The sequence below is a fragment of the Vicia villosa genome, linkage group LG4 (assembly GCF_029867415.1).
Source record: "Vicia villosa cultivar HV-30 ecotype Madison, WI linkage group LG4, Vvil1.0, whole genome shotgun sequence".
Lineage (NCBI taxonomy): Eukaryota > Viridiplantae > Streptophyta > Magnoliopsida > Fabales > Fabaceae > Vicia > Vicia villosa.
In genome coordinates this window covers 159,306,797-159,378,885 of record NC_081183.1, presented here as the reverse complement: position 1 = coordinate 159,378,885, position 72,089 = coordinate 159,306,797, and the positions used below count along the sequence as shown (strand labels likewise).

Below are 72,089 nucleotides of genomic sequence, written 5' to 3'. Positions count from 1 at the left end.
GCTGCGATTTGAAGCCCAGTCCAGAAAACGACATATCTATAAATACAAGGGATGTAACCTAGTTTAGGTGTGGAACTGATATTGTTTGTTTTAGGGTTTAGGAATCCTTATTTTTCTGTGTGTTTCATATGTGTACATTCACAAACCCTTAGAGTATGTTTGGATGAGGTAATTAGAAATTTTAAGAGAATTTAAAATTCAAAGCAATTCAAAAGATTCAATTGAAATCCATTCATTTTAAATTATTTTGTTTGGATGAAGTATTAAGGTAATTCATTGTTAGATTTTTTGGGTATTTTTTTATAAAATAAAATTTTTGGACCAAATTAAAAAATTGAAAAGTAGGGACCAAATTGCAATTTTTAAAAATTTGAAGGTCCAAATTGTAATTTTTAAAAATTAGGGTTAATAGATATTTGCCCCCCGGCCATATAGGCGAGATTCGGTTTACCCCCCTATTAATTTTTTTTCCGGATTGCCCCCTTAAAATATGAAAAGCTCTATGATTTACCCCCCTAGGACCCCCCCTGTAACCTTGTTTTTTTGATTTACCCCTCTGGTTTTTCACTATTTTTTACACGCTTAGGGGGTACCCTAAAAATACAGGGGGATAATCCAAAAAAAAAATTAATAGGGGGGTAAACCGAAACACGCCTATATGGAGGGGTGCAAATATCTATTAACCCTAAAAATTATTAAGGACCAATTTGCAATTTTTTAAAAATTTTTGGGGTCAATTTTATAATTTTGGAAAATATGAGGACCAATTTGTAAAATTTGAAGAAATAATAATAACAAATACATTTTATGGAACATGAGAGGAATTTCAAATTCTTTGGTTTTTGGTGTCATTTCAAAATGATTAAATTTAACTTAGATGAAATACTCTATAAATTTCCATCATTTTAACAATTCTTCATTTTTGTATCCAAACAATGGATTTTGGTCAAATCATTTTAAATTCCCTCAAAACATTACTTTCCCTCATTAAAATGCTCCATTCAAACACACTCTTAGGTGTTCAATGTTGTTTTGATCTCCGAAGCTTTTAAGCAAGGAGAGTATTTGCATCCTCGTAAGCTTTTAAGCATCGAGGAGTAGTTTGTTCTGGAAAAGTATCTTTTGGTTATTTTTTCTTTGGTTTTCATTTTTGTCACAGGGATTGTGATTGGAAGGGATTTGAGGAGGGCATCATGCCTAAGTGAGTCTTAGGTAGAAGTCACAGGAAGGGTAGTGATTAAGTGAGAAGGGTAAATTGGGATTGTTTAACTTTTAATTAATACTATCGGATATTAATTTCATCCTGGCTTGGTAGCCCCTAGAGTATGAAGGATTGTTCCGAACTGGGTAAACATATCGCTGTGTTGTTTACTTTCTGCACGTTTATTGTTACTGTTATTATTCTTGTTCATAACTCAGATATCGTGTCGTGACATCTCATTCGACATCACATATCCGATACCAGAATTTCAGTATTAATTTATATCTTGGATTGGTTGAGCTATGTCGTGTATGAAATTGTATGATATGTATTTTGTAAGGTGTTAAATACATGTATACTTGAAGTGTGTGGATTTGGTATTGTATAGGTTATACATTTCTTATTATTATATATTTTCATAATGATACGAATTCTCACCCTTCTGTTGGAATGATGTTTTGTACGACATCGCTCAGGTACCAAGGAGTATAGGTTCCCGTTGCTTTCGAGGATATAGTCGAGGAGCTTTATTTTTCATTTATCGTTTTCTTAGGTATAGATATAACTCATGCTCTAGTTATGTAACACTTTGGGGATTATCATTTGATTCATGTTTATGGTTGTTGAGAGATATTGTATTACTCTCTCTTTACATTTTGATTATATTGAATAATGTGATGTGGCCGTAGTGCCTAACATTTATGCATGATTATATGCTATGAGATCTAATGATTGGTATCGCTTTATTATTCCGCTGTGATGCGCATATGAAATATGATATTTAAACGTGTGAATGAACATGACCAGAGACTTTATGTCATTTTTGTTTTGTGGTATTTTGAAATACATGTAATGACCTCTTTGATATGAATGCTTTTACTCTGATTATGTCATATAATTTTGGTGGGGTTTAGAGGACGTTACACTTGGGACAGTGGACCGCGGGGGTCATCCTCGCCGCTTCTGACCGGCGAGCGGGATGGGAAAGATTCAACTCGAGGGATCTGGCTGCGACGAGGTGGGCTTCTTGGTCGACCTTTATGCTTGTCGATAACTTTGCTTTTCTTTTTGGCTAGGGAGCGCTCCCGCTTCTTAGTAACTTTTGAGGGTGGTCGCTCCAATCGGGGAGATGGCCAGGTTGTCGCGGAGAAGGGCTCCGAGATTCATCTTGACGATATTTTTGCCGAGAACGATAACGGTTGCCTCGTCGTCACGAGGACAGGGTGCAGGATTTTGATCGATTTCTCTTCGGGGATCACGATCGGTGTTTCAGCTGAAAGATGAGGAGATTGGTCTGGTTGCGGGCTGCAAACAGTGCCACGATGGTGGATCAACATTCAGTGGCATGTGGATCTCTTGGAAAGTGTCATCCAACTCAGTTTGGTGATGTTGAGCAGCGTTATGGCCTGCGTCCTCGGAGGAGAAAGAGACGGTTACCCGTCCCTGGGGTGATCCAGCTCGAGACCAGTTGTCCCATTGTTGTCTTGGTTCTCAGTGACGGCAAAAGTGTTCATGTTGTTGTCGTGTTGGCTGGCCATGATGATCAGTAGATTGATGTTAGATTGCTTTGGTCTAATTCAGGAAAAGACCGGGAAGCATAAAGTTCCCACAGACAGAACCACTGATCTTACCAAGATTAGAAGATCTTCGTGGCCTGCAACACTTGATTGTGGTCGGTCCAAAGAGGTTGAGGGGGTGTACCTGTAAGACACTCCGATGTCAAAGTGAGGTTCAAAGTGAGAAAACAAGTACGAAGTAGGGAATGAAAGTGAATACCTTACCCTCTTATGAAATATGGTATTTATAGCCCCCAGCACTGGGCCAATGTCTCTTATTTTGGGCTTATTTATAGGCCAAAAACAGGAGATTACCAGGATCCTACGTGGATAGGGCAAGATGAGCATGTGATCTTTGTCCTAGGTCAATTGCCCGTGAACCTTGGACGGTGGATGACCGGTTCTGTCGGAAGGCAGTTTGGCCACGTGCCCTTGGATGGGCACGTGGGTGAGAAGCTCCCCAATGGCTACTGCTATCTGAATCGTTCTTGTTGGGCCTTCATTGCAGTATGCTGGACTGGGCTCTGCCCGACGGTGGGTCAGCCACAGGCCCAATCCAAAACTATATATATATATATATATTAAGTTAAGAGTGCAAAATGAAGTCCAAGATTAATATATTGGACAAAAATATATATTAAATTAATAGATATTTATTGAGATATTTTCAAAATTACTTTAAAAGTGATATTATAAAGTGATTTGATTGAATATGTGTACAAATATTTTGGACCGTTAGTACATGAACGAATATTAATCTCTTTAATTTATATACATTATCAACCAATCACATTTTTTTTAAAATATTTGATTTTTATTATAATTGTCTCTAAAGCTATTATTATAAATGATTGCGACGTAGTGTGAATCTTTTCACAGTGATGGACATATCAATTAAATTCAATGTAAAATATAAATGTTTAAACTAAAATAGAGGTAAGAATTGGTAAATATTTACGTTATAAAAGTCAATTCTATTTTGATATCCCTCCGAATCTATTTATAAAGGAAACTTTATATAAAAAAATCAAATGTATTAAGTATGTTTAATAGACTACTTATACAGTAATAATTCAATATATTTAAAAAAGTAAATTTTCCCTTATAAATAAAACCAGAAAAAAAATATTATTTAAGTAATAAAATATCAAATAATTTTAAGAAAATTATCGTATAATGTATTAATATTTTAGAGAATTTTTCAGTAGTTTAATATCATAACATAATTTTTTCTCATAATCGAGAAGATAATATAGTATAAATGATGCTCCATCTGTTTTTTACTATAAATCCTTTTAAGAAAAAAGTTGTACTACAATATAATTATACTCTTAAATACTATTATCTTCTTTTCGTTTAATTATGAAAATTTATCTATCATATACTATTAATAAAGAACAAATTTGTTAACTCCTTCCTAATTTCTTCTTTTTCATAAAATCATTATTATATTACCTAATAAGTGTAAAAAGTATAAAACGACTTACTATCTATAATTATAATAAGAAAAGACCATAGATATACCATTTATTCTATGCAATTCATGATAATGTTTAAATTTACTATATTAATGAAATTATACTTATTATAAAAAATAGAAAAAGTTATTGTCCATTTTTTAAATGTAATTTATTATTCTTTTTTCTCGTATCAAACTCGAAATTCAATCTGATCCATTAACTTTAAGAAAATTTACATCAATTCCTTAATCATTCAAAACATTATGAAAAAATATTATTTCCGAACAGATTAACATAATAGACAAAAAAAAATATTAACTATGAACAAATTAATATATTAGACAAAAAAAAGTATTAATTTCGAACAAATTAACATATTAGACAAAAAAATTCTTATTAATTCCGAACGGATTAACATATTAGACAAAAAAATACCGATCCCGAATTGATTAACATATTAGACAAAAAAATTAAACCTTAATAAAAAAGTTTTTTAATCAATTAAAAAAAATCTCCCAGTCCATATCTTGTGTCTTATTCATTCACATAAAAAGTTGATAAAAAAATCATAAGAAAACCTTTAAAGAAAATGAAAAATAAAAGAAAAAAAGCAATCATCTTTCTTAATACTGCTCTTTGTCATCATCAATAGAAAGAGTTTTGAAGCCGAGAAACCAATTTAGGTAAAAATGACAACATAGTCACGCATCTCTCATCATAATATTTTTCCTACTTGAGAAAAAATAACCTTAAACAACATCACAACTTGGTAACTCAAACACGACAACACCATTATAAATACCAATTGTCTTGTCTCTTCCATTTCCATTTTCATTTCATGTTCTTTGAAATCCAATGTTTGTAATTCATACATTTTCATTTTTTCTTCACTTCGTAGCTTAAAAAAACCAATAATAACAACAACAACAACATGGATTCTCAAAACCTTACTACACCTCCACCTGGCTTCTCTGGCTCAGCTCCATTGCTAACTCCGAAGCAAGAGCCTTGTGACGAACCACCTCAACAGGAACAACATCAACAACAACAACCACAGCAAGAACCAAACCTGAATGATGTTCTGAACCTCAATCTTAACCTAAATCCTAACCTTGATGATATTGATGAAGAACAAATCCTATCCGAAGGGTTTTCCAACTTTAACCTTATCTCAGAGGCTTACCAAACCGGGCTCACTACAGGTATTCAACAACTCGAAAACGACATCGTTGATGTTGTTGATGATGCTTATGATCCTAATTCACGCGCCATCGCTCCGGTTCCGATTCCCGAGGTGCGTCAGAGTTACAACAACAATGCTCCGGGGGATGGGGAAGTTGCGGCGCAGAGGATTCAACGGCGTCATAAGGAGCTTGTTCGTGTGACGGATCTTGATTTAGCGGACCAGCGTCAGTTTCGGGACATGGTGAGAAGGACGAGGATGGTTTATGATTCGCTTCGCGTTTCGGCTTTGATTAAAGAGGAGAAGAGAGGTGATGTTCGTAGACTGAGAAGCGATCTTAAAGCCTCTGCTTTGATGAGGACCAGGGATTTGTGGCTGAATCGCGATAAGAGAATTGTTGGTCCGATTCCGGGTATTTTTATAGGTGATGTGTTTCTTTATAGAATGGAGTTAGTTGTGATTGGTTTACATGGTCAATCGCAAGCCGGAATTGATTATTTGCCTGGTAGTATGAGTTCAAATGGCGAACCGCTTGCTACTAGTGTGATTGTTTCTGGTGGATATGAGGATGACGTCGATAAAGGCGATGTTATTATCTATTCTGGTCATGGTGGTCAGGATAAGAATTTGAGGCAGGTTTTTCATCAGAAGTTGGAAGGCGGGAACCTTGCGATGGAGAGAAGTATGCATTATGGGATTGAAGTTAGGGTTATTCGCGGTGTTCGGGTTGAGGGTTCATCTTCTGCTTCTGGTAAGGTTTATGTTTATGATGGCTTGTATAGGATTGTTGAATATTGGTTTGATGTTGGTAAGTCTGGTTTTGGTGTTTATAAGTTTAAGTTATGGAGGATTGCTGGTCAAGCTAAGATGGGTAGTGTGATTCTTAAGGATGCTCTGATGTTGAGGAGGGATCCTTTGTTTTTTAAACCTATGTGGGTTTTTTCTCTTGATATTTCGAATCGGAGCGAAAACGTTAGTGTGAGGCTTTTTAATGATATTGATAGGATTAATGATCCGATGTGTTTTCAGTATCTTCCAAGGGCTATGTTTCCGTCGTTTGTGTTTCATCACAATGAGAGGGTGATGGGTTGTGAGTGCGTGAATGGTTGCGTCGAAGGATGCTTTTGTTTCAAGAAGAATGGAAATGAGTTTCCTTATAGTCAAAGTGGGCTTCTCTTGAAAGGAAGACCGTTAGTCTTTGAATGCGGTCCTTTTTGTAGATGCCCGCCTCATTGTCCTAATCGTGTTACACAAAAAGGGCTGAAAAATAGGTTGGAAGTGTTTAGATCTAAGGAGACTGGTTGGGGAGTCAGGTCTTTAGATCTTATTCAAGCTGGCGCTTTTATCTGTGAATACACCGGGGTTGTTTTGACTAGGAAGCAAGCACAAATTTTGATCATGAATGGTGATTCATTGATATATCCGAATCGGTTTTCAAATAGGTGGGAAGAATGGGGGGATTTATCTCTGGTAAACCCTAGTTATAAGCGCCCGACGTATCCATCAAATCCTCCTTTAAATTTTGCTCTAGATGTGTCAAAAATGAGGAATGTTGCTTGCTACATGAGTCATAGCTCAACTCCCAATGTGTTGGTTCAGTTTGTTCTATATGATCACAATAATTTGATGTTCCCTCACCTTATGCTATTTGCAATGGAGAACATCCCTCCGATGAGAGAGTTCAGCCTTGATTATGGAGTAACTGATGACGAGTTGACTGGTAAGCTCGCTATATGTAATTGAATATTTTGGGCGCCATACATTAAGGTAAAGTCAACTCCTTTCATTTGCTTGTTTATTTTTACCTTATCTTTCATGTGATCTCATCGTACTTTACTTTCATGCATGCTTTAAACGTATTACTCATTAAAACTACTATGCATGCTGGTCTTCATTATAGCGAGATGTGTTTAATATCTTATTGACTGCTTTGCTAACTGATTATTATCAAGTGAGAATGCATTTTTTATATGAGAATGAGAAGAAGAAATCCTAACCGTTAATTCTAAATGTATGGTTTAGATTAAAACATCACTTTAAGAACTCATATGCCGCTCTATCTCACTCTTGCCTCTGTTCATTTTGTTCATTCGATGCAGCAGCCTTCATGCACCAACAAGGAAACAAAGACAATTCTCCATGGTGTCTCTTACGATTCTTATTCTCATTCCCATAATAAATCTTCTACCAGAGGCCTCTATAAGCCAACTCATCACAAATTTGGAGCCGCAAACATCTGATTTTAATCGCGTGTCTTGCGATTCTTCATCCTATTCCCATAATAGATCTTGTACCTGAGACCTTTGTAAGCCAAGTCGCCACAAACCTGGAGCCGCAAACTTTTGATTTTAATCGATACAAATCCGGTGTTGGATTGATTATGTAAATGGGAATTTTATTTTATTTTTAGATTTTTATATCTTAAGGGAACAATGAACTTTTTTAAGTAAGCGGTAAAATATCGGTGTCTCTAATTATTTTCCTTATATGCTAGAAATTCAAGGACGTTTCACAGTTAAAATTAAAAAATAAATCAATTTAGCATGTATTTAAAAAGAAATACACTTATGTCGTTAAATGTGCATCCGTTGACACCAGATGTCAAATTTAACATACTTACACCTTGAATAACTCTTTATAAAAGATGAAGTAAGTCATTCTGACCTTTAATGTCGTTTAATATATAAACCTTTCATGCCGTTTAATCGGCTTTGAACATCCGGATATATTTGCTTGTTGTTTTTCTTTTAAAAGTTAGTTGGTAGTGTTTACGACATGGTTTTAAATTGCAGTCCGCAGCTGCAATATTGTTGATGTGATAATCACCGCAACCGCATTGGGCCGCAACTGCAGTGTGATTTAAAATAATGCATCCTACATTAGGAACTGCATCAGACAACTTCGCACAAGTTTTTTTCCAAGTATTTTCATCAAAATTTAAAATTTAGAACCCAAAACTCAATTTAGTTTTGAAAAATCTTACAGTAAGTGTTTTTTAACAGTGTATTTCAAGCTTTTCTCAATCAAAATTTTCACGTTGCAACGACTGCAATTACATCACCCGCGGCCATATCCTTATTCGCAGCCACAATTTAAAACCATATTTTACTGGTCATTTATTGTTTATTGGTACTATTTTATTGAATCTACTATTTTAAAAGCTTAACCTTTCCTTTCATGAGATGCCCTTTTTTGTCCAGCTTTTATGCAAAATAATTCATTTTATTTAATTCATACCGTATCACATATTACATTATGGCAATTCTCTAATTTAACCATTATGTCTTTCCTTTTCAAAGTTGCATAATATGTTAAGCTTGCAACCAATAATTCTTTAATTTAAATTTTCCTTAAAAGATAACAGACTACTTGCACGGCAGTCAACTTGAGAGTTTACAAAAACTTGTGATGATCCATAGGCTTGCCTTATAGTATAAAATATAACATTAAAAACACGTAAAGCTGTGAAGCACGGCTATTTCATTTTAGATAGAGTATCGATATTGAATACGTACTGGGTACACGGTTATTCCGTTTTAGATAGAGTATCAATACCGGATACGTACTGGATACCGATACGCATATGGTACGCACCGAAGTCATGCTAATTTTTTAACTTTATTTTTATGTTGCTACACTAACTGGTACACATTTGGTACCGTATACCGAACATTTTTAATTTTTTTGGATGATATAAATTGAACTTTTTTTTATTGTATAAAAATTAGGTTATTTATTCTATTTATAAATTAAATAAAGTGAAAGGAAAACCAATCTATTGCATTGAAATTTCTTTCATCCCAAAGTTTTTCATCTTTTGCTGAAAATAGTTGGAGCACATATGAATTTATTCATTTATTGAAAATAAATAGAGTCAATCCAATGAAGACTAAGGAATTATTGATACTTTTTTAAAAACACTGTACTCCATACCGGTACTCATAATGAGTCTGTTTGGTAAAAATAGCGGTTGACTGATAAACTAGCTGATAGCTTATAGCTTATGACTGATGGCTGATGACTGATGACTTATAGCTTATAGCGGATGGTTGAGACTGATAGCTTATAAGCTAATTGAAGTGTTTGGTAAAAATAGCGGTTCAATTAACTTATAAATGTAAAATGACATAAAAAATATTTAATATTTATTTATTTTATTTTAAATTAAGATAAATTATAAGGGTTAAAAATGGATTTTAATTAAAATAAGGGTTAATACCATTTTACCCCCTGCCATATAGGTTTTTTCTGGTTTTGCCCCTGTAATTTTTTTTTTTGAAAAACAACCTTGTCATTTCAAAAAGCTAACCTTTTAGCCCCTAAAGTCAAAATCCGCAGGAAAATCTGCAGGTTTCCTGCGGATTTTCCTGCGGATTTTGACTTTAGGGGCTAAAAAGTTAGCTTTTTGAAATGACAAGGTTGTTTTCCAAAAAAAAAAATTTATAGGGGGCAAAACCAGAAAAGACCTATATGACAGGGGGTAAAATGATAATAATCCTTAAAATAATAAGGATAAAAAAGGAAGAAAAAATGATAAGCTATAAGACATAAGCTAAAACGTTATTTGAAATAGCGTCTGGAAAATAAGCTATAAGTTAGTAAAATAAGCTATAAGCTCGTGATGAAAAGACCGTTACCAAACAGGTCTAAATTATCATATGAGCTTATAAGATATAAGACATAAGCTATAAGCTCGAAAACATGGCTTACCAAACAGAGCCAATAGGTACTGAGTACGCACCCGTACCTACGCAATGCATGTTATAAGTCATAATTCCCGATAAACATAATAACAATAATAATAATAATAATAATAATAATAATAATAATAATAATAATAATAATAATAATAATAATAATAATAATAATAATAATAATAATAATAATAATAATAATAATAATAATAACACTGTAGTCAACTCAGTGTTGTCAAATAGTGAGGATAGCGGTTTTGAAAATCTGCTATAAAAACTGCAACCATTATCCTAGTTTATCTATTATAGTTATAGTGTTTGTTGTTTCTGCTATAAACTTTTAAACCTTCACTATAAATATTCAGTATATTTTATTTTAAAAAAACTGTTATTTCCCTCGCTATTGTCGCTACGTCAACTAGAAGAAACTAAACTAGTTTTCCCTAGTTCTCTAATAGTGAAACTAGGATAGCATTGTGGTTTTTAGGGCTGGACATCGGTCGGTTAGGATCAGTTTGAGATTACAAATCGTTCCTCCGAAGAAAACCACGGGTGGAAGTTAAGAGACCATTTCCGTCCGTTTTAGTTTTCGATTAAGTTGAATTACCGTTTTATCGGATTTCGGTTTAGCTGGGTGGTTTCAAACTTTTGAGAGATGAAATAATTCAATATTACTCACATGAGTTAGTTTTTAGTTATGGTAAAAGATACCTGAGTTCGTGATCTTCCTCAGGAGCACACATTCGTCGCCGCGAGGTAGGTGATTCCATCATCTTTTTCGCTTTTCTGGACACCATGCTTGTTAATTGGTATCTTGAATCATCAACACTTAATTTGTGTATTAGGCTTTTTAGGTTTTCTGTAAGGCTTGGATTTAGGGATTATACGAGTAAATCTGAGAAAATTAAGTGGAGATATGGAGAGAAGGGATTGATACGAGGCTAGTGATGCCCAATGGTGCCCAAAATTCACCCCTGATCCATTTTAGTAGCTTCGTTACAATAATTAAAATAAAACTTTGGCTCTGATTGGTAAGTCAAATTTTCGAGCTTATAGCTTATGTCTTATGTCTTATAAGCTCATATGATAATTTAGACCCGTTTGGTAACGGTCTTTTCATCACGAGCTTATAGCTTATTTTACTAGCTTATGGCTTATTTTTCAGACGCTATTTCGAATAGCGTTTTAGCTTATGGGTCTGTTTGGTAAAAATTGAAGTTGACCGATAAGCTAGCTGATAGCTTATAGCTTATGACTGATGGCTGATGACTGATGGCATATAGCTTATAGCGGATGGTAGAGACTGATAGCTTATAAGCTAATTGAAGTGTTTGGTAAAATTAGCGGTTGAATTAACTTATAAATGTAAAATGACATAAAAGATATTTAATACATAATTATTTTAGTTTAAATTAAATTAAATTATAAGGGTTAAAAATGGATTTTAATTAAAATAATAAGGATAAAAAAGGAAGAAAAATAATAAGTTATAAGACATAAGCTAAAACGCTATTTGAAATAGCGTCTAGAAAATAAGCTATAAGCTAGTAAAATAAGCTATAAGCTCGTGATGAAAAGACCGTTACCAAACAGGTCTAAATTATCATATGAGCTTATAAGACATAAGACATAAGCTATAAGCTCGAAAACACGTCTTACCAAACAGAGCCTATGTCTTATAGCTTATCATTTTTTCTTCCTTTTTTATCCTTATTATTTTAATTAAAATTCATTTTTAACCCTTGTATTTTATTTTAATTTAAAATAAAATAAATATATATTAAATATCTTTTATGTCATTTTACATTTATAAGTTAATTAAACCGCTAATTTTACCAAACACTTCAATTAGCTTATAAGCTATCAGTCTCAACCAGCCGCTATAAGCTATAAGTCACCAGTCATCAGCCATCAGTCATAAGCTATAAGCTATCAGCTAGCTTATCAGTCAACCGCTATTTTTACCAAACAGACCCTTTGTTTTCTAGATTTTTTTAGAAGTCCTTTTCTAGAGACTCTTGATAATTTCTTGGTCAATTTTAATTGCATTTTTCTCTCTCTACATAATGATACAAAAATATTTTAATTTAGTTAAGTTCCTCTTTGCTAATTTTTTATTAGAAATTTTGAACTCTTTTTAGGTTCTTTTAGCACTTTAATGTTGCACCATTCTCAATCATGTTTGCATCTTACTTTTGGTCATTTTTCGGCACTATTTTAGTATCAATTGTTGCCTTAATTTTGAGGCACTTATTTTGGTTATTTGGCTTAAATTTTGAGCATGATAAATAGATGAATGTTTGATCTTGATTGTTAGAAGGGTTAAATACATTTTTAGTCCCTATAAATATGTGGCCCTGTATTTTTAGTCTTTATAAAATTTTCCTTTAATAAATGGTACTTCTAAAATTTTTATGCATGCAATTTCAGTCCCTGCTATTTTTTAAAATTTTAAAAACTATTTAATTACCTTTTAATTTTTAAATTTTTGAATAATTTTTTTTATATATGTTTAGAGTACTGTAAAATATTTATTTACCAAGTTTTAGAATTTTTTAAAACGAGAAGAATTAAATATAAATTTTTCAAATTTCAAAAAATAATGATAAAAGTAATGAAAATCTCAACCTAGAAATTAAATTTTGAATTTCTTTTTTTTTTTTAGGAACTTTTTAAAACATTATGAACATGTTTGCAAAATAATCATTTTAAAATAGACATTGGTTTGACATTAGGGACTGAAACTAGGTGCATAATAATTTTATAAGGACCATTCATTGAAGGAAAATTTTATAGGGGCTAAAAATGCAGGGTCGCATATTTATAAGGACTAAAAACGTATGTAACCCTTCTTAGAATAATTCCTTTTAATTCTTGTTCCTAAAATGATGATAAAAAACACCCCCCCCTAAGGTGGGTCAAAATGCTCCCCTCCACAAAGGACATGTAATAGCTTAGAATTTATTGTTTTCTTGCTTGTATGACTTGTATGCCTTGTATGTTGAAAAAGATAAAACCAAACAAATTGAAAACAATTTCAAAAACAAAGAAAAAACAAAGTTTGATCTAACGTCAAACTATTTTTCAAAACAATTCATTGAACTTCTTTCTTTAGGGTTTCCACATCCCTTCCATAGTTTGAATGCTTAGGCTTTGCAATCAGCCTCCAACAAAATTCATCACTACTCCACCATCTAAAACAAAAAAAAAACCTTGTATGTTCTTTACTTGTAAGTCGAGCACTTTGGTCTCGTAATCGACATACCGCTAACCAATTCACCCCCTTTCACTTTACTCCATGCATTTTATTCATCTTCATTCATTCTTCAAATAAGACTAAAACCTTAGTCCTTGTACCAAGTGCCATTTTCGAACACCTTTTTCCAATACTTCTCAAAACACCTAAAAATCAAAACGAGTTTAATTTGATCCTCATAGGGCGAAAAAAGAGCAAGTTGGAATAATATCCTTTCACACTCTCAAGTATCTAATTGTGTGGTCGTATTTAACCCATAGTTGGATACTTGTCTCCTTCTATGGAGTACGATTAAACTTGTCATACTCTTTCTCAAACAAATTTTTTTGGATTCACACCCACCTGAAACCAACACAACAAGTCAAATGTGGCATCATGCCATGAGGGCGTAACTCAAAACCTTTTCATGAAAGGGCGTGTTATTTATATTCTATCGCAACACAGTTAACGCATAAGTCGTAACACCTAATGCTAGAATGTGAACATTAACGCTGTCCATAAAAAATACAAACACACGAGTATTTTCTAGACGAACTACGAAGCTCCGACTTCTTCATTGCACTATGAGGTTACGTAGGCATAGGGTTTAGGAAACCCTAGCGAGCACACTAACTGAAAACCTATTTTCCCCTAATTAAATTCGCTCTTAACAAGTAAACCCTAAACAACATCCCTACACCTAGAAAATTTGAAATGGTTCCCATTAAGTATGATAGAAGTGAGGGGTGCTAATACTTTCCCCTTGCATAACCGGTTCTCGAACCCCGATCTTGGTCACAAGGCCATCTTATCCTTCTTTTTAGGGTTTTCTCGATGCTTCCTTTTCCCTTTGGGATAAATAAAGTTCAATAGTGAATCTGTGTTTTTAGTCATAATAAGTATCACCATAACATTCATCGTTTGCACCACACAACATAATTCATCATTTAAATCATATTAGAATTAATTAAGCACCACTTATAAAATCAATCATAGACACCAAATAATACCCAACAACACTCGAATCAACACACAAGAACAAAACTAGAATCGAGACTCAATTCCATGCACCAGATCTTATTACGCTCGTTCTAGGTGCATGAAGAGTCACTCGTCACAGCAATGACGTCCGTCATCGACTCAAAAAAATTAAACTGTCACTAATGTGACTACCAGTTCCACAAGAATAGCCTGGGTTCTATGAATCCACACACATCATGGATATGATGCCCATCATCGACCCAAAGACGCATGACGACCTGATCTTCACGCTGGTGACGCTTGTCTCCAAACATCAACAATGTCATGATTTCATCACAACTCTAAAACATAAATTATGCACATATAATGGTATGGTACACGAAATTTCACTAAATTTAGCATTCAACAAAAATTATAATAACAAAAATTAAAATCATGTATTATAACACCCAATCCTATATTTTGATATCCCTCCGAATATATTTATAAAGGAAACTTTATTTAAAAAAATCAATGTATTAAGTATGTTTAATAGACTACTTATAGTAATAATTCAATAAATTATAAAAAAAAAAGAAGTAAATTTTCCCTTATAAATAAAACCAGAAAAAAATATTATTTAAGTATTAAAATATCAATTAATTTTAAGAAAATTATCGTATAAAATATTAATATTTTAGAAGATTTTTTCAGGAGTTTAACATCATAAGATATTTTTTTCTCATAATCGAGAAGATAATATAGTATAAATGATGCTCGCTCTATTTTTTATTATAAGTCCTTTTAAGAAAAAAGTTGTTCCACAATATAAGCCCTAATACTATTTTTTATATTATAGTCTTAAGTATTATTATCTTCTTTTCGTTTAATTATGAAAATTTATCTATCACATACTATTAATAAAGAACAAATTTGTTAACTCCTTCCAATTTCTTCTTTTTCATAAAATCATTATTATATTACCTAATAAGTGTGAAAAGTGTAAAACGACTTACTATAATTATAATAAAAAAAACCATGGATATACCATTTATTCTATGCAATTTTAATAATAAAATTAAATATTTTATTAAATAAATTTAATTTAATGTTGTACAAAGACATTCATGATACACGTTTAAATTTACTATATTAATGAAATTCTAGTTATTAAAAAAATAAAAAAAGTTATTGTCTATTTTCTAAATGTAATTTATTATTCTTTTTTCTCGTATCAAATTCGAAATTCAATTTGATCCATTAACTTTAAGAAAATTTACATCAATTCCTTAATCATTCAAAACATTATGAAAAAGTATTAATTCCGAACAAATTAACATATTAGACAAAAAAATATTAATTCTGAACGGATTAATATATTAGACAAAAAAAAGTATTGATTTCGAACAAATTAACATATTAGACAAAAAAATTCTTATTAATTCCGAACGGATTAACATATTAGACCAAAAAAATACCGATCCCAAATTGATTAACATATTAGACAAAAAAAATTAAACCTTAATAAAAAAGTTTTTTAATCAATTTAAAAAAATGTCCCAGTCCATATCTTGTGTCTTATTCATTCACATAAAAAATTGATAAAAAATTGATAAAAAATCATAAGAAAACCTTTAAAGAAAATGAAAAATAAAAGAAAAAAAGCAATCATCTTTCTTAATACTGCTCTTTGTCATCATCAGTTGAAAGAGTTTTGAAGCCGAGAAACCAATTTAGGTAAAAAGGACAACATAGTCACGCATCTCTCATCATAATATTTTTCCTACTTGAGAAAAAATAACCTTAAACAACATCACAACTTGGTAACTCAAACACGACAACACCATTATAAATACCAATTGTCTTGTCTCTTCCATTTCCATTTTCATTTCATGTTCTTTGAAATCCAATGTTTGTAATTCATACATTTTCATTTTTTCTTCAATTCGTAGCTTAAAAAAACCAATAATAACAACAACAACATGGATTCTCAAGACCCTGACCTTACTACACCTCCACCTGGTTTCTCTGGCTCAGCTCCATTGCTAACTCCGAAGCAAGAGCCTTGTGACGAACCACCTCAACAGGAACAACATCAACAACCACAGCAAGAACCAAACCTGAATGATGTTCTGAACCTCAATCTTAACCTAAATCTTAACCTTGATGATATTTATGAAGAACAAATCCTATCCGAAGGGTTTTCCAACTTTAACCTTATCTCAGAGGCTTACCGAACCGGGCTCACTACAGGTATTCAACAACTCGAAAACGACATCATTGATGTTGTTGATGATGCTTATGATCCTAATTCACGCGCCATCGTTCCGCTTCCGGTTCCGGTTCCCGAGGTGCGTCAGAGTTACGACAACAATGCTCCGGGGGCTGGGGAAGTTGCGGCGCAGAGGATTCAACGGCGTCATAAGGAGCTTGTTCGTGTGGCGGATCTTGATTTAGCGGACCAACGTCAGTTTCGGGACATGGTGAGAAGGACGAGGATGGTTTATGATTCGCTTCGCGTTTCGGCTTTGATTAAAGAGGAGAAGAGAGGTGATGTTCGTAGACTGAGAAACGATCTTAAAGCCTCTTCCTTGATGAGGACCAGGGATTTGTGGATGAATCGTGATAAGAGAATTGTTGGACCGATTCCGGGTATTTTTATAGGTGATGTGTTTCTTTATAGAATGGAGTTAGTTGTGATTGGTTTACATGGTCAATCGCAAGCTGGAATTGATTATTTGCCTGGTAGTATGAGTTCAAATGGCGAACCGATTGCTACTAGTGTGATTGTTTCTGGTGGATATGAGGATGACGTGGATCAAGGCGATGTTATTATCTATTCTGGTCATGGTGGTCAGGATAAGAATTTGAGGCAGGTTTTTCATCAGAAGTTGGAAGGCGGGAACCTTGCGATGGAGAGAAGTATGCATTATGGGATTGAAGTTAGGGTTATTCGCGGTGTTCGGGTTGAGAGTTCATCTTCTGCTTCTGGTAAGGTTTATGTTTATGATGGCTTGTATAGGATTGTTGAATATTGGTTTGATGTTGGTAAGTCTGGTTTTGGTGTTTATAAGTTTAAGTTATGGAGGATTGCTGGTCAAGCTAAGATGGGTAGTGTGATTCTTAAGGATGCTCTGATGTTGAGGAGGGATCCTTTGTTTTTTAAACCTATGTGGGTTTTTTCTCTTGATATCTCGAATCGGAGCGAAAACGTTAGTGTAAGGCTTTTTAATGATATTGATAGGATTAATGATCCGATGTGTTTTCAGTATCTTCCAAGGGCTATGTTTCCGTCGTTTGTGTTTCATCACAATGAGAGGGTGACGGGTTGTGAGTGCGTGAATGGTTGCGTCGAAGGATGCTTTTGTTTCAAGAAGAATGGAAATGAGTTTCCTTATAGTCAAAGTGGGCTTCTCTTGAAAGGAAGACCGTTAGTCTTTGAATGCGGTCCTTATTGTAGATGCCCGCCTCATTGTCGTAATCGTGTTACACAAAAAGGGATGAAAAATAGGTTGGAAGTGTTTAGATCTAAGGAGACTGGTTGGGGAGTCAGGTCTTTAGATCTTATTCAAGCTGGCGCTTTTATCTGTGAATACACCGGGGTTGTTTTGACTAGGAAGCAAGCACAAATTTTGATCATGAATGGTGATTCATTGATATATCCGAATCGGTTTTCAAATAGGTGGGAAGAATGGGGGGATTTATCTCTGGTAAACCCTAGTTATAAGCGCCCGACGTATCCATCAAATCCTCCTTTAAATTTTGCTCTGGATGTGTCAAAAATGAGGAATGTTGCTTGCTACATGAGTCATAGCTCAACTCCCAATGTGTTGGTTCAGTTTGTCCTATATGATCACAATAATTTGATGTTCCCTCACCTTATGCTATTTGCAATGGAAAACATCCCTCCGATGAGAGAGTTCAGCCTTGATTATGGAGTAACTGATGACGAGTTGACTGGTAAGCTCGCTATATGTAATTGAATATTTTGGGCGCCATACATTAAGGTAAAGTCAACTCCTTTCATTTGCTTGTTTATTTTTACCTTATCTTGCATGTGATCTCATCGTACTTTACTTTCATGCATGCTTTAAACGTATTACTCATTAAAACTACTATGCATGTTGGTCTTCATTATAGCGAGATGTGTTTAATATCTTATTGACTGCTTTGCTAACTGATTATTATCAAGTGAGAATGCATTTTTTATATGAGAATGAGAAGAAGAAATCCTAACCGTTAATTCTAAATGTATGGTTTAGATTAAAACATCACTTTAAGAACTCATATGCCTCTCTATCTCACTCTTGCCTCTGTTCATTTTGTTCATTCGATGCAGCAGCCTTCACGCACCAACAAGGAAACAAAGACAATTCTCCGTGGTGTCTCTTACGATTCTTATTCTCATTCCCATAATAAATCTTCTACTAGAGGCCTCTATAAGCCAAGTCATCACAAATTTGGAGCCGCAAACTTCTGATTTTAATCGCGTGTCTTGCGATTCTTCATCCCATTCCCATAATAGATCTTGTACCTGAGACCTTTGTAAGCCAAGTCATCACAAACCTGGAGCCGCAAACTTTTGGTTTTAATCGATACAAATCCGGTGTTGGATTGATTATGTAAATGGGAATTTTATTTTATTTTTAGATTTTTATATCTTAAGGGAACAATGACCTTTTTTAAGTAAGCGGTAAAATATTAGTGTCTCTAATTATTTTCTTTATATGCTAGAAATTCAAGGACGTTTCACAGTTAAAATTAAAAAAATAAATAAATTTAGCATGTATTTAAAAAGAAATACACTTATGTAGTTAAATGTGCATCCGTTGACACCAGATGTCAAATTTAACATACTTACACCTTGAATAACTCTTTATAAAAGATGAAGTAAGTCAATCTGACCTTTTATGTCGTTTAATATATAAACCTTTCATGCCGTTTAATCGGCTTTGAACATCCGGATATATTTGCTTGTTGTTTTTCGTTTAAAAGTTAGTTGGTAGTGTTTACGGCATGGTTTTAAATTGCAGTTCGCAGCTGCAATATTGCTGATGTGATAATCACCGCAACCGCATTGGGCCGCAACTGCAGTGTGATTTAAAATCATGCATCCTACATTAGGAACCGCATCAGACAACTTCGCACAAGTTTTTTTCCAAGTATTTTCATCAAAATTTAAAATTTAGAACCCAAAACTCAATTTAGTTTTGAAAAATCTTACAATAAGTGTTTTTTAACGGTGTATTTCAAGCTTTTTTCAATCAAAATTTTCACGTTGCAACGACCGCAATTACATCACCCGTGGCCATATCCTTATTCGCAGCCACAATTTAAAACCATGTTTTACTGGTCATTTATTGTTTATTGGTACTATTTTATTGAATCTACTTTTTTAAAGCTTAACCTTTCCTTTCATGACATGCCCTTTTTTTGTCCAGCTTTTAATCAAAATAATTCATTTTATTTATTTCATACCGTATCGCATATTACATTATGGCAATTCTCTAATTTAACCATTATGTCTTTCCTTTTCAAAGTTGCATAATATGTTAAAGCTTGCAACCACTAATTCTTTAATTTAAATTTCCTTAAAAGATAACAGACTACTTGCACGGCAGTCAACTTGAGAGTTTAAAAAAACTTGTGATGATCCATAGGCTTGCCTTATAGTATAAAATATAACATTAAAAACACATAAAGCTGTGAAGCACGGCGATTCCATTTTAGATAGAGTATCAATATTGGATACGTACTGGGTACACGGCTATTCCATTTTAGAATTCCATTTTAGATAGAGTATCGATACTGGATACGTACTGGGTACCGATACGCATATGGTACGCACCGAAGTCATGCTAATTTTTTAACTTTATTTTTATGTTGGTACATTAACTGGTACACATTTGGTACCCTATACCGAACATTTTTAATTTTTTTGGATGATATAAATTGAACTTTTTTTTATTGTATAAAAATTAGGTTATTTATTCTATTTATAAATTAAATAAACTGAAAGGAAAACCAATTGCATTGAAATTTCTTTCATCCCAAAGTTTTTCATCTTTTGCTGAAAATAGTTGGAGCACATATGAATTTATTCACTCATTGAAAACAAATGTCAATCCAATGAAGACAAAGAAATTATTGATACTTTTTTAAAAACACCGTACTCCATACCGGTACTCATATTAGGTGGTACTCATATTAGGTACGAGTACGCATCCGTACCTATGCAATGCAAGTTATAAGTCATAATTCCCGATGAACATAATAATAATAATAATAATAATAATAATAACACTGTAGTCAACTGTAGTCAACTCAGTGTTGCCAAATAGTGAGGATAGCGGCGTGATAGCATATCGATTTTGAAAGTCTGCTATAGAAACTGCAAACATTATCCTAGTTTGGCTATTATGGTTATAGTGTTTGTTGTTTCTGCTATAAACCTTTAAACCTTCACTATAAATATTTAGTATATTTTATTTTAAAAAAACTGTTATTTCCCTTGCTATTGTCGCTAAGAGACCATTTCCGTCCGTTTTAGTTTTCGATTAAGTCGGATTACGGTTTTATCGGATTTCGGTTTTGCTGGGTGGTTTCAAACTTTTGAGAGATGAAATAATTCAATATTACTCACATGAGTTAGTTCTTAGTTATGGTAAAAGATACCTGAGTTCGTGATCTTCGTCAGGAGCACACATTCGTCACCGCGAGGTAGGTGATTCCATCATCTTTTTCGCTTTTCTGGACATCATACCACAGATTAACACCCCCTGAACGTTTCCCCATGCTTGTTGATTGGTAACTTGAATCATCAACACTTAATTTGTGTATTAGGGTTTTTAGGTTTTCTGTAAGGCTTGGATTTAGGGATTATACGAGTAAATCTGAGAAAATTAAGTGGAGAGATATGGAGAGAAGGGATTGATACGAGGCTAGTGATGACCAATGGTGCCCAAAATTCACCCCTGATCCATTTTAGTAGCTTTGTTACAATAATTAAAATAAAACTTTGTTTTCTAGATTTTTTTAGAAGTCCTTTTCTAGAGACTCTTGATAATTTCTTGGTCAATTCTAATTGCATTTTTTTCTCTCCACATAATAATACAAAAATATTTTAATTTAGTTAAGTTCTTCTTGGCTAATTTTTTATTAGAAATTTTGAACTCTTTTTAGGTTCTTTTAGCACTTTAATGTTGCACCATTCTCAATCATGTTTGCATCTTACTTTTGGTCATTTTTCGGCACTATTTTAGTATCAATTGTTGCCTTAATTTTGAGGCATTTATTTTGGTTACTTGGCTTAAATTTTGAGCATGATAAATAGATGCACTATTTTAGTATCAATTGTTGCCTTAATTTTGAGGCATTTATTTTGGTTACTTGGCTTAAATTTTGAGCATGATAAATAGATGAATGTTTGATCTTGATTCTTAGAATAATTCCTTTTAATTCTTGTTCCTAAATAAAATGATGATAAAAATGTCTTTAGATCATTTACATGATTTTAGGGATCTTAGGTGTTTTCTTAATCAATTTCTTGTTAACTTTTTGTGCCATCTCATGCATCATTCTAACATCTTTACTTTGGTGGTGAGGACCTTGATGCACTTTGGACTATTCTTTTAGATATTACACAAATTGTTGTAATAATTATACCTTAATCGTTTTATTTTCGCTTTACAGTTTCTTGAATATTGTAATAACTTAGTGTGCTCCACCCCCTAAAGTGGGTCAAAATGCTCCCCTCCCCAAAAGACATGTAATAACTTAGAATTTATTGTTTTCTCGCTTGTATGACTTGTATTCCTTGTATGTTGAAAAAGATAAAACCAAACAAATTGAAAACAATTTCAAAAACAAAGAAAAAACAAAGTTTGATCTAACGTCAAGCTATTTTTCAAAAAATTCATTGAACTTCTTTCTTCCACCCCACTTCTTTAGGGTTTCCACATCCCTTCCATAGTTTGAATGCTTAGGCTTTGCAATCAGCCTCCAACAAAATTCATCACTACTCCACCATCTAAAACAAAAAAAAGCCTTGTATGTTCTTTACCCGTAAGTCGAGTGCTTAGGTCTCGCAATCGACATACCTTTAACCAATTCACCCCCTTTCACTTTACTCCATGCATTTCATTCATCTTCATTCATTCTTCAAATAAGACTAAAACCTTGGTCCTTGTACCAAGTTCCATTTTCGAACCCTTTTTCTAATACTTCTCAAAACACCTAAAAAATAAAACGAGTTTAATTCGATCCTCATAGGGCAAAAAACGATCAAGTTGGGATAAAATATCATTTCACACTCTCAAGTATCTAATTGTGTGGTCGTATTTAACCCATAGTTGGATACTTGTCTCCTTCTAAGGAGTACGATTAAACTTGTCATACTCGTTCTCAAACAATTTTTTTTGGATTTACAACCACCTAAAACCATTTCATGAAAGGGTGTGTTATTTCTATTCTATTGCAACACAGTTAATGCATAAGTCGTAACACCTAATGCTAGAATGTGAACGTTAACACTGTCCATAAACAATACAAACACACAAGTATTTTCTAGACGAACAACGAAGCTCTGACTTCTTCATTGCACTATGAGGATTCATAGCGATAGGATTTAAGAAACCCTAGCGAGCACACTAACTGAAAACCTATTTTCCCCCTAATTAAATTTGCCCTTAACAGCAAGTAAACCCTAAACAACATTCTTACACCTAGAACAATTGAAATGGTTCCCGTTGAGTTTGATAGAAGTGAGGGGGTGCTAATACCTTCCCCCTTGTATAACCGGTTCTCGAACCCCTTTCTTGGTCACAAGGCCATCTTATCATTCTTTTTTAGGGTTTTCTCGATGCTTCCTTTTCCCTTTGGGATAAATAAAGTTCGATAGTGAATATGTGTTTTTCGCGTGGCGACAAACACCTTACCACTTTTTTAGAAAAAGCCTTGTTACACAAACCATACTTCTAAGCCCTAACAACCGACAGCCCACCACTAGGGCACTTATGGAAGCATTAAAATCATCGCATAAATCATGATCATGCATTACTTTTGTCGCTTCACTCATTGCATGCATCTAGCATACTCCCAGAGCATGAAGACTCGCAAAACAAGCATATAGAAACCAACAACCATCGTCATTGACAATTCCAAAACCCAATTTTCAAAAGCAACTTTCCAAAGGCCCTGCTTAACTCTTCACTGAAAGAAAATAAGCACTATTTTTAAAAAAAAATATGATCGTCCACCGACAAATTATTCACAAAAATATCAAGACATCACATTCATGCATCATACCACGCACAACATATCCATGAAAGTGGAACATTATGCCATACGTAACAAAACATAAATATTTAAGGTGTCACAGCAAAAACCCTTCAACAATTAGAAAACATTTAGTAACATGCAATGGAATAATAAAGAACATACAGTACTTGTCATCACACGCTCGCCATACATTAGGCTCATTGTGGTGAAAACATTATCAAATCAAATAATGACCACATATCGACTCTAGAATTTAGTCTCATAACGATATAACTTTCATGACGTAATCAAAAGAGAGTTGTATTGTTCAACTCTCAACAACCTCAAAATTTCAATAAACAAAGTATTAAACTTCAACAAAATCACAATAAACAAAAACAGATGTTCCTAGCCCCGATGTTACACAATAAGAGCATAACTTCTAGAATAGTAACGAAACTAAACGGAAATAACTCCAACGAGCTATCTTCCACTCACAACAACAACTTATAATCCTAGTTATCTGCGAGATGTCCATGGTGGACAACATTAAAGAAAAGAGGGGTGAGAATACACTTCCATAATTTAGCAGTGTAAACAAGAAACGATAGAATGTCACATAACAACAAGTACATACGCTAATCATAACAACATCAACACATCAAGTATTCTCATCCAAAAAACACATCACTAATGATCATTCACAAATACAACACTGACGCAAATGTACTCAACGACTGACTCAACATACATGTGGTACCAATATAAACACTCAGGTTTATCTAGCTCTTGATTCCCTCTCTAGAACCATAGAACACCAAAATCGCTACCATCACCATAAATAACACTTCAATGACTCCTATCAGACCCAGCTACTCGATCTTGATCCACATCATAGGACCAGAGCACAAAAAAACTGAATATAAGTTCGTACACCATGAATGCATGACTCAACAACATGCACTTAAACACATGTCTTATGGCCCTTTTTTGACCGTGCATATCAACACACAACAAAATTTAGTCATAAAAAATATCACCATAACATTCATCGTTTGCACCACACAACATAATTCATCATTTAAATCATATTAGAATTAATTAAGCACTACTTATAAAACTAATCGTAGACACCAAATAATACCCAACAACACTCGAATCATCACACAACAACAAAACTAGAATCGAGACTCAATTCCATGCACCAGAGCTTATTACGCTCGTTCTGGATACATGAAGAGTCACTCATCACAGCAATGACGCCCGTCATCGACTCAAAAAAATCAAACTGTCACTAATGTGACTACCGGTTCCACAAGCATAGCTTGGGTTCTACGACTCCCCACGCGTCATGGAGGTGATACCCATCATCGACCCAAAGGTGCATGACGACATGATCTTCACGCTGGTTACGCTTGTCACCTGCTTAAGAAAATGCATAAACGCGATTTCTGCCATTGGACCCTTATGGAAGCTCCAATTTTTTATTCTAATTTAATATCACTAATTTAATAGTGTTTTTTTATAAAGCGCTATGAAAATTTTCCAACAGATAAGTATAATAGCGCTTTTCTTAAAACTGATATTATAAGATATTAATAACAACGAAAAGAAAAATTACACATATGTTTGATAGCGCTTTTATGTGAAACGCTAATAAAGAGGTACCCATGTAATAGCGCTTATCTAAAAAGTGCTATTATAAAGCTTTCAACAAAAGTATTAAAATATGATGCACGACTTGAAAGTCGTCAGTTCGACCCACACCCACGCCATTTTTTATTTTAGTGTAAAAAAAAAACGTTTTTAAATGATATCTCCTTTTACTTTTAAAAATATATAATAAAAAATATTGTTCATCTTTTTTCTCTCCTTTTAACTTAACTATCACCTTCACCATCCCTCGTCCAACTGAGTTCTCTCACATTCTCCCTCTCTTTCATTTCATCAGACTCAAAAACTCACTCTCACCCCACCTTCAATGAACCGTCCTTCGTTTTTCCTCCAAATCTAGGGTTAAAATTTCAATTGTAACGTCACTTCTTCCAACCTTCTTTGCAAAATCATTGATCTTCTCCGCGAGTTTACCACTGTGATACGGTAAACACAATCTCCATTGTTTCCACATTATAGAGGGCCTTGATACTACCTTGGACTAGTAAGTCTTTCTACCCATCTCAAATCCCAATTGAAATTAGTTTTTGAAATTCACAAGTTTTTCTAATTAGGGTTTTTGTATAAAGGGGAAGAAATTGTGAGGTTGACCCATGAGAGACTTTGGAGGATCTCACTCTCACTTTCTTCGTTCACTTTGGATGTCTCATTTAGTTTTGATTAAGTAAGGAAGTCTTGGACTGATGTGTCTAAGCAGGTTGTAATCAGGTTCTGATTAGTGAAAATATCTTGTGGGACAAGAGGATTGGATTATTCTCGTTATTGAGGAACCATGATACTTTCTGTGTGTGCTTTTATTTGTTGGTTATGTGCTTTAAATCTTTCCGCTTCTATTTACTCTTGCTCATAATCTGAACTTGGTTAGATTCAGATGATGTTGTTCTAAGAAGCAAAATATTACTAGATACACAACTCAACCCCTCCTTCTTGTGTATTTTTCTCACCTTCAATCCTTATTGCTCTGGTCCCGTTCATGATATTCTTCGTGCTCTAGCACTGGCCATGATATATCTTTGTGATCTAGCACTGTCCATGATACCTTTTGCTTTGGAACCATCCATGATACTTTTTATTTTCTCTAGTCTCATCCATGATATTCCCTGGCACTGTCCATGACTCCTTTTGCTCTGGCACCTGTTGTAGCAGCAAGGCGGCAAGCAAAAAGTAATAGGTTTATTATTACCTAGGTGATATAGGTTATATCGTATCGTCTCCATAGGAATTAGTGAGAGGGAAAAACTACCGTTCAACGGTTTCAATCCTTCTAAGTTTGGTTTTGAGTGCAGAAGGTAAAATGTGGGAAAAGTAAATAAAAGCAAATAAACAATCTATTGCAGCTCAAGAGAATTCACTATGGAATCGTATTTCATTATACCAATCAAATAGTTAAATATGAAGATCTATCATACTACACCTACAATACGCGTCAAAATCACCAACCATCGCTCAAGACGTACAATAATAGAGGTTATGTCTACTGCAAAGTTGCGGACAATGATATCACTCGCGTCGGTGATTTCCCAACCGACACAAACAACACAGAGGCATTAAGCTCCGACACCCACGAAGATTATCATCCCTAAATCTATGTCTAGAGTTTAGAAACTAATAGATATAATCCTTAATCAAGATTCATGATGTCTATTTCTACAACAACACAAATCCGAAGCAATTAAGAAAAAAGATCAAGAACAACATCGATAATGATTTGTAAAGCAAATATAAATACAATCCCAAGATCTAAAAATGTACACACAAGAAGAGAAAAACATACTTACAACACCCACCGTTGGAATGGGTTACAAGGAAGAAGGAGAACAAGCGGGAACTTCTCACATTGTTGGCGCAATTATAGAAAACCTGCGGCCAATCGACATGATGAACCACCCGATGATGTTGCTAGAACCTCTAAACTACAAAGAATGGATCAGAGCTCAACTTTGTCAAAGAAGAGATGATAAAAAACCTAAAAAATTTGTTTTATTTTATTTATACAAAATCTGAAAACGCAGAGCGCGCGATGCGCCCTCCAGAATGCCAAAATTTATTCTTTTGCTCCTAGGCTGCATGATGCGCCCTCTGTGTGTGCTACACGCCCACACTAGAACTTATTTTCTTCCACAAACGCGCGTTTGAAGCCGCGTCTTTGACACTTTATTGCTCATGCTCCAAATACGCATCAATACCTACAAAATCAATGGAAAACTATCAAACGGTACACAAGTACACAAAAATTCGATTAAATACAATTTATACACATCTATACAAAAAGTTGGATTTTATTCAAAGAATACAATACAAAAGAATTGATAAGTGCCACAAAACAATAGTGGAAATAACGATATTTTGGCACTTATCAAACTCTCCCCAACTTGAACTTGTTTGTCCCTAAACAAGCAACATACAACTCAAAGAAACAAAAGTGATAAATCAAATAATCATGAATCGACAAGTTTTGAAAACGGAAAACAAATACAATGGTTCAAATGAAAAACAGTACACACAAAGTAAACACTTACCACTAAACTACAACGATAACATAAACACGAAACAAATGCCAAATACAAAAATCATGTCAAATATTCTAAACAACACTAGTTCAATCATGAATCACGCCTAGCAAAAATTCATCGGTAGATGAAAAATACACAAAAGTGGGGTATTTTGACTCATCCGCAACCTTGCAAACAAGAGACTAAATTACGCAATCATTCAAAAATCATGTTGAAAACATAAAAGCAAGAATCACAAGGACTTTCGAGGTTGTAGCATGGTCATGTGAACAAACAGGGGATGATTCCTAAGGCTAATCGAAACAAAAACTTGCCTAAACCTAAGAGAGTGATCGATTCACCAAAGATTCAAACACAAAATTCCAATCAAACTTTCTCATTAACCCAATTCCACACCAAAGCACCATACTTAATTATTTGCACAATTATTCTAACTCTTTTTTTCAATGTTTTTTTCTTTCTTTTTCTTTTCTTTCTTGTTCAGAGTTTTTTCTTTTTTCACATTTATTTTCAACCTCATAGAAACAACCAAATAAGTAGCAACCATTTCTCTCCCCAACTTGAATTCAACCAGCATCAAAGTGTGAATACTCCCTACTTTTTAAGGCAAGGTAAAAATTCAAACCAAAAATCAAGGTCAAGGGTTCAAGAAAACAAATAATCAACATCCATACAAAAAGGAGAAGCAAACACTCATAGACAGACATTTAGCAAAAACAATATTGACGTTGACGAAAAGGCTCAAAAAGGATACTAATGATCACACACACTCACAAGGTGAATTGGCTATTTGGCTAAGTAGTTGTGCTCAAAATGAAACAAAAATGACTTGATCCTTTTCATGCTATCATATAGTCAAGATAAACAAAAGATTAAGCATAATAAAATCCAGTTAAAGCAAGAGTTATGGTCTCTAACATATGTGAACAATGGAAAGCTATCTCACAAAAAGGGTAGGAACTAAAGTGATTCACAAACGAACAAGTATACGAAAGAATGAATGACATAGAAATTGTAAAAAGCCTAAGTAACATGAATATGCTAAAGTATAGAAAGCGATTATAAACACATACCTTATACGTGTAAAAAACTTTAACAAAATCATTACCATGCATTCGCAAGTTGAAACGATCAAACTTGATAAATCACCTCAATATTCTCAAGCTATTCAAAACAAACTCAAAGACAAACACAAACGTGAACACAACACATACTAAAAGACCGGATGAAATTGTCTAAAAAAATTTTAAAATGAAGATATGAAATTTAAGAACTAGTCTGAGTTAAATTTGTTTATACAATTGCATTCAAGTACCTAAACTACAACTAAACCACATTGGTGGAGTGGGAAAACGGAAGCCAAGTGAAACAAAAAAAAGTCACTGGCTGAAAGTAGCTGTTGATGTTCTGCTATGTAGAATTGTCTTATTGGCATCCATGCTTGGCTAAAACATAATAGCAGCTGAAAGTAATATTGTATAAGTCTTGCAAATATGAAAAGAACAAAACAGGTACTAAAGCAAGATGTTATATGGAATGTCATGACTTCAACCATGACATCGCGCCTGCAGAACCGAGGAAGAAAGATTCAGTTTGGTTTAAAACAGAGACAGAATATTCTATGAATGTTGTGTAATCATATGTGGCGCGTAATTAAAGGTCAAAGAATCAAGTTAGAATATTGAAGAATCAAATCTGAAGATTGAAGATTCAACGGTTTCTAATTTAGGAGATAAATTAGGAAACTTATGATTAAAGACCTTATTTGTAGCAGAATATTTTCTGCATATTTGTAACATCCAGAGTGCTGCGATTTGTAAGCCCAAGTCCAATTGGGATCAGGTTATAAAGAGAAACCTTTGTAACCTAATTTAGGTGTGCTAATAAACAGAGGTAGAAAGATGTAGTCTCTAGGGTTAGCCGTGTAGGTGAACCACCTAGAGTGTGGGATGGTCATTGATTTGTGCCTCAAAACCTGTAGGTGAGAGGTTTAGTGTAATCACTCAGAAGTTGTGAAGTAATGAGTGAGGATTTGTTCTTGAAGGAAGCTTGTAAGCAACTTCAAGTTGATATTGTGTTTGTTTATGTTTAGAGTTTTGGAAATTAGGCTGTCGATGCAGTGGCTGAGTTGTTGACTGCTAGACATCATTGCTATGATTGGGAGTGGAATGGAGATATTCCATATCTAGGGAGAGCTGTAGCGGCGAAAATCTGAGATCTAAGCCATGGAATTGACTCGACTCAATATTTCTTTTGAAATCGCCACCGCGCTTTATTTTTTCAAAGGAAAAGGGAAAAGAACGTAAAACCCAAAGTTTTGTTTTTAAAACAAGAAAGAGAACTCAGGTTCGGGTGTTGATTATACAAGGGGAAGGTTTTAAGAACCCCTCATATTTGTGGTACTCCACAGGAACCTTTTTGAAAATCTGTGTCGTGTGTGCTAAAAAGGGTTTGTTTTATTTTTAAAATAAGCTCGGCAAAGCGTTAAGCTTTGTGCCTACATACCTCCTCGGTGCAATGGAGAAGTCAGAGCTAATGTAGTTCCGCTTAAAAGGGAAAACATTTTTAAAACGAATAAACACTTTATCATCGTTGGAGAGAAATACTCAGCCATTGATCTTGAGCATGAGAACAAAGGAGTTCTTTGCATCGTAATGAAAGAAGGGCTCCAACTCGGATAAAATCGACGAGTATGCCACTAACTCTCTCACGCGGAAAAGATCTCGTTATATCAATCAATTTCAAAATCGTGGGGTATAACCACACGTTTCGACAATTAATAGTGTCTAAACTTTTGAAGAAAAAGAGGAAAAGGCCACTAAGGGCAAAAGATATTTTAAAGAAAACGTTTTGAAAATGATTGCAAACATAAGAAGGTTTTTGAAAAAGGGAGAAGATTTTGAAAATCTAAGAAATGGGAGGAGATGAAGAGGCTATCCTATTGCGTAAAATAAAAGCTAAGGAAAAGAACGGTCTAACCGAAATAAGAAGGCAACACTTGACATTGTGAGTCAAGGTAGATTTCCCATCCTTTGGAATATCAATACCAAACCAACACATTACCACTTGGGGATCCAGATGAACTTATTATCTTAGCACCATTTCGCATTAAGCACATTAATATTCTGACGAAAATCGGGCAGAGTAACGGCTGTTTTCGGGTAAAATCCTTATATCAATGCCTTGGAATTAACCATCAAGGGCTTTAAAGGAAATACCTGCACATACAAACAGACAACAATCCAATGCCAGACAGACAGAGTAACAACAGAATAAGGGTCCAGAGGTACTAAGTCCATAAGTCCGAATCTCCAAAATGCTAGGGATAGTAACCAATAGTCCAAAAGAGAGCCTTAAAAGTTTTTTAGATTTTTGTTGTTTATTAGTGTTTTAGCATAAAAGTAAAGTATGGCCCAAGTGGACAAAAAGAAAATAGCGGAAACATAAACATAGCGTCCAAATGGACAAAGAGAAAATAGCGGAATGTAAATATGATGAAATGATAAAATAAAGCGATAAAGCGAGAAATATAAAGAGCAATATAATAAAGTGCGGAAATTAAAGTCAATTGTTAGATGTTAAAGATAACCATCTTGAAACTTGTCAAGTATGTTATCAAAGTTAGTAATGAAGATCGATGGTGAGTGAAGGATGTACTCGGATTTAAATTCAATAGAAATTTATCAGAAGCTTGATAAAATCATAGCGACTACACGATAAACCTCCATAAGTCTTAAATCAACCGCATACAATTCTCTTCCATATTTGATCTTTTTGATTCGGGACACGAAATATTGTGCTATGTTAAGCAGATCGCCAAGTGATTTATGTAGAAATCACCCTACAACGAGGCCGGTCAAAACTTTATGTGCTAATGCATGCGAGAGAAGTGATGTGTAGATCACTCTCCGAAAGCAATACCGCACGAAAAGAAAAATGGTGAGTGATCTAGTCTTTACCAAGAATCCATAAGAATTCTCAAGGTATTAAGACTTTCATCGATCAAAATAAAGAGAAACCAAAAGATGGAACCACATTAAAAGCTCCTTTCATCCATAATTTCAATCACTTAATATTGCGGATTCAGATTCTCATCCTATCGACGCCCTAAGTCCATTGAAATTAGAGAGAAATTAGGCCTCTAACTTGTGATTCAAAGAAAATATCAAAAGAATGGAGTAGAAGATGAGTTAGAACCAAAAACAAGTCAAAAACCACAAAAACAAGCATTCTGCCCAGATGTAAATCGATTTGCACAGAGTGTAAATCGATTTGCATAACCCTGTTTTCAAATCTGCGCAGTTTTTCAGTTGTGTAAATCGATTTGCACCAGATGTAAATCGATTTGCACAACACAGTTTTCAAAAAAACAGCAAATCAAGAGAATAAAACTTGTTTAAACATAAAACCAAACACCTTGTGATCTTGGATCAATTTGTGCACGAAAATGTATCAAGTAAGCAAGCAAAACTCATCAATGTAGCACCAAAGGTGCATCAAGCATAAACAACAATGGATCACATCATGAATTATGGAATGGATCTAGAATTTTACCAAATCTTTCACAAACTTTGAATCTTCTTCAAGAACACACAACCACAAGCCTTGATCTCTCACAATTGATGAAGAAAAAGTAGTGTTTATGTTGAGGTTTAGCTCTAAATTAGTGAGGTTCAAGATGTGACTCACTAATTTGTGTGGAAGAAAAAGAGCTTTGAGAGAGGGGTTTGGAAGAGGTGAGGAGAGAAAGAGCAAGAGTTTTCTTGGCTATCAAAGCTTGAAAAATGAAGAGGGGAGTGCCTCAATTTATAGCACTTAGGCTTGGGAAATTTTGTGGCTTGGAGTTAGGATTGGAAAATAGAATTAGGCTTGGGAAAAGGATTTGGAGCCAAAAATGAAATCCAATGGTCTTGATGCAATCACATGAGGGTTTATGATTAAATGATGTAGATAATCAAATGTAAGAACTAAGTCATGCTTCCCATGCTTGCAAATGATGTCAACACTTCAAAAAGCTGAAATTTGCCTTCATTTTTCCAAATCCGTATTGGTGCAATCGATTTGCACCTTATGCAAATCTATTTACATAGCTAAAAAAGGCAAAATCTGGGGCAAAAACAGTTATGCAAATCGATTGCTGTCTTATGCAAATCGATTTGCACTGATGGCAGAAGCAAATCTGGTGCAGAATCAGTTGTGTAAATCGATTTACACCTTATGCAAATCGATTTGCACAGTGAAAAATGTTGAAAAATGCTCCTTTGATGGATATTTTGACTTGATACCTACAAAACACAAACATACAAAAGCACAAGGCAATATTTTTGGTATTTTGGTTAGTAAAACAATATATACAAGACTAAACATGGGTGCTCGATGATTCCCTTGCAGATGAATTGAGCACAACATCACAAGTAGAGTTCTAAGTTAAAACTTCTTGATTGATGATTGGTATGCAAATGATGTGTGATCTTAGGGTCAAAAATTGGGGTATGACAGATGCCCCTATTTAAGTTTCTTCGATTCGGAGATACGATGATTGGAAATCTTCGTTTTGACGAAATCGAAGAGACTTAAATATATAAAACACAATTTTTGAACCTAAGATGCTATGCAATGTTTAATGAATGCTTACGATGTGGATAAAACACGACAACACCGGGGAGGAAAAGAAACTCCACTGGGGAAACAAATGTCTTGCGGGCAGAACTCCACTGGGGAAGGCAAGACTTTGTTGGAGAGACGAAACTTTGGTGGAAAAAGAAACTTCTCTGGGGAAAACATTTCGCACCAGAGAGGTTAAAGCAATCACCTTTTGCTGGAGATGATAAAGGGGGCATCCTCTTTCATTGGGGATGAGAAAATATGCATCCTGAATCAGAATGTCAATCTTCCGTTAACAGAAAACATACCATCGTACCACTGATGATATGAAGACATGTACCGCCGTACCACTGACGATAACACATACCAATGTTCCACTGAAGGTATGAAGAAGTATACCACCGTACCACTGATGATATAAAAAAGAGATAATTCATCGACGTACCACTGACGATGAAAGAAATGTACCGCCGTACCACTGACGATAACACATACCAACGTTCCACTGAAGGCATGAAGAGGTATACCATCGTACCACTGATGATATAAAAAGAGATGATTCATCGACGTACCACTGACGATGAAAGAGATGATTCATCGACGTACCACTGACGATGAAAGAGATGTACCGCCGTACCACTGACGATAACACATACCAACGTTCCACTGAAGGCATGAAGAGATATACCACCGTACCACTAATGATATAAAAAGAGATAATTCATCGACGTACCACTGACGATGAAAAGATGTACCGCCGTACCACTGACAATAACACATACCAACGTTCCACTGAAGGTATGAAGAGATATACCACCGTACCACTGATGATATAAAAAGGGATAATTCATCGACGTACCACTGACGATGAAGAGATGTACCGCCGTACCACTGACAATAACACATACCAACGTTCCACTGAAGGTATTAAAGAGATATACCACCGTACCACTGATGATATAAAAAGAGATAATTCATCGACGTACCACTGACGATGAAAGAGATGTATCGCCGTACCACTGACGATAACACATACCAACGTTCCACTGAAGGTATGAAGAGATATACCACCGTACCACTGATGATATAAAAAGAGATAATTCATCGACGTACCACTGACGATGAAAGAGATGATTCATCGACGTACCACTGACGATGAAAGAGAAGTAATAATACTTTGCTTTTCTCAAAGAGTAAGAGTGCAAACACAAATGCACAACTCAACATTCATCATCTAGTGACCAAAATTCAATCCATGGCCAAATGGAGAGAAACTGTCAAAAAACTAGACCAAGTGAGGGAGAAACTCACTGGTTTTCTGTTCGTAAACATCTGAACAGAATAACTGAAACATATTATCCACATAGAAACAAATTCAGTGGGGATTTTCAAGGAAAGTGAGCTTTTTCTGCTTAAGACACTCGAAATGAAAGAGCAGTCTGTTTGACAGTAAACTTCATGATAGCGAATGTGAATGTATGACTGTTTTTGATGCATGTTAATGATGCATATGCTGCCAAAACTTAACACAAGAATTAACTCAAGAGCTGGAGTACGAAAATAACATAATCAAGCATGTCTCAAGCTAAACACTAGAGCAGAAACTGCTATAACAATATTTTGATGGCTTCAGAATAAATGCTACCCAACACTAGGGAACATTGGAGCTGAGAGAACAAACAGTTGAGTTCTACACCATATTCGAACCAGGCCAAAGGTGCATTGAGTGGAACACATTCTTCTTCTTTTGCATATGAATATATCAACATATCCATTCCTTGTTAATGCACTCATGAATCAAAGTAAAACTTCCTTTTATATATTTCAAAAAGGATTTTGTTGAGATCAATTTTTTTTTGTTTCAAACATTACTATCAACAATAAATGACATTTTGAGAGATATGAAAGAAATAAGATTGCCAATAAAGGGTAAAGGCTCAAACTTTTTTAATAGAATGGTAGCCTGCAAAAGGCAATACCCCATGGATTATTACAAAGTTTGGAAAGTGGTAATTTTGTGGAAAAGGTACATTGAAATGTAATGACCCTATCCTCTCTCTTAACTTGGAATTCCTGAGCAAAGGCTTCCGTTGAAATGTGTTGAACTTCTTTATGATAAACAGATGACTGCTGATGATCAAGTCTTGTCTGATGTAGTTACTTGCCATGAATCCCTAACTTTTGCCTGGACCGCCCTTTCGGGTTTTCAGTCCACCGGGTATTTTATTCTGTTTATGTCTCTAATTTTTGCCTGGACCGCCCTTTCGGGTTTTCGATCCACCGAGACGCTCCTTTTTGCCTAAGCCGCCCTTTCGGGTTTTCAACTTAGCGAGCTGTTCTTTTATTATTTTTAGGCGAAGTATTTCTTGACTACATCAGCATTCACAGGACGTGGAAGCTCTTTTCCATCCATAGTTGCAAGAATTAATGCACCGCCAGAGAAGGCTTTCTTAACAACATAGGGTCCTTCAAAATTAGGAGTCCACTTGCCCCTTGAATCGGAGGTGAAAGACAAGATCCTTTTGAGCACGAAGTCGCCTTCTCTGAATACACGAGGTCGAACCTTCTTATCAAAAGCTTTCTTCATTCTTTTCTGGTACAACTGACCATGGCATAAAGCCGTCATTCTCTTTTCTTCTATCAAATTCAATTGATCAAACCTACTCTGATACCACTCAGCCTCAGATAACTTGGTTTCCATTAAAACTCTCAATGATGGAATCTCAACCTCAATAGGGAGCACTGCTTCCATACCATAAACCAAAGAAAAGGGAGTTGCCCCGGTGGAAGTACGAACAGATGTTCGGTACCCATGCAAAGCAAATGGGAGCATCTCGTGCCAGTCCTTGTACGTAACAACCATCTTTTGCACAATCTTCTTAATATTCTTATTTGCTGCTTCAACATATCCATTCATCTTTGGCCTATAAGGCGAAGAGTTGTGATGTTCAATCTTGAAACTTTCACACAGTTCTCTCATCATGCTATTATTCAGATTCGAGCCATTATCAGTAATGATCTTGCTCGGTACACCATATCTGCAGATGATGTTGTTCTTGATAAATCTGACCACAACTTGCTTTGTCACATTAGCATATGAAGCAGCTTCTACCCACTTGGTAAAATAATCGATTGCTACCAGGATGAATCGATGTCCGTTTGAAGCCTTGGGTTCAATCATGCCAATCATATCGATACCCCACATAGAGAAAGGCCATGGAGACGAAATAACATTGAGAAGTGTCGGAGGCACATGAATCTTGTCAGCATATACTTCACACTTGTGACACTTCTTTACAAACTTGTAGCAATCAGATTCCATTGTCAGCCAATAGTAACCTGCTCTAAGCATTTTTTTAGCCATCGAATGTCCATTGGCATGAGTACCAAAAGAACCTTCATGGATTTCATGCATCAACATGTCTGCTTCATGTCTATCCACGCATCTGAGCAAAACCATGTCATAATTCCTTTTATACAAAACATCAGCATTGATGAAGAAACTGCCAGCCAATCTCCTCAAAGTTTTCTTATCCTTATTCGATGCCCCAAGTGGGTACTCTTGAGTCTGAAGGAAGTGCTTAATATCAAAATACCAAGGCTTCTCATCTGCTGATTCCTCAACTGCAAATACATGAGCAGGTCTATCAAGACGCCTGATTGTGATCTGAGGTTCCTCATTATGGAAGTTCACTTTGTACATGGAGAACAATGTGGCTAATGCATCAGCCATCTGATTCTCATCTCGAGGGATGTGGTGGAATTCAACTTTGTTAAAGAACGGCAATAACCTTCTGGCGTAATCTTTGTAAGGGATCAAGCCAGGATGACGAGTTTCCCATTCTCCTTTAATCTGATTAATCACAAGCGCAGAATCTCCATAAACATTAAGAATCTTAATTCTCAGATTAATGGCCTCTTCAAGTCCCATGATGCAAGCTTCATACTCAGCAATATTATTTGTACAATCAAAACATATCCTTGCAGTGAAAGGTACATGTGATCCATGCGGAGTGATAATAATGGCACCAATTCCATGGCCATGAACGTTAGAAGCTCCATCAAAAATTAAACCCCACTTGGATTCAGGATCTGGTCCTTCTTCTGGCAATGGTTCATCCCAATCTTGGGATCTCAAATACATTATATCTTCATCTGGGAAGTCCATTCTGATAGATTGACGATCATCAATTGGTTGGTGAGCGCGGTACTCTGCCAACACACTTCCTTTCACAGCTTTCTGAGCTCGATATTCAATATCATATTCTGATAACAACATTTGCCAGCGAGCGATCCTTCCAGTTAATGCAGGTTTCTCCAATACGTACTTAATTGGATCCATTTTGGAAATCAATAGGGTGGTGTGGTTCAACATATACTATCTCAGTCGGCGAGCAGCCCACACCAAAGCACAGCAAGTTTTCTCAAGCAGCGAGTATCTTGTTTCGCACTCGGTAAACTTTTTGCTAAGGTAGTATATTGCATACTCTTTTCGACCAGACTCGTCATGCTGACCCAACACGCATCCCATTGAATTCTCAAGCACTGTAAGGTACATAATCAGAGGTCTTCCCTCAGCTGGAGGGAGCAAAATGGGAGGTTCAAGCAGATATTCTTTGATGTTGTCAAAAGCTTTCTGACAATCTTCATTCCACACACATCCCTGATTTTTCTTTAACAACTTGAAGATTGGCTCACAGGTAGCAGTCATATTGGAAATGAACCTGGAGATATAATTCAAACGTCCGAGGAAACCTCTCACTTGTTTCTCAGTCTTTGGTGCTGGCATTTCCTGAATTGCTTTGACTTTATCAGGATCTACTTCAATTCCTCTCTGACTGACAATGAAACCCAATAATTTTCCAGAACGGACACCAAAAGTGCATTTGTTTGGATTTAAGCGGAGACGATACTTTCTCAAACGTTGAAACAACTTTAACAGATCCTCCATGTGCCTCTCCTCTGACTGGGATTTGGCAATCATGTCATCCACATAAACTTCAATTTCTTTGTGCATCATATCATGGAAAAGAGTGGTCATGGCCCTTTGATACGTCGCGCCAGCATTCTTCAACCCAAAAGGCATTACTTTGTAACAGAATGTCCCCCATGGCGTAATAAAGGTTGTCTTTTCCATGTCTTCAGGTGCCATCTTAATCTGGTTGTATCCTGAAAAACCATCCATAAAGGAGAAAACCTCAAACTTTGCCGTGCTATCTACCAACATATCAATGTGAGGTAGAGGAAAATCATCTTTCGGACTGGCTTTGTTCAAATCTCTATAATCAACACACATACGAACTTTTCCGTCCTTCTTCGGAACAGGCACTATATTGGCAATCCATTGAGGATATACAGAAGTGACCAGGAAACCTGCATCTATCTGCTTCAAGACCTCATTCTTAATCTTTTCCGCCATATCAGGATGACTTCTTCTCAGCTTTTGCTTGACAGGAGGACATTCAGGTTTCAACGGCAAACAATGCTCCATAATATCCGTGTCCAACCCAGGCATGTCTTGGTAGGACCACGCAAAAATGTCAACATACTCTTTAAGAAGCTCTACCATCCTCTTCTTAACATCTTGACCAAGCAGTGCCTCAATCTTGACTTCTTTCTTATCTTCTTCAGAACCCAAGTTGATGACTTCTAACGGCTCTTTATATGGCTGAATGGTGTCTTCCTCGTGCTCAAGCAGTCGGGAAATCTCATCAGGAATACATTCATCACTTTCTCCTTCCGCCTCATACACAGGACACTCGAAGTTAGGAGAGGGTGCAGGGTCATTACTTCCAACGGTTTTATTGATTAATCTGCACAAGTGATTATTATTTCAGGAAAAAGGGAAGATATATGCAAACATGTAATCGTGCAGATTATGGCAAATGAAAACATTTTTAAGGTTTTTTGTGTTACCACTTTCCAGAAAAAGCAAAAAGATAAAAAGCATGTATATGCAGAAACAAAATGACTTTTATTGATGATTTTAATGTTTAAAACAAACAGAAAAAAAGCCCCAACAACTTCACTTTCATCTTGGGCAGAATGAAAGGATTTTGAAAAACATAAAAGCAAATTACTTTGAAGCATGAGTACACTCAGGAATGTCAATGGTGATCCAATTCTTAGTCATCTTTCCATGGGTCACAAAGTTTGGCACTTCTGGCTCTGATTCATCTTCAACAATAGCGTCCACCTCTGGAAGAGTCGGGTGTAGAAACCCAGCACTATGGAACATTTCCTGATAAGGACGAAAAGCAGATTCAGGCTTCATCACAGACTTGTCTGAGGCAGAAAATCCCAGACCAGCTCTATTCTTGTTCTCTTGAAGACTCACCACTTGTCCCCAGACTCCTGAATGTCCATTCTGAACCACCAGTTGAGCATCTTTGAAGGAGGCAATGGAAGCTTCATCCTTTTTGAATTCATCATTAACAGACAGGGCTTGGAGTGCAGTTCATTGACTACTTCATCAGCCTCTATGGTACGGAACGAAGAGAGATGACTAATCAGCAAAGCTTGTTCTCCATTCACAACAACCATCTTTCCATCTTTCACAAATTTCAACTTCTGGTGGAGAGTCGAAGTAACTGCCCCAGCCTCGTGGATCCATGGGCGTCCCAATAAGCAACTGTATGCAGGAAAAATGTCCATCACTTGAAAAGTAATCTTGAAGACAAACGGTCCAATACCAATAGGCAAATCAACCTCTCCAACCACTGATTTCTTCGATCCATCAAAAGCCTTGACAATCACATTGCTAAATCTCATTGGTGTGCCACCATAAGACAGCTTAGCAAGAGTGGATTTTGGCATGACATTCAGAGATGATCCAGTATCGATCAACACATTAGACATTGAGTCCTCTTTGCAACTGACAGATATGTGCAAAGCCAAATTATGATTTCTTCCTTCCTCAGGCAAATCTTCATCACTGAAACTCAGATTGTTACATGCAGTGATATTACTCACAACCCCATTAAACTGATCCAGCGTCACATCATGATCCACAAAGGCTTGATCAAGTATCTTCATCAAAGAATCCCTATGAGCAGGAGAGCTCGTCAGCAGCTCCATTATAGAGATCTTATACGGAGTACGATGCAATTGATCCACAATCTTATAATCACTCATCTTGATAAGCTTCAAAATCTCATCCATCTCCTTTCCTGAAGATGACCCATCATTCCCTTTTGTCGCATCATTCACAGGCACTTGAGTAGGATTCCTCTGGACATCCACAACCGTTTGAGGTTGAGTAAAAACTCGTCCACTTCTAGTCACTCTACTAACATCTGCTATATTCTCAACAGAAGATAGAGGCTTAATCTCAACTTCTTTTCCAGCTTCCAACATGGTGGCATTGTATCTGTAAAGTACAGCTTTGTCAGAACTATAAGGTACAGATCCAGGCAAACATATCACAAGAGGTTCTACAGCAGCTTTGCCATAATAACCAATCTCTACACATTCCGGGATTTCAAAGCACGGTTCAATCACATTGACATCATTTTCATCTTTATCCCTCAGAATCTCGATGAGCCTTTGATCTATCATCTCTTGTAAATCTCTTCTCACAATATAACACCCTCGAGGATTAACTGAACAAATCCTACAAGCAGCATGATTATGCTCATAATGACTGTATTCACATAGAGTGGCATGCATCTCTACCAATGATCCTCTGATGTGTTCCACACGATAAATCTTATACTTCCCAGGGCATCCATGCACCATATTCACAGCAGACGCTTCATTAGTCGGCAGTGGATTGTTCTTCACATTAGGGCCAATATCACGGAAAGAGAGCATTCCAGAACGAACCAATCTCTGAACTTCATTCTTCAGGGACCAACAATTTTCCAAATCATGCCCAGGAGCATTCTGATGAAAAGCACAAGTGGCATCAGCTTTATACCACCAAGGGAGTTTCTCTAGAACGGGAGGCGGTGACCTTGGTTGAACCAGTTTCTTATGAATTAGAGCAGGATACAGTTCAGTGTACGTCATGGGGATAGGATCAATATTAACACGAGGATACGGATTCCGCCTTGCTGGTTGTTTATTGACAGGAGCTACAGGCACTAAATTCGCAATAGGAGTTACTGACGCCACTTGTTGAGATTGATTTCTGAATCGACTATTCCTCCCATGAGAAAAAGCATTAGCATCTGATTCCTTCTTCTTCTGGAATGAAGAACCATACTTCTTCGCGCCACCAGACGAATTGTCATTCCGAACCAGACGGCCTTCTCGCACAGCTTCTTCCAACCTGACACCCATACCCACCATTTCGGTGAAGTCTACAGGAGCACTTGCAATCATTTTCTCATAGTAAAACGGACCAAGAGTCTTAAGGAAAATCTTAGTCATCTCTTTTTCTTCCATCGGAGGAATCACTTGGGCGGCAACCTCACGCCATCTCTGAGCATATTCCTTGAAGGATTCCTTCTTTTTCTGCATCATAGCTTGCAATTGATCCCTATCAGGAGCCATGTCCACATTATACTTGTATTGCTTCACAAACGCTTCAGCCAAGTCATTAAATATGCGAATATGGGTGCTATCAAGGCCCATATACCACTTAGAAGCAGCTCCAGTCAAACTGTCTTGGAAACAATGGATCAACAGACGTTGATCATCAGTGTGAGTGGACATCTTCCTTACATACATCACCAGATGTGCCTGAGGGCAGGAGTTTCCCTTATATTTCTCAAATTCAGGCAACTTGAACTTAGCAGGTACTTTCACATTGGGAACAAGGCAAAGATCATGCACATTCTTTCCAAACAGTTCTTTCCCACGCAGGGCTTTCATTTCTTTATGCAATTCTTCAAACTGATCTTGGAAACCATCCATTCTGTCATGAATTTCACTTGGAGCAGCATCATAAATGGGCTCTAGGACAAAAGGACCAGTATGAACAATAAGAGACGTGTTGACCATAACAGGAGTCAACGGACGAGTCATCTTAGGAACAAACAAATAACCTTCAGGCATGCCCCAGGGATATCCATTAGGCATACGTTGCTGAGTAGCACCAGCAGGAATTGTTGTAGCAGCAATTTCAGAAATCACAGTGGTCTGACCCTGAGCTTGGGCATTGGGAGGAGGAACCTGATTCTGATTCTGATTCTGAGTAGCCATCAATGTCTCAACTAGAGCAGTGAGACGTTCCACACCAGATCTCAAAGTAACAAACTCTTCACGTAACTCACGATTCTCTTGTTCAAGACCTTCCATCTTCTTCTTGCAGTTAGCTCGAGTGTTATATCGGTGAGACAACTTGATTCTGTATGAAGAACACTGAATAAGACCTCGGGAATACTCTCGGAAGCAGGACCAAAATGCGGAATGATGCATGAGATGCAATGCAAATGACTTTTATTATTATTGGTTTTCAAGGAACTTTAAGACATTAATTGTAAACATTAGCAAAAAACATAAAACATAACAACCTTCTTCATTAATAATAGAAAAGCTTACAAAAGGATTCAAAGATCCAAAATTACAAAACAAAGGAAAAGCTAGAAACTAGAAGGGAACACTTCTGATGAAGATTCAACTCCTCTCTGCAGCTTCCTACGGAGCTTCTCCAACTCATCTTCATAAAAAGCCTTCAAATGAGCATTCTCGACCATCAGCTTATCAGCAACTTCCTTCCATGCAACTAAATCTTCTTGTGGTCTCTTTCGCTTTTCACCATGTTGTTGAAGCAACTCTTCTTGATGACAGATTTGATCATCCTTTTCCATCAACCAACCATCTTGTATATCAAGCATTTCATCTTTTTCTTTCAAGTGTATCTTCAATTCTTTATTCTCCATTTCCAAAGCATGAAACTTCTTCTCCCAAGCATCTCTTTCAAATCTCATCTTGGCCACGAGCTCTAGATGCGCCTCATTACTTTCAACAGGAGTAGTGAAAGACAAAGGTGGAGTAATGAGTAGAGAAGGCTCCTCAAGCAAATAAGGCATCTGAAAAGTATGAGCTCTAGCTTGAACCCAATCAGTGTAGTCTTTAAGAGCAACACATTGTTTCGTTCCCAAATGTCTCTACAAACCGATTTCTCATGTCCGAATTTCCATCTTGATTAAGATAGAAGATTCCTGACACAAGAATACTAGAGGGTCGCTCCTTCATGGGATAACAAAATTGACGCCTTGCAAGAATGGGGTTGTAGGTAATTCCTCCTTGTATACCAAGAAGAGGTACATTAGGGAATTCTCCACAACGATCAATAATCTCACCAATGTCATAAGCAGGATTGTACCAATGGATATTCCCATTAGTAAGAGGCATGATTTTCTGAGACCATGAGAGACCATCAGGATTGTTCAAGAAATTCTTAGTCTGAGGTAAGTGCGAAATAAACCACTTATAGAGCAAAGGAGTGCAACAGTTGATAAGTCCACCTTTCTTATCAGTCCTATGGTGAATGGAATGATAAGTATCCCCAAGCAAAGTAGGTACAGGATTCCCAATCATGAAGATCCGAATAGCATTAACATCGACAAAATTGTCAATGTTGGGAAAGAGTATCAAACCATAGATGAGCAAGGCCAAAAATGTCTCAAAAGCAATCATACTTCCTTTACTAGCCAACATAGAAGCCTTTCCAATCAAGAACTTAGAAGTCAACCCCCAAATTCCTCCTTTTCTGCTATCTCATCAACCTTAGGCTCTTTCTCCAGACCACTAAACGGTATATCATTCGTAACTGGCAAACCAATCCAATAAGAATACTCCTCCAAAGTGGGCATAAGTTGGTAATCCGGAAAGGTGAAACAATGATAAATTGGGTCATAAAACTGCACAAGAGTCTCAAGAATCCCCTTTTCCACTTTGGTCTTCAAGATAGAGATCAATTTCCCATAACGGTTTTTGAAGTTGTCAAGATTAGGAACCAAAGTTGCTAGCTCTTTCAATTCCTTTGCACTTGAATTCCTGAAAGTGTACTTCTTGATGCTTCTCTTTTGATCCATGGTACCTGTGATGTTTACAAAAAATGTCTCTAAGTTCCTTGAAAACCATTTGTAAATGTCATTTTATGAATGCATGAGTGCATGGTTTATGCATCAACCACAATCAAGAGCACACAAGATCACATCAAATCACACAAAATCACACAATCCAGGTTCAAAGATTGGACGTCACGAGCATGGAGCCATGGGTCTACCCATCCCACAAGGCGTGATCTAAGGAGTTTTGTACCTGCCAATCGAGTTCTACAAAGGTTCCCAGAGTTTTCAATCTTCTATCGAATATTACCGGCACGCACAATTGCTCATGGGCGCCAATAATATGCCTAAAAAGACCTCGTCTGAGCGTAGTATCGCATGACAACAAGCTCAAATTGGTACTTGATCTTGTTTCTGCACTACATCCTAAAAAGGCTTAGATTGGTTAAAAAGGTTCTAGGCCATTCAGCTTCTACCGACACTCACTATTGAAAGTAATAGCGTTATCACGATGGTTCGTAACAACCTCTACTACCTTCCATGAGGCCTCCACTGATTGGGGTTCCACCATATGACGCTCATGGTAAGGATTGCTCCTGACATGCGACTATTGGTCTTACCACCTCCTATCTCAAGTTACTCACAAAAGTTCGGGTTAGAACTTTATCTCATCATAGAGGAACCATCGAGCACCAAAAAGACAAAAAAAGAAGATAAACAAACAAAGCACACAACAGTATATACAGGTAAAACACACAGATAAACAAAAATAGGCTTAACACACTTAAAACTGGGTCCCCAGTGAAGTCGCCATTTTTCTGTAGCGGGGAAAATCTGAGATCTAAGCCATGGAATTGACTCGACTCAATATTTCTTTTGAAATCGCCACCGCGCTTTATTTTTTCAAAGGAAAAGGGAAAAGAACGTAAAACCCAAAGTTTTGTTTTTAAAACAAGAAAGAGAACTCAGGTTCGGGTGTTGATTATACAAGAGGAAGGTTTTAAGCACCCCTCATATCTGTGGTACTCCACAGGAACCTTTTTGAAAATCTGTGTCGTGTGTGCTAAAAAGGGTTTGTTTTATTTTTAAAATAAGCTCGGCAAAGCGTTAAGCTTTGTGCCTACATACCTCCTCGGTGCAATGGAGAAGTCAGAGCTAATGTAGTTCCGCTTAAAAGGGAAAACATTTTTAAAATGAATAAACACTTTATCGTCGTTGGAGAGAAATACTCAGCCATTGATCTTGAGCATGAGAACAAACGAGTTCTTTGCATCGCTAATGAAAGAAGGGCTCCAACTCGGATAAAATCGACGAGTATGCCACTAACTCTCTCACGCGGAAAAAATCTCATTATATCAATCAATTTCAAAATCGTGGGGTATAACCACTCGTTTCGACAATTAATAGTGTCTAAACTTTTGAAGAAAAAGAGGAAAAGGCCACTAAGGGCAAAAGATATTTTAAAGAAAACGTTTTGAAAATGATTGCAAACATAAGAAGGTTTTTGAAAAAGGGAGAAGATTTTGAAAATCTAAGAAATGGGAGGAGATGAAGAGGCTATCCTATTGCGTAAAATAAAAGCTAAGGAAAAGAACGGTCTAACCGAAATAAGAAGGCAACACTTGACATTGTGAGTCAAGGTAGATTTCCCATCCTTTGGAATATCAATACCAAACCAACACATTACCACTTGGGGATCCAGATGAACTTATTATCTTAGCACCATTTTGCATTAAGCACATTAATATTCTGACAAAAATCGGGCAGAGTAACGGCTGTTTTCGGTTAAAATCCTTATATCAATGCCTTGGAATTAACCATCAAGGGCTTTAAAGGAAATACCTGCACATACAAACAGACAACAATCCAATACCAGACAGACAGAATAACAGCAGAGTAACAACAGAATAAGGGTCCAGAGGTACTAAGTCCATAAGTCCGAATCTCCAAAATGCTAGGGATAGTAACCAATAGTCCAAAAGAGAGCCTTAAAAGTTTTTTAGATTTTTGTTGTTTATTAGTGTTTTAGCATAAAAGTAAAGTATGGCCCAAGTGGACAAAAAGAAAATAGCGGAAACATAAACATAGCGTCCAAATGGACAAAGAGAAAATAGCGGAATGTAAATATGATGAAATGATAAAATAAAGCGATAAAGCGAGAAATATAAAGAGCAATATAATAAAGTGCGGAAATTAAAGTCAATTGTTAGATGTTAAAGATAACCATCTTGAAACTTGTCAAGTATATCAAAGTTAGTAATGAAGATCGATGGTGAGTGAAGGATGTACTCGGATTTAAATTCAATAGAAATTTATCAGAAGCTTGATAAAATCATAGCGACTACACGATAAACCTCCATAAGTCTTAAATCAACACCATACAATTCTCTTTCATATTTGATCTTTTTGATTCGGGACACGAAATATTGCGCTATTTTAAGCAGATCGCCAAGTGATTTATGTAGAAATCACCCTACAACGAGGCCGGTCAAAACTTTATGTGCTAATGCATGCGAGAGAAGTGATATGTAGATCACTCTCCGAAAGCAATACCGCACGAAAAGAAAAATGGTGAGTGATCTAGTCTTTACCAAGAATCCATAAGAATTCTCAAGGTATTAAGACTTTCATCGATCAAAATAAAGAGAAACCAAAAGATGGAACCACATTAAAAGCTCCTTTCATCCATAATTTCAATCACTTAATATTGCGGATTCGGATTCTCATCCTATCGACGCCCTAAGTCCATTGAAATTAGAGAGAAATTAGGCCTCTAACTTGTGATTCAAAGAAAATATCAAAAGAATGGAGTAGAAGATGAGTTAGAACCAAAAACAAGTCAAAAACCACAAAAACAAGCATTCTGCCCAGATGTAAATCGATTTGCACAGAGTGTAAATCGATTTGCATAACTCTGTTTTCAAATCTGCGCAGTTTTTTAGTTGTGTAAATTGATTTGCACCAGATGTAAATCGATTTGCACAACACAGTTTTCAAAAAAACAGCAAATCAAGAGAAGAAAACTTGTTTAAACATAAAACCAAACACCTTGTGATCTTGGATCAATTTGTGGACGAAAATGTATCAAGTAAGCAAGCAAAACTCATCAATGTAGCACCAAAGGTGCATCAAGCATAAACAACAATGGATCACATCATGAATTATGGAATGGATCTAGAATTTTACCAAATCTTTCACAAACTTTGAATCTTCTTCAAGAACACACAACCACAAGCCTTGATCTCTCACAATTGATGAAGAAAAAGTAGTGTTTATGTTGAGGTTTAGCTCTAAATTAGTGAGGTTTAAGATGTGACTCACTAATTTGTGTGGAAGAAAAAGAGCTTTGAGTGAGGGGTTTGGAAGAGGTGAGGAGAGAAAGAGCAAGAGTTTTCTTGGCTATCAAAGCTTGAAAAATGAAGAGGGGAGTGCCTCAATTTATAGCACTTAGGCTTGGGAAATTTTGTGGCTTGGAGTTAGGATTGGAAAATAGAATTAGGCTTGGGAAAAGGATTTGGAGCCAAAAATGAAATCCAATGGTCTTGATGCAATCACATGAGGGTTTATGATTAAATGATGTAGATAATCAAATGTAAGAACTAAGTCATGCTTCCCATGCTTGCAAATGATGTCAACACTTCAAAAAGCTGAAATTTGCCTTCATTTTTCCAAATCCGCACTGGTGCAATCGATTTGCACCTTATGAAAATCTATTTACATAGCTAAAAAAGGCAAAATCTGGGGCAAAAACAGTTATGCAAATCGATTGCTGTCTTATGCAAATCGATTTGCACTGATGGCAGAAGCAAATCTGGTGCAGAATCAGTTGTGTAAATCGATTTACACCTTATGCAAATCGATTTGCACAGTGGAAAATGTTGAGAAATGCTCCTTTGATGGATATTTTGACTTGATACCTACAAAACACAAACATACAAAAGCACAAGGCAATATTTTTGGTATTTTGGTTAGTAAAACAATATATACAAGACTAAACATGGGTGATCGATGATTCCCTTACAGATGAATTGAGCACAACATCACAAGTAGAGTTCTAAGTTAAAAATTCTTGATTGATGATTGGTATGCAAATGATGTGTGATCTTAGGGTCAAAAATTGGGGTATGACAAGAACCTAGGTAGAGATTGCATTGCGTAGGGTTTAAGTGCGAAGTTGTAAACGGGGGAGTTTAGCTTCAAATTAAGACTACTGATAGTGGATTTGCTTCCTAGCTTGGTTGCCCCTAGAGTAGGTTAGTTAGAACCAAACTGGGTGAACAATTATGTGTGTTGTTTATGTTTTTGCATTGTTTATTTGTTTGTTCAGTTTGGATGTCATAACATCGTGCATGACATCAGTGTTTGGTTTAATGATTGTGCTGTCACAGAACCTCCGCAAAACAGAGTTATTTGTGTTAACTGAACTAATATGATCCCGACACTCATGGACTTCTGAATGCAAGAAGTAATCAAAATATTGTAGGATCTGTATGTACTGCCTCAGCTAAGCTGATGACAGAAAAGGTGTCGTAACCTTGCGTATGAAATTCCGAGTCTGTCCTACCAGAATTTTCAATTGGTATCAGAGCAGGCATCCTGTCTGTTTTTGGATGAGATCCATAAGGGATACTTTCTGGTTGTTGAAGGTAGAAGATTGTTTGAACATATCTGTTCATATTGTATGGTCCCTAGAAGTGGAGGATGGACCTATGTATGGTAGACTAAGCCAATCTGATCAAAACAGGTATACTTTCTTGGCAAGAGAAGATGGTGTTGCTGGATTCAAGGATATTCAAAGGCTTCATGCGGGAGTGAAGAATTTGTATTGATCTATTCAGCATATAGCAAAGTACAGAAGAAGAATATCACAAACTTCATGCGGGAGTGGAGTTACTGATAAGGTAATCTTTGTGCTTATCTGTTCCTTTTTGGTCAGAACATTGGTTAGGTCTTGTTGTGTTAGATTGTTCAGCTTCAATCCTTGGATGTCATGTTTACTCTAACATTTAAAGTAAGCATTGTGTGAATTCTGTTGAAATATGACTATTTTTCCACTGCATAGTCTCTAAGAAACCCTAGGGTTATGAAGGTTCAACAGAATGTATGGCAGGTATTGACAGCTATAATTAAAGTGTCAAAGATACTTGAGTATCCTCTTAAGTCCACTCATAATGGCATGGTGTAATACGGTGGGAGAACTGACTTTTTGAAATGTTGCGGATAGCAAGAGTCGCCACCGACTTTTATTTTATCCAATATATAGAAAGGCTGAAAGAACAGAAAAAAACCATTTTGAAAGAGATTGAGTTCGGGGGGTAAGTTATACAAAGGGAAGGTTTAAAGTACCCTTTGTATCCATGGTTATCCATGGGCTCTTAATTGCTTAGCTCACTTTGAAATGTTTGAAAGTGTAAAGGACTTTAGCTTGTAAAATAAGCGTAGCCTTTTTGAAGGTTTTTGAAAAAAGGTGAGTTTGAATTTAAACCAGAGCAAGCAATTAAGAAGCAATTACCCTAAACTTTAAAAGTTTATGTTCTTTTAGCTTTTTAGGGCTATCCATACCATAGGAGGGTAGGAAGTCATTTTATTGGATGTAAAGGGTCATCGAGGTTATCGTTCGCCATAAGACTGACCCTGCCATCAAGAGGGAAGGTAGTCTAAGAGAAGGATAAAATAGTCATTTTAGGCAATCAATGAGGATACCTCAGCAATCGAAAGGGACTATCATCATTATATCGTAGGCAACCTCGAGGGACAAGATCATATAACCGAAGGCAACATCAAAGGGACTTATGATCTTTTAGTGATGATAATGAACTGAGGGCAACATTTGCTAAGGTATCCTCGTATCCGAGGGACTTGACTATTTTTAAATTCACAAGGCAACAGGCAACAAGGCAACAAGAGGGGTTACCATTAAAGGTGTGTGGGTGCACAATCACGTGGTTGATTCAGATATATTATCTTGTAATTAATGATTCTAAATTCAATTCAAGGTTTTCACGCCCTAAATTACTAACCACGCAATTAATCATACAGAGAATAAGGTAGAAAAATAAAATCCTAATTAACTATTACAACCTGTGAGCAGTTACATAATAAGGCAAAAACAATTTGTGGGTACACCACAAGAAATAATTAAGTAGATGATACCCTGCAATGATAAGGCAAAAATAAACTCGTGGGAAAACCACGAAAAAAAATACGAAATATTGTAACCCTGCAAGGCAATCAAGCAATAATAATAAAGGGGCAAACAATAATTGGCAGGAAATAAATCAAGGTTAGAAAACAAATTGAAAATAAATTAGTGGTTGAAAAGGTTTAAGGGCAGGAAACCTAGACCTATAGTTAATGAACGACACCTACCTAAGACCCCTATGGCTACTAGGGTTTCTAAAATAATCGAGGCTAGACAAACCCTAAAAATTAATTATTGGTTTTTAACCTAATTAATTTAAAAATCGACTAATCCTGATTAAATTATTTTATTAACCCTAATTTAATTACCCTAATTATTTAATCTAATTTAATTAAATTACTAAACCAAATTAAACTATTTAACTAAAATGAAAATTATAAACCAATTTTTAATTAAAAACAATTTTATTAATAAAAAGAAAATTATTAAAAAGAAAAGAATTGATTTTTTGTAAAAAGGTTTTAGTTTTAGAAAGATAATTTAAAAAACATTTAAGCTATCAAGCAAATAAAAAAAATAAAAGAAAACAAAAAAGAATGGTGAAAAACCTGGCGCGTGATTTAATACAGCACGTCCATGAAGGACCACGATGCATCATATATTGAGTATGTGATGCCTCTTGTGTAACTTCTAAAGCATGGTTTCTTGTAGTTTCTTTTCTGGTTTCGTGCTCAGCTACTCTCTACAGATTTTCTCTCAAGATTTTTCTTTTTCTGCACTCTGTAGTTGCACCATGGGTTCCCACTTAAAGAATTTTTGGTGTTCGGTAGACACACATTCAAGTTTGAAGTTTGATATATATATATATATATATATAGCTTGATGAGTTACCGTTGGAATCTAGCCGCTGAAGTTTGTTGAATATTGCTTTGAATGCTTTGTCTCGATTGAGTCATGAATGACAAGTGTCGCTCTTGGAAGAACCTTATCTTCAACGTGATGATTATAATTGATGGCGTGTTTCTTTGGTTAAGCTTGTCTTTCCGATGCGCTGCATGTGGCTTGCTTCTTCAATCAACCTTGGGAGTTGTTCCTTTTAAATGTTGCAATCGTTTTTCTAATGATGATGTTTGTAACGGTTCTCCCTTAGATTCGGAGACTTTGATTTTCTCCTTTCAAGACTATTTCTATATGGTAACTTGTCTTCTTGTACTTTATGGACCAAGAGTAGATGTCATGCGTTTGTCTCTTCTTCTGATCAAAGCTAGTTGTCCTTGAAGCTTTGAATCTTCTAACTACTGAATTATAAGTGTCTTTTGTAGATGTTGCTGTAGACGATGATGTTGCTCGTGCTATTGACGTAACTTATTATTTTGTGTGATGACTTGATATTCTGTCTTCACTTGTTGAGTTTCTGTGTTGTAACTTCAGAACTTCTGATCTTTTACTTGTGCGATCTTCTGATGTTGCAAGACTTCTTGTAGCTGATTTTTCTTGTTCATTTTCTTTGAAGCTTCTGATGAACTTTCTGATCGAGTTGTTGTGTATGTTGTAAAGGACTTTGACACTGTATCTGCACACTCAATAAAATCATTAGTAATAAAATTTTTACTCACAAAATATATGCTTGTTATCATCAAAACCAGATTCTGAACAAAGATTCTCAATCTTGTTCTAACATGGAATGGATATATTGCCATCCTTCGTGGTCCTATCTTCACCAATCTGGTAAAAAACTTTTGGATTCATGCTTCCGTCAGCAATGACAATCTTAGTATATCTTCCATCATCTATGAAATTCCTTTCACCATCTCTGAATCATCCATTTCTGAAGACATTAGTTGTCCTTCTAAATCAAATGCTGCATGTCTCATCGTTTTCGATTACTAGAATGCATTCTCTATTCCAAGTAATTTAAGCAAAATTGTCGTACGTGTGCTCTACGATCCATAATTTCTCTCTCCCTCCAAACAAGTTTTGTTTCTGTTTTCTCTCTCCAACCTACAGCCCCGAGGAAATTTTCATAGACTTTTGTCTTCTAGAGATCGTTTCCTCATTCAACGTCTTGAAAAAGGACGTTCTACGAACCTTCCTGCCATTATTTTCGGTCATTTGAGGGAATCTCTATTGGCCTTCGGCTGTGGTCAGAACTTCCAAATTCCTTATGGATGAATTTATCTACTCTGTTTGAATCTGTTGGAGTAGTCGATATTCTACGAAATGCAGAATTTCTGGATCATGATGATGTTCTCCTTGTTGAGTGTTGTGAAGCTTTTTATTTTTAGTCGTACTTCCTTCATGTTTTAGTATTTCCTTTTGTAATTCAATCTCTTTAATAAAGTCTCGTTCCTTTTGTTTGCATTTTTTATTATTGACAAAAAGGGGGAGAACGTAGAATATTTTGAATTCATAGAAGTTTACCTGGACTAACGCCTCAAACATTTCTATTTAATATGTTTGTTAAATCATTTATTAAGAACAGGAAACTTCTGGATTTATAAGCTTCATCCGAACTTCTTTCAAGGATACAAAATAAGGGAAATATTCAAACTTAAATCTTCTGATTATTAAACTCAGGGGGAGTTTCTAATATCTCTTATGTTAATTATTTATTCAAAATATATGAGTTTTTGTCATTATTGAAAAGGGGGAGATTGTTAGAACAAAGTTTGGTTCTACATCCTTGAAATAGTTTTGATGATAACAAACACATATCTCTAATAAGAACATATATGCTCCCTAATCGGTTATTTGTGTTTCAGAAGTTCTGAAGCAGAAAACGAAGCAGAAGGCTGCATCAAGAGAGAGGTTTACAAGAATAAGAAGATATAATCTCTGGAGGAAGGTTATAAGAATAAGAAGTTCTGATGACTTTGAAGGAAGTCCACAAAAACAAGAAGTAATTGTCACTTTATCTCTCTTCTAAGAAGATCATGTTCTGATAGTCAATACAACAAGCTCTCCAAGATCATAGTAGTAAGGTTGTCAACTGCTCAGGTTTTGACTGTGATTTCTCAGAAACAAAAGTTCAGATAAAACTCTAATAAGGAAAATGCTTCTTGCACCAAACGCTGACGTAATGCTCTGATACATTATCTTCTGATACTAAGTTCCGTTACAAGTCATTAAATTCAAGATCTTCTATTAACGAATGAATCATCAATTCTATGGAAAAAATCTCTATCTTTGGAAAGGTCTTAAATCATATTATTTCAACATTCCAAAGGTAAAAAGTGGGTCTCTCAAACGGTTCAAAAGCTCCACTATATATTGAAGACACTACTGAAGTTTAAAAAATAGAATACTCACGCACAAGCTATCAAAAAATCTCAATTCATTCTCTTATTATTTTTGTGTATTGTTCTTAAACATTATGTATACATCACAGTTGTGATACAACTTATTAGAAGCATATTTGTAAACACAAAAGATTTTATTTTGTTATATTGTTCCTTGAGAAACCGGGTTGTGGTTTATCTCAAGAAGACTTTGACGGTTGACATTGTGATAGTTGTTGTAATCAAGTTTAATTTAGTGGATTAAGTCCTCGTAAGAGAGAGGCAAAATCACCTTGGCGGGTGGACTGGAGTAGTTTGAGTTCAAACGAACCAGGATAACTAAACGTGTCTTAAGTTTTTATTTTATCAAAAACCCAATCCAACCCCCCTTATTGTGTTTTTCGAACCTTCACCTAAGTGATAATTGGGATTGAATCATGAGATGATGTTGTGAAAGATGATGATGTACAGGCGTGAGTAAATAAATGAAGCATGAGGATATGTTAAGTCGGTATATGTGTGATTGTTGGTTAAATGTAAACCACTACTATATCTATTCGTCATGTCTTACATAATGATTATGAAATACTCACCCTTTCTATTTGAATGTTGCCTCCACGTGGGTAACGCATAGGTAACCAGGAGTAGTTCATTGAAGTTAGGGGATAACTTCATGGCATCCTTTTTACCGTTTGTTTAGATTGAAGGGAGTCTTGCTCTGATACGTAACATCGGGTCGGGAATACTTAAGTTTTGATGTTTTGTCATTTTAGACATATTTATGTTGATTCTGTTATTTGAGAAGTTGTTTGGTGTTAACCTTGATGTTAATGAAGTTTAATGGAGTTTCGTTTTAATAATTGAAAGTGAGATGAGATTATGAATTCCGCTGCGAAGTATCTGAATAAATATGTTGAACTGTCATTCGATGTATGTTTCAAAAACTCATGATGTGTTCCGCTAGGTACGTGGTTCGATTCCCTCGGGAGGCAAAAACAATATTTTCTGGGCAGCCGGTAAGCGGACCTAGGGGGAGTATTGATTAAGCTGGTGACATGCTTGGTAGGCCGGAAGCCCTGCGGGGTAAGCGGAAATCTAGGGTGTTACACCTAGGGTGATCCAGCTCGGGACCAGTTGTCCCATTGTTGTCTTGGTTCTCAGTGAGGGCAAAGGTGTTCATGTTGTCGCCGTGTTGGTTGGCCATGATGATCAGTAGATTGATGTTAGATTGCTTTGGTCTAATTCAGGAAAAGACCGGGAAGCAGAAAATTCCCACAGACGGCACCACTGATCTTACCAAGATCAGAAGATCTTCGTGGCCTGCAACACTTGGCTGTGGTCGGTCCAAAGAGGTGGAGGGGATGTACCTGTAAGACACTCCAATGTCAAAGTGAGGTTCAGAGTGAGAAAACAAGTACGAAGTAGGGAATGAAAGTGAATACCTGACCCTCTTATGAAATATGGTATTTATAGCCCCCAGCGCTGGGCCAAAGTCTCTTATTTTGGGCTGGATTTATAGGCCAAAAATAGGAGATTACCAGGATCCTACGTGGATAGGGTAAGATGAGCGTGTGATCTTTGTCCCAGGTCAACTGCCCGTGAACCTCGGAAGGTGGACGATCGGTTCTCTTGGAAGGCAATTGGCCACGTGCCCTTGGATGGGCACGTGAGTGAGAAGCTCCCCAACGGCTATTGCTATCTGGATCGCTCTTGTTGGGCCTTCATTGTAGTATGCTGGACTGGGCTCTGCCCGACGGTGGGTCAGCCACAGGCCCAGTCCAGAACAATATATATATTTTAAGTTAAGAGTGCAAAATGAAGTCCAAGATTAATATATTTGACAAAAAAATATATTAAATTAATAGATATTTATTGAGATATTTTCAAAATTACTTTAAAAAGTGATATTATAGAGTGATTTGATTGAATGCATGTGTACAAATATTTTGAACCGTTAGTACATGAATGAATATTAATCTCTTTAATTTATATACATTATCAATCAATCACATTTTTTAAAATATTTGATTTCTATTATAATTGTCTCTAAAGCTATTATTATAAATGATTGCGACGTGGTCTGAATCTTTTCACAGTGATGGTACATATCAATTAAACTCAATGTAAAATATAAATGTTTAAACTAAAATAGAGGTAAGAATTGATAAATATTTGCGTTATAAAAGTCCATTCTATATTTTGATAGCCCTCCAAATCTATTTATAAAGGAAACTTTGAAAAAAAAAATCCAAATAATCATGTTTAATAAATAATTTACACCAAAAACCATGTTTTCGGCAAAATTACGCATATGACCAGGTTTCAGAGGTGGTCTCCACATAGGAGCCACCTCAGGTGGCGCCAATGCCTAAAATGCTTGAACCTATGCGCCACCCAGGGTGGCTTCAATGACCATTTTCTTCTTCCAAGCCACCTAGGGTGGCGCCTATGTATATGTTATTTTTATTTTTATTTTTTTTGCTTTTTTTTTTGTTGTTTCTATACTATTTTTTTTTTTGCTTTTTTTTTAATTTTTTTTTGTTTTTTTTTCTATATATTATAATTATATATTAAATATATTAATTATATTTTGTTTTTGATTTTTTTAAAATTATTTTAACATAATTAAAAAAAACAATTAAATGAATAATTAGACACGTAGTGTTTAATAATATATTTAGGGAAGAAACAGTACAAATACGAGAAATGCAAAAACAACATTACAAATACGGAAAGTACGGGACAAACATTACAAATACGGAAAAAAAGTGAATATTTTTAAAACATGGATATTATGCTATTCATGACCCCTCGTACCACGACCCCTCCGACCCGGACCATGACCCCTCCGACCGCCAGTTCCGCAATCTGGAACTGTTCGAATCCGGTTGGAAGGATCTCGAAGACCCACTTCTCCACGACCCCCCCTATTCCTTAGTTGTTATTGTTGTGTCTGGGTAGGTGGGCCTCGTACTAGCCCCTCCATGCGCTCGTTGGACATGTATTCTTGTATGTTGCAGTCAAATAGTCGGGTCCCCATGCCCTCAAAGATTTGTCTTGGCGGTGGAGTTGCGTCACATGGTCTGTAAAACCCAGCGCTTGATTGACCTTGAAAAAATGGCATTGTTTGTTGGGGTGTGGTGTACCCATATTGTTGGTGTTGTGAAAGTTGGGGTGTGGAGTAGCCATGTTGCTGGTATTGCGACGATTGAGTGATCATTTACTCGTTTGGGTTGTAATCGTCATCTAGACCCATGTCGGGGCTGGGTTGCCTATTGGAGTTGGAAGGGCCGGCGTCGCCGTGTTGTTGGGTGAAGCCCCATGGTTGTTGTTGGATGGGTTGCCTAGTGGAGGTGGAGGGGCCGGCGTCGTAGTGTTGTTGGGTGAAGCCCCATGATTGTTGTTGGACGGGTAGCCTAGTGGAGGGGTCAGCGTCATGGAGTTGTTGGGTGAAGCCCCATGATTGTTGTTGGATGGGTTGACTTTGGTAGGGCGTTGTTGGTGTTGTTTGATATTCTTCATGGTAAGATTGTTCGGAGGTTTGGCGTTGTTGGCGTTGTTGGCGTGGTTGTTGGTTGTATTGATGTTGCCGTTGTTGGGGTGGTTGTTGGGGTGGTTGTTGTGCGTATTGTTGTTGGCGGGGGTCGTGTAGGTAGTAGGGGTCGGACACATACATATCGGGGGTTGTGACTGTTCTAAACCAAGCAACGTAGTCTGCGGTTGGAAACATGGGGAGTTGGGCAACAGGGAATTGTAGCAGACGGCTGCGACGCTGCCTCCACATCTCACAAAATTCAGGTGCGAATGTACGATAATCTGCGTGGTCCCATTGATTGTTAACTCTTTTAATATGCCAGCGACCCAAATCAGTGGGGGGATCCGGGATTGGTTGATGCATGCCAAACTGTAGTCTCACACGGTCAGATTGGTGCATCTCCACGATGTTGAACCTTATTATAGGTGTCACTGCAGTCCAAACTTCCCGGTCACTCTCGTTTGGCTCATGGTCTAGCATCAAGTATGGTCTCCAATTAAACTGCGTAGGAGAAAAAATAACATATTATTAAAAAAGATGATGGATTGTAATACATCTATATGATCATATAAAAGTTTAATGGTAATACATCTTCAGCTCGGAGGTGATCAATTAGGTCCCGATACAAAATAACACTCCCCCTCGGATTCTTACTGTAATCCAATTTAGGACCACAGAACCTAAAAAAAAAGAGCAAACATGTTATTTCAGATTTTTATGTAAAAGAGAGTTAGCATTCAAAAAAGGGATAACGTTGAAAAAGACGTACCTTGTTGCATAAGGGAACGTGTAGTTGTTCCTGCCTGCAGGGGATAGCGTCGGCAGTCTCCACCAACCCCATACTTGTAGGAGGAACGCACATCCATAGAAGGTGCACTTCTCGGCAACCGCGTTCTTACAAAGCGATTGGTATAACATCGCCAAAACGGCAGACCCCCAACTATATTTCCTAATCTTGCTAATACTATCAAATTTACTTAAATAAAAAAAGTTGACAGTGTTACCTGTCGACTCCGGGAATAAAAGTTTACCAAACATCAGCATTATATAGACCTTAGTCATTAACCAAACATACTCCTCGGTAGAGTTGTCGCTCTGCACGAGTTCATCATAATAATCTCTAAGGGTGGCCAGACTGATACCCTGGCCTCTTGAACCTTGAGTAGGCACAATTAGATCTCTTCCCAACACTCTCTCACACAGTGAATTAGCATGTTGAACAGATCCATTAACAGCCTTGCCATCAATGGGCAGACCAAGCAACATATAAACATCTTCTAGAGTAACAGTACACTCACCTATTGGAAGATGAAACGTGTGGGTTTCAGGCCTCCATCTCTCTTGTAAGGCAATGATGAATTTTCTGTCTATGGTGTTGTTGTGCATTTTTATGATATGTCCGAAGCCACATGCTTCGAGATTCGGAATAATCCTCTCGTCGGGTTCAACATAAGCGTGAGAACGCGTACGGAATCGGTCAACAACCTAAGAACCACAAATAAATCGATTAAACTGGATGTCATATACGCATAGATGTTTAGAAATAAATAAGTATGAACTTACAAATGTCTCCAAGTTTGCTCTAGTTCCTCTGTGTGTTTCACCCATGGTAAGAAGTTGTTGAGCCATTCTCAAGAACTCTGAAACTTTTCTGCGGATTTGAAAATGCAAAGTGTTTTTTGAATAAGAAGAAGATATGTTGGTGAAAAGAAAGTATTCTATGAGAGTATTTATAGAGGGGGTGGTGGTTGCTGATGTTTAGTGCATGATGGCCAAGTGGTGAGCATGCATGTGATACAGATATCAAAGTGATAAAGATGGGTTCACATGCATTCTGTGTTGAATTGACCATGCATTATTTGTTTTTGGCAGAATAGACTAGGCATGCTCATCGTGTTCTGTGCTGAATTGACCATGCATTATTTGTTTTTGGCAGAATAGACTAGGCCTGTATCCCGTGTTCTGTGCTGAATTGTCTAAGCATGCATGCATACAGTATTTTGATGCAGGTAGATAACATGCTGGCAGATTAGATTAGGGTTTTGGCAGTGGGGACCACCTAACAAAGTTAGGAAGAAAAAAAAAAGGAAAGCACACTAATGCGCCACCCCAGGTGGCGCCATTCTGTGAAATTTTGTACTAATGCGCCACCCCAGGTGGCGCCAACATGCTTCTGTTTTTTTTTCTTCAAAATTTAGGGTTAGGGTTTTCTATGTTATTTTTTTTATTTTTAGGGTTTAGGGTTTTCTAGCTGCTGTTTCACCGAAAATAATTAGCATACAGTCTTCGCATGTGATTGTACAGTGTGCACTGCTCAGTATGGTTGTGTCTGGTCTAGTCGGCAAAGCTGTAGTTCACCAGTGTTAAGCACACCTCAAATCAACTCAGTACGGTTGTGACGATTCAGGCATTCATTTTCCGTCAACTTTATTCGCATGTGATTGTACAGTATGCACTGCTCAGTGTGGTTGTGTCTGGTCAAGTCGACTGTGCAGCAGTTCAGCAGTGTCATGCATACCTCAAATCAACTGTGCAGCAGTCTGGGGTGCAGCAGTTCACCAGTGTCATGCATACATCAAATCAACTCAGTACGCATGTGATTGTACAGTATTCGCCTTCATAATTGTCATCACTCAATGTTCGTCTACATAAAGGAAGCCTCTAATGTGGAAAGAAACACAACTCATTACACATCTCATTTCACATTTGAAATAACACTCTCTACCCACTCAACAATGGCCCCTCCACAATACATTATCAACGCTCATGTTTTTGGCGAGACATATGACAACGAAGAAGTTGGTTTTCTGTTTAGAAACACCGAGGTTAAACGATTTTGTTTAAGCAGAAAAGCAAATTTCAATTACTTCAAACAGAGATTAGAGACGAAGCTTGCAATGGGTGGTGTATCCCAAATTTTTTACCAATATCGATTTCTTCGTGGGGACAACCCGGTCAAGTTTATCCAAGTTGAGATCAAAGATGATGAAGACATGCAGAATATGTTCGCCAATCATGAGTATTCTGGTTACGACTGCATAGAACTGTATGTTACTCTACCAGAAGTTCAACCCACACAGATGGTTGAGTCACAGGTCATTGATGCACTTGAAGACGAGCAAGCAGAGGTCGACGTTGTAGATGAAGAAGAAGAAGCACTGGAAATAGAAGTTGATAACTTGGTCAACGAGGAAAGTGAAGATGAACCGGAAGTTGTTGTACCACGAGATCAAGTGCATACGCCTCCAGCGCACATGAGGAACTTGAATTTTGATGGGGATGACGAACCATCGACTGATATTTTCTATGATCCATACACTCAAACAGATCAACGGTTAAAAGTAGGAGATAGATTTCGTTCTAAGGAGACGTGTATCATGGCCATAAAAAGATTTCATATGGCTAACAATGTTGATTTTAGAGTTGATCACGCCAATGTCGAGAGGTACAAAATTTATTGTAGAAACACCGATTGTGGATTCAGGTTGCATGCATCATACAGGAAGAGAAGTGATTCATGGGTTATAGGATATATTTCCCAAGATCACACATGTGTTAACACAAATGTTTCACAAGACCACCGTAAGCTAAGTTATGACATTATTTGTCAAGAAATCTTGCCTCTAGTTGAAAAAGATCCATCGTTAAAGGTGAAAACGATAATCTCTCATATCGTTGCAACATACAATTACACTCCGTCTTATAGAAAGGCGTGGCTGGCGAAGACCAAAGCGATCGAAATTGTGTATGGAAATTGGGAGGATTCGTACAAACGACTCCCACATTTCTTATATGCGCTTCAAATTTATGCTCCTGGAACCGTTACTATTTTAGAGACCCTTCCGGCGCAATCTCCAGACGGAACGTCCCTTCAAGGAATTGTGATATTCCACAGGCTTTTCTGGGCTTTCCGCCCATGTGTGCAAGGATTTTCATATTGCAAACCAATTCTTCAAATTGATGGAACTTGGTTGTACGGAAAATATAAAGGCACCATGTTGATGGCTGTGGCTCAAGACGGAAATAGTAACATCTTTCCTGTTGCGTTCGCTCTTGTGGAAGGAGAGACTGCTGGAGGTTGGGGTTTCTTTCTCAGAAATCTTCGGACACACGTTGCCCCCCAACCTGGACTTTGCTTGATTTCAGACAGACATGCTGCCATCGAGAGTGCGTATAACAATCCAGCAAACGGGTGGCAAAACCCAACATCAACGCATGTTTACTGTATTCGACACATTGCCCAAAATTTCATGCGAGAGATAAAGGACAGGGCTCTTCGGAAGACTCTTGTCAATGCCGGATATGCATTGACTCAACCGACGTTCCAATATTATCGACATGAAATTGTAGCGGCAAATCCAGATGCAGGCAGATGGGTAGACAGTCTTGATAGAGAGAAATGGACCAGATCATATGACAACGGGAGGCGATGGGGGCACATGACTACGAATCTTGTGGAGTCTATGAACGGGGTGTTTAAGGGCATCAGACACCTTCCGATTACTGCCTTGGTGGAAGCAACATACTATAGGATGGCTTCTCTTGTCGCAAGAAGAGGTGAGCGTTGGAGTGCAGTTCTAGAATCCGGACAAGTATTCAGCGAAACATGTGTCAAATTCATGAAAGAGCAATCTGCCAAAGCCAACAGCCACATTGTGACATCTTTCGATCGATTCAATCGGACCTTCAGTGTTAAGGAAACGATTGACCATAACGAGGGCCTTCCGAGACAACAATACAGGGTTCTTATAGAGGAAGGGTGGTGCGATTGCGGAAAGTTTCAAGCCTTTCGTATGCCATGCTCTCATGTAATTGCAGCATGTTCGTATGCCCATCAAGATCCGTTAGCACTTTTATCTCCCATTTACAAGGCGGATACCTTGCTCGGAGTGTACAACAACGCATTTCAAGTGATGGCAAAGGAGGATTATTGGCCTGCGTATGAAGGGGACGTGGTCTGGCATAATGACAACATGCGGAGAAAGAAAAGAGGTCGCCCGAACAGCACCCGGATCACAACCGAGATGGATCATGAGAAAATGATACGGAAGTGTAGCATATGCCGTGAAGTCGGGCACAATAGAAATACCTGTCCGAACCGTGGATCAAATTCCACCAACAATTAGTTGTATGTCATTTGTATAAGTATTTGTATTTGTATTTGTATTTGTATTTCTATCGGTAATGTATTTGTATTATCCTTTATTAAATCAACTAGTTATGTCTTTGTCACGTAGTGAAATTGTCTTCATGGCCCATACTGCCACTCTTTATTTTGGACAGTCAAATACGCATGCTTTCGTCTAGTCCCATCAAGTAAGTCATTTATCAGTGTGTCTGCATTTATCATACATGTTAGGCGTGCTTGTAAACAGTACGCAACATCATTACTTTTTTCTACCCACTACTATTATAAATTAGGGGCTCCTATTGTTGAGTTTACACACAGATACACAAACTCCAAATACCAAACAATCACACAAACACAACCATGCCTCGCCGGACAACCATTAGGCCAGATGGATGTCACCGGACAACAGAGCCCCCGCCCCGGAGATCAACATGGCGTATCGAACCGGAACCAGAGTATCGCAGAAGGACCGGACATGTCATATACTCTGCTGTCAAACCTCCCATGCAGGTGATGTTTTGGAATATCAGATCCGTCGAGCAACTCAAGAGGGCTCTTATGTCTTTTTTAGATGGGGAGTACGAATCTGGAGAACAGATCAGAAGCATCAAGAGGCTTAAAACAAGGGCCGATGCTGTGACCGGAGCAGTGGTAAGTTTCTGGGATAACGTGGAATACGACAATGATTGCATTCAAATGATGTATGGGCCCAATGACATTGTTTTAACCGTAGTGATTTCTTAGATGTTTTAGTTTATCTTTTTCTGTTGGTTATTTTCTATGTACCTTTTAATTAATGAATGAACTACTGTTTTCCGTGAACGCTCGAGTTACCTGATTCACTGATCTTATCTGTTGCAATTTAATATATATATTTTTTAAATACTTTAAAATTAAAACAATTTTATTAAGAAATAAAAAAAGCAAAAAAAAAAAATAGTATAGAAACAACAAAAAAAAAGCAAAAAAAAAAAATAATAAAAATAACATATACATAGGCGCCACCCTAGGTGGCTTGGAAGAAGAAAATGGTCATTGAAGCCACCCTGGGTGGCGCATAGGTTCAAGCATTTTAGGCATTGGCGCCACCTGAGGTGGCTCCTATGTGGAGACCACCTCTGAAACCGGTCATATGCGTAATTTTGCCGAAAACATGGTTTTTGGTGTAAATTATTTATTAAACATGGTTATTTGGATTTTTTTTTCGGAAACTTTATTTAAAAAAATCAATGTATTAAGTATGTTTAATAGACTACTTATAGTAATAATTCAATAAATTTAAATAAATTTAAAAAGTAAATTTTCCCTTATAAATAAAACTAGAAAAAATATTATTTAAGTATTAAAATATCAATTAATTTTAAGAAAATTATCGTATAATATATTAATATTTTAGAAGATTTTTTCAGTAGTTTAACATCATAAGATATTTTTTTCTCATAATCGAGAAGACAATATAGTATAAATGATGATCGCTCTGTTTTTTTATTATAAGTCCTTTTAAGAAAAAAGTTGTACCACAATATAAGCCCTTTTAAAATATCAATAAATCATCAATAATATTTTTTATATTATACTCTTAAATATTATTATCTTCTTTTCGTTTAATTATGAAAATTTATCTGTCACATACTATATAAAGAACAAATTTGTTAACTCCTTTCCAATTTCTTATTTTTCATAAAATTATTATTATATTACCTAATAAGTGTGAAAAGTGTAAAACGACTTACTATAATTATAATTAAAAAAACCGTGGATATACCATTTATTCTATGCAATTTTAATAATAAAATTAAATATTTTATTAAATTAATTCAATTTAATGTTATACAAAGACATTCATGATACGCGTTTAAATTTACTATATATTAATGAAATTTTAGTTATTAAAAAAATAAAAAATGTTATTGTCTATTTTTTAAATGTAATTTATTATTCTTTTTTCTCGTATCAATCTCGAAATTCAATTTGATCCATTAACTTTAAGAAAATTTACATCAATTCCTTAATCATTCCAAACATTATGAAAAAATATTAATTCCGAACATATTAACATATTAGACAAAAAAAATATTAATTTTGAACGGATTAATATATTAGCCAAAAAAAGTATTGATTTTGAACAAATTAACATATTAGACAAAAAAATTCTTATTAATTCCGAACGGATTAACATATTAGACAAAAAAATACCGATTCCGAATTGATTAACATATTAGACAAAAAAAATTAAACCTTAATAAAAAAGTTCTTTAATCAATTAAAAAAAATCTCCCAGTCCATATCTTGTGTCTTATTCATTCACATAAAAAATTGATAAAAAAATCATAAGAAAACTTTTAAAGAAAATGAAAAATAAAAGAAAAAAAGCAATCATCTTTCTTAATACTGCTCTTTGTCATCATCAATAGAAAGAGTTTTGAAGCCGAGAAACCAATTTAGGTAAAAATGACAACATAGTCACGCATCTCTCATCATAATATTTTTCCTACTTGAGAAAAAATAACCTTAAACAACATCACAACTTGGTAACTCAAACACGACAACACCATTATAAATACCAATTGTCTTGTCTCTTCCATTTCCATTTTCATTTCATGTTCTTTGAAATCCAATGTTTGTAATTCATATATTTTCATTTTTTCTTCACTTCGTAGCTTAAAAAAACCAATAAAAACAACAACAACAACATGGATTCTCAAAACCCTGACCTTACTACACCTCCACCTGGCTTCTCTGGCTCAGCTCCATTGCTAACTCCGAAGCAAGAGCCTTGTGACGAACCACCTCAACAGGAACAACATCAACAACAACAACCACAGCAAGAACCAAACCTGAATGATGTTCTGAACCTCAATCTTAACCTAAATCTTAACCTTGATGATATTGATGAAGAACAAATCCTATCCGAAGGGTTTTCCAACTTTAACCTTATCTCAGAGGCTTACCAAACCGGGCTCACTACAGGTATTCAACAACTCGAAAACGACATCGTTGATGTTATTGATGATGCTTATGATCCTAATTCACGCGCCATCGTTCCGCTTCCGGTTCTGGTTCCCGAGGTGCGTCAGAGTTATGACAACAATGCTCCGGGGGATGGCGAAGTTGCGGCGCAGAGGATTCAACGGCGTCATAAGGAGCTTGTTCGTGTGGCGGATCTTGATTTAGCGGACCAGCGTCAGTTTCGGGACATGGTGAGAAGGACGAGGATGGTTTATGATTCGCTTCGCGTTTCGGCTTTGATTAAAGAGGAGAAGAGAGGTGATGTTCGTAGACTGAGAAACGATCTTAAAGCCTCTTCCTTGATGAGGACCAGCGATTTGTGGCTGAATCGTGATAAGAGAATTGTTGGTCCGATTCCGGGTATTTTTATAGGTGATGTGTTTCTTTATAGAATGGAGTTAGTTGTGATTGGTTTACATGGTCAACCGCAAGCCGGGATTGATTATTTGCCTGGTAGTATGAGTTGGAATGGCGAACCGATTGCTACTAGTGTGATTGTTTCTGGTGGATATGAGGATGACGTCGATCAAGGCGATGATATTATTTATTCTGGTCATGGTGGTCAGGATAAGAATTCGAGGCAGGTTTTTCATCAAAAGTTGGAAGGCGGGAACCTTGCGATGGAGAGAAGTATGCATTATGGGATTGAAGTTAGGGTTATTCGCGGTGTTCGGGTTGAGGGTTCATCTTCTGCTTCTGGTAAGGTTTATGTGTATGATGGCTTGTATAGGATTGTTGAATATTGGTTTGATGTTGGTAAGTCTGGTTTTGGTGTTTATAAGTTTAAGTTATGGAGGATTGATGGTCAAGCTAAGATGCGTAGTGTGATTCTTAAGGATGCTCTAATGCTGAGGAGGGATCCTTTGTTTTTTAAACCTATGTGGGTTTTTTCTCTTGATATTTCGAATCGGAGCGAAAACGTTAGTGTGAGGCTTTTTAATGATATTGATAGGATTAATGATCCGATGTGTTTTCAGTATCTTCCAAGGTCTACTTTTCCGCAGTTTGTGTTTCATCACAGTGGGAGGGTGACGGGTTGTGAGTGTGTGAATGGTTGCGTCGAAGGATGCTTTTGTTTCAAGAAGAATGGAAATGAGTTTCCTTATAGTCAAAGTGGGCTTCTCTTGAAAGGAAGACCATTAGTCTTTGAATGCGGTCCTTTTTGTAGATGCCCGCCTCATTGTCGTAATCGTGTTACACAAAAAGGGCTGAAAAATAGGTTGGAAGTGTTTAGATCTAAGGAGACTGGTTGGGGAGTCAGGTCTTTAGACCTTATTCAAGCTGGCGCTTTTATCTGTGAATACACCGGGGTTGTTTTGACAAGGGAGCAAGCACAAATTTTGATCATGAATGGTGATTCATTGATATATCCGAATCGGTTTTCAAATAGGTGGGAAGAATGAGGTGATTTATCTCTGGTAAACCCTAGTTATAAGCGTCCGACGTATCCATCAGTTCCTCCTTTAAATTTTGCCCTGGATGTGTCAAAAATGAGGAATGTTGCTTGCTACATGAGTCATAGCTCAACTCCCAATGTGTTGGTTCAGTTAGTTCTATATGATCACAATAATTTGATGTTCCCTCACCTTATGCTATTTGCAATGGAGAACATCCCTCCAATGAGAGAGTTCAGCCTTGATTATGGAGTAACTGATGACGAGTTGACTGGTAAGCTCGCTATATGTAATTGAATATTTTGGGCGCCATACATTAAGGTAAAGTCAACTCCTTTCATTTGCTTGTTTATTTTTACCTTATCTTGCATGTGATCTCATCGTACTTTACTTTCATGCATGCTTTAAACGTATTACTCATTAAAACTACTATGCATGTTGGTCTGCATTATAGCGAGATGTACCTCAAATGATTGAAAGTGACGTATTTATCATGACTTTGAATATTGTCGCGATGTGTTTAATATCTTATTGCCTGCTTTGCTAACTGATTATTATCAAGTGAGAATGCATTTTTTATATGAGAATGAGAAGAAGAAATCCTAACCGTTAAATCTAAATGTATGGTTTAGATTAAAACATCACTTTAAGAACTCACATGCCGCTCTATCTCACTCTTGCCTCCGTTCATTTTGTTCATTCGATGCAGCAGCCTTCACGCAGCAACAAAGAAACAAAGACCATTCTCCATGGTGTCTCTTGCGATTCTTATTCTCATTCCCATAATAAATCTTCTACCAGAGGCCTCTAAAAGCCAAGTCATCACAAATTTGGAGCCGCAAACTTCTGATTTTAATCGCGTCTCTTGCGATTCTTTATCCCATTCCCATAATAGATCTTGTACCTAAGACCTTTGTAAGCCAAGTCGTCACAAACCTGGAGCCGCAAACTTTTGATTTTAATCGATACAAATCCGGTGTTGGATTGATTATGTTAATGGGAATTTTATTTTATTTTTAGATTTTTATATCTTAAGGGAACAATGACCTTTTTTAAGTAAGCGGTAAAATATTGGTGTCTCTAATTATTTTCCTTATATGCTAGAAATTCAAGGACGTTTCACAGTTAAAATTAAAAAAATAAATCAATTTAGCATGTATTTAAAAAGAAATACACTTATGTCGTTAAATGTGCATCCGTTGACACCAGATGTCAAATTTAACATACTTACACCTTGAATAACTCTTTATAAATGATGAATTAAGTCAATCTGACAGTTTATGCCGTTTAATATATAAACCTTTCATGCCGTTTAATCGGCTTTGAACATCCAGATATATTTGCTTGTTGTTTTTCTTTTAAAAGTTAGTTGGTAGTGTTTACGGCATGGTTTTAAATTGCAGTCCGCAGCTGCAATATTGCTGATGTGATAATCACTGCAACCGCATTGGACCGCAACTGCAGTGTGATTTAAAATCATGCATCCTACATTAGGAACCGCATCAGACAACTTCGCACAAGTTTTTTTTCCAAGTATTTTCATCAAAATTTAAAATTTAGAACTCAAAACTTAATTTAGTTTTGAAAAACCTTACAGTAAGTGTTTTTAAACGGTGTATTTCAAGCTTTTCTCAATCAAAATTCACGTTGCAACGGCCACAATACGCATCGCAGCAACCACAACGACCGCAATTGCATCACCCGCAGCCGTATCCGTGTTCGCAACCACAATTTAAAACCATGTTTTACTCGTTATTTATTGTTTATTGGTACTATTTTATTGAATCTACTATTTTAAAAGCTTAACCTTTTCTTTCATGAGATGCCCTTTTTTTGTCAAGCTTTTATGCAAAATAATTCATTTTATTTAATTCATACCGTATCGCATATTACATTATGGCAATTCTCTAATTTAACCATTATGTCTTTCCTTTTCAAAGTTGCATAATATGTTAAGCTTGCAACCAATAATTCTTTAATTTAAATTTTCCTTAAAAGATAACAGACTACTTGCACGGCAGTCAACTCGAGAGTTTACAAAAACTTGTGATGATCCGCAGGCTTGCCTTATAGTATAAAATATAACATTAAAAACACATAAGCTGTCAAGCACGGCTATTCCATTTTAGATAGAGTACCGATACCGGATACGTACCGGATACCAATACGCATATGGTATGCACCGAAGCCATACTAATTTTTTTAACTTTATTTTTATGTTGGTACACTAACCGGTACACATTTGGTACCGTATACCAAACATTTTTAATTTTTTTTGGATGATATAAATTGAACTTTTTTTTTACTGTATAAAAATTAGGTTATTTATTTTATTTATAAATTAAATAAAGTGAAAGGAAAATCAATCTATTGCATTGAAATTTCTTTCATCCCAAAGTTTTTCATCTTTTGCTGAGAATAGTTGGAACACATATGAATTTATTCACTCATTGAAAACAAATACAGTCATTCCAATGAAGACTAAGGAATTATTGATACTTTTTAAGTATGATTTATCTGTGTTGTGTGTTGTTGAGTAAATATTAATTTTTTTTAAGTAAATGATTTTTTAATATTAATGTTTTTTTACTATTTAAATAATTTAATTCTTTTGTTATTTATATAATTATATTTTAAAAAATTATAATAACGTACCTTGTTTTTTTAAAAACACCATACTTCATACCGGTACCCGTATTAAATACTGAGTACGCACCCGTATCTATGCAACGCATCCTATAAGTCATAATTCTCAATATACATAATAACACTGTAGTCAACTCAGTGTTGTCAAATAGTGAGGATAGCGTGATAGCATATCGGTTTTGAAAATCGCTACGTCAACCAGGAGAAACTAGACTAGCTTTCCCTAGTTCTCTAATAGCAAAACTAGGATAGCATTGTGGTTTTTAGGGCTGGATATCGATCGGTTAGGATCGGTTTCAGATTACAAATCGTTCATCCGAAGAAAACCACGGGTGGAAGTTAAGAGACCATTTCCGTCCGTTTTAGTTTTCGATTAAGTCGGATTACGGTTTTATCTGATTTCGGTTTAGCTGGGTGGTTTCAAACTTTTGAGAGATGAAATAATTCAATATTACTCACATGAGTTAGTTCTTAGTTATGGTAAAAGATACCTGAGTTCGTGATCTTCGTCAGGAGCACACATTCGTCACCGCGAGGTAGGTGATTCCATCATCTTTTTCGCTTTTCTGGACGCCATACCACAGATTAACACTCCCTGAACGTTTCCCCATGCTTGTTGATTGGTAACTTGAATCATCAACACTTAATTTGTGTATTAGGGTTTTTAGGTTTTCTGTAAGGCTTGAATTTAGGGATTATACGAGTAAATCTGAGAAAATTAAGTGGAGATATGGAGAGAAGGGATTGATACGAGGCTAGTGATGCTAAATGGTGCCCAAGATTCACCCCTGATCCATTTTAGAAGCTTTGTTACAATAATTAAAATAAAACTTTGTTTTCTAGATTTTTTTAGAAGTCCTTAGAGACTCTTGATAATTTCTTGGTCAATTTTAATTGCATTTTTTTCTCTCCACATAATAATACAAAAATATTTTAATTTAGTTAAGTTCTTCTTGGCTAATTTTTTATTAGAAATTTTGAACTCTTTTTAGGTTCTTTTAGCACTTTAATGTTGCACCATTCTCAATCATGTTTGCATCTTACTTTTGGTCATTTTTCGGCACTATTTTAGTATCAATTGTTGCCTTAATTTTGAGGCATTTATTTTGGTCATTTGGCTTAAATTTTGAGCATGGCTTAAATTTTGAGCATGATAAATAGATGAATGTTTGATCTTGATTGTTAGAAGGGTTAAATACGTTTTTAGTCCCTATAAATATGTGGCCCTGCATTTTTAGTCTTTATAAAATTTTCCTTCAATAAATGGTACTTCTAAAATTTTTATGCATGCAATTTCAGTCCCTGCTATTTTCTAAAATTTTAAAAACTATTTAATTACCCTTTAATTTTTAAATTTTTGAATAATTTTTATTATATATGTTTAGAATACTGTAAAATATTTATTTACCAAGTTTTAGAATTTTTTAAAACGAGAAGAATTAAATATGAATTTTTCAAATTTCAAAAAATAATGATAAAAGTAATGAAAATCTCAACTTAGAAATTAAATTTTGAATTTCTTTTTTTTTTCAGGAACTTTTTAAAACATTATGAACATGTCTGCAAAATAGCCATCCTAAAATAGACATTGGTTTGACAGTAGGGACTGAAACTAGATGCATAATAATTTTATAAGGACCATTCATTGAAGGAAAATTTTATAGGGACTAAAAATGCAGGGTCGCATATTTATAAGGACTAAAAACGTATTTAACCCTTCTTAGAATAATTCCTTTTAATTCTTGTTCCTAAAATGATGATAAAACACCCCCCCCCCCCCAAGGTGAGTCAAAATGCTCCCCTCCCCAAAGGACATGTAATAGCTTAGAATTTATTGTTTTCTTGCTTGTATGACTTGTATGCCTTGTATGTTGAAAAAGATAAAACCAAACAAATTGAAAACAATTTCAAAAACAAAGAAAAAACAAAGTTTTATCTAACGTCAAACTATTTTTCAAAACAATTCATTGAACTTCTTTCTTTAGGGTTTCCACATCCCTTCCATAGTTTGAATGCTTAGGCTTTGCAATCAGCCTCCAACAAAATTCATCACTACTCCACCATCTAAAACAAAAAAAAAGCCTTGTATGTTCTTTACCCGTAAGTCGAGCACTTAGGTCTCGCAATCGACATACCTCTAACCAATTCACCCCCTTTCACTTTACTCCATGCATTTTACTCATCTTCATTCATTCTTCAAATAAGACTAAAACCTTGGTCCTTGTACCAAGTGCCATTTTCGAACACCTTTTTCCAATACTTCTCAAAACACCTAAAAATCAAAACGAGTTTAATTTGATCCTCATAGGGCGAAAAAAGAGCAAGTTGGAATAATATCCTATCACACTCTCAAGTATCTAATTGTGTGGTCGTATTTAACCCATAGTTGGATACTTGTCTCCTTCTAAGGAGTACGATTAAACTTGTCATACTCTTTCTCAAACAAAATTTTTTGGATTCACATCCACCTGAAACTAACACAACAAGTCAAATGTGGCATCTTGCCATGAGGGCGTAACTCAAAACCTTTTCATGAAAGGGCGTGTTATTTATATTCTATCGCAACACAGTTAACGCATAAGTCGTAACACCTAATGCTAGAATGTGAACATTAACGCTGTCCATAAAAAATACAAACACACGAGTATTTTCTAG

At 36.1% G+C, this 72,089-nt stretch overlaps 4 protein-coding genes across 6 annotated transcripts; 3 read left to right on the top strand and 1 right to left on the bottom strand.

Annotated features, from left to right (window-relative positions):
* The first annotated feature begins 4,922 nt into the window (after positions 1–4,922).
* Positions 4,923–7,825, top strand: LOC131595699 (histone-lysine N-methyltransferase family member SUVH9-like). 2 transcript variants are annotated; one of them, XM_058868134.1, is made up of 2 exons: positions 4,923–7,167; positions 7,503–7,825. In XM_058868134.1, exon 1 carries the CDS (start codon positions 5,149–5,151, stop codon positions 7,141–7,143), a length of 1,995 nt encoding a protein of 664 aa, XP_058724117.1. In that variant the 5' UTR covers positions 4,923–5,148; the 3' UTR covers positions 7,144–7,167; positions 7,503–7,825. The 2 variants fall into 2 exon arrangements, with proteins under 2 accessions (XP_058724117.1, XP_058724116.1); XM_058868133.1 differs by having other exon boundaries at positions 7,500–7,825.
* Positions 7,826–15,985: 8,160 nt separating this feature from the next.
* LOC131595696 (histone-lysine N-methyltransferase family member SUVH9-like) lies at positions 15,986–19,023 on the top strand. Of its 2 annotated transcripts, none has more exons than XM_058868131.1 (2): positions 15,986–18,296; positions 18,632–19,023. In XM_058868131.1, the coding sequence occupies exon 1, from the start codon at positions 16,272–16,274 to the stop codon at positions 18,270–18,272; it is 2,001 nt and encodes a 666-aa protein (XP_058724114.1). In that variant the 5' UTR covers positions 15,986–16,271; the 3' UTR covers positions 18,273–18,296; positions 18,632–19,023. The 2 variants fall into 2 exon arrangements, with proteins under 2 accessions (XP_058724114.1, XP_058724113.1); XM_058868130.1 differs by having other exon boundaries at positions 18,629–19,023.
* Positions 19,024–34,586: 15,563 nt separating this feature from the next.
* Positions 34,587–58,207, bottom strand: LOC131598191 (serine/threonine-protein phosphatase 7 long form homolog). The gene is made up of 4 exons (XM_058870816.1): positions 58,024–58,207; positions 57,844–57,934; positions 57,394–57,755; positions 34,587–34,683 (listed from the first exon to the last, which is right to left on the bottom strand). Exons 1-4 carry the CDS (start codon positions 58,170–58,172, stop codon positions 34,587–34,589), a joined length of 699 nt encoding a protein of 232 aa, XP_058726799.1. The 5' UTR covers positions 58,173–58,207.
* Positions 58,208–64,853: 6,646 nt separating this feature from the next.
* LOC131595695 (histone-lysine N-methyltransferase family member SUVH9-like) lies at positions 64,854–67,872 on the top strand. Its single transcript, XM_058868129.1, has 2 exons — positions 64,854–67,109; positions 67,498–67,872. Exon 1 carries the CDS (start codon positions 65,079–65,081, stop codon positions 66,795–66,797), a length of 1,719 nt encoding a protein of 572 aa, XP_058724112.1. The 5' UTR covers positions 64,854–65,078; the 3' UTR covers positions 66,798–67,109; positions 67,498–67,872.
* The last annotated feature ends 4,217 nt before the right edge of the window (positions 67,873–72,089 follow it).

Bases quoted from the DNA above. Each gene is read 5' to 3' on its own strand.
- LOC131595696 (XM_058868131.1), top strand. From the start codon at position 16,272: ATGGATTCTCAAGACCCTGACCTTACTACACCTCCACCTGGTTTCTCT.
- LOC131595699 (XM_058868134.1), top strand. From the start codon at position 5,149: ATGGATTCTCAAAACCTTACTACACCTCCACCTGGCTTCTCTGGCTCA.
- LOC131598191 (XM_058870816.1), bottom strand. From the start codon at position 58,172: ATGTTATACCAATCGCTTTGTAAGAACGCGGTTGCCGAGAAGTGCACC. The intron at 57,935-58,023 runs GTACGTCTTTTT...CTTTTTTTTTAG, and splicing joins ACGTTCCCTTATGCAACAAG to GTTCTGTGGTCCTAAATTGG. The intron at 34,684-57,393 runs GTATGTGTCCGA...AATATGTTTCAG, and splicing joins ACAGTCACAACCCCCGATAT to TTATTCTGTTCAGATGTTTA.
- LOC131595695 (XM_058868129.1), top strand. From the start codon at position 65,079: ATGGATTCTCAAAACCCTGACCTTACTACACCTCCACCTGGCTTCTCT.